The sequence below is a fragment of the Thunnus maccoyii genome, chromosome 21, assembly GCF_910596095.1.
Source record: "Thunnus maccoyii chromosome 21, fThuMac1.1, whole genome shotgun sequence".
Lineage (NCBI taxonomy): Eukaryota > Metazoa > Chordata > Actinopteri > Scombriformes > Scombridae > Thunnus > Thunnus maccoyii.
This window is the reverse complement of record NC_056553.1, coordinates 23,760,173-23,832,261: the sequence shown is the minus strand read 5'-3', so window position 1 is coordinate 23,832,261 and position 72,089 is coordinate 23,760,173. Positions and strand designations below refer to the sequence as shown.

The following is a 72,089-nucleotide window of genomic DNA, read 5'->3' as shown; positions in this document are numbered from 1 at the left end:
TATCATTTGTTACTGTATCGTATTTGGAAGTTCAGATGCATTACTGCTGTATTGCTAGAGTCTTCTGAATACACTCTAGCTTGAAATATTTGTACAGGTTATGCTCCTCCTCTGTATGTGTAACATTTTAGTGTAAAATCCAGGTGCTATGTGGGACACATCATTGCCCACCATAGCAGAGACCTGTTTTCAGTCCCAAAGGTTTTTGCTTCTAGCTCGTCACCCCATCAAATGCCACTGGCAGTGTTTGCAAGTGGGAAACAGGTGAGGGAATATGTCCTTGTCACTGCTCTAGGGACTCCTAATGGTTGGTCAGGCACCTTGCGCATGCATTATGACCACTTTGATGCCCCTTGCTGGTAGGTGAAATGAAGCAGCTGGTGATGAAGCCCAGCTGTCTACACTCTCTAAAACATTAGAGAGACTTAGCAGCAATAAGGAGTGCAGTACAGGAGAAGTGGTTATTCCAGAAAGGTAGTAAAAGGAAAAAATGCCACAAAAAAGCACACTTTTTTTTTCTTCAAATGTATCATGTTTTGTAATGTCTCTAAGGGCATCGGTATGCTTCAAACAATGTGATTGTCGGATGTGCCTTGCTTCCCTTACATCGTTCTGATGTCAGAATTGGTGGGTTGCATCAGACAATATAACTTTCCTAAATCAATAATCCAGCAATTGGGACTAACTTCATACAGGGATTGTCCAAATGTACAAAGGCATGAGTGTAGAGATCATGGAGGGAGGAGGCTATGATGGCAGGCTTGTTGCCTCATCATATAGTGCTGTCATTCAGAACAGGTGTAAACTACCTTGTACCTAAAATGGACTTGGTGAACAGAGCGCACAAACTAGTTTGTTTCAAGCATACTGGACCCTTACATGAACCATTAAAAGACTAAATTTGGACACTTGTGATACACAATAATACACGGTACAAATGGTAAGGGTATAAAGGAGGGGTATGGAAAACTACCAAACTATATCCGTGTATGGTCCTTCCCCAACCTTTTGTATTGAGAAAAGGGTAGAATTCTGCTTTGTTTTTGTGTCACACGGATTAATTCAAAATCATGTAATCCACATATTGCTTCCAAGAACTTGCATTTTTTTTGCCCCAACCCTTACAGTATTTTTGCAAAAACATTGTTAGATTAAACCATATTTCTTGTAAATATGTCATGGTAGATTGAACTGCAATAATGTGTAACAGTTCAAACATGAGCAAACTTCAACCATACAGGCATAGAGGAGACTGTGCTATTTTTGATAAAGATGCCTTAATTAGTTACATGGCTTGTTCATGACAATTAAAAAAAACAGACTACTTTCAACCTTGGCAGGTCTTCATCTGGGCTTGAAATAGGGGTGTGCCCCAACTGGGTAATTGGGATAAAAGGAGTGGGATAATGAGTGTGAAGATTACATCCAAGATTTCAAACTGACAAACAATGAATCATAAACTGAAAACAAAGGTTAACTTTCCATGTTTGTCTATGTGCAACTGATTTAAGTTTGCTCTTTCACACATAAAGATGTCAGCCTCTTTTCTTTGAGAACACCAGCATTTTTTCTTTTTTTTTTTTTTTTTGGAGTGGATCTCAAGATTAACCCATTGAATACACCACTATCTTTTCAGGAATGTGTTATTATTCCTAGGTTGTGTATGAACCTCATCAAGGTCCTCCAATCCAAATTCCAGCAAACAATTTCTAACGTTAAATCTACTTTGAAACATAACCTGCTGGGAGGTAAACACTACCTGACAATGTCAATCTTTGTCGAGTAGCATACTCGGCACACAAATATGATGTTTTAATTTGTGATTGAAGACACATGTGCTTGTGTCTGACCACATATACTGTACATTTCTGTTTTTGATTTTGTAAAACCCTGAGGAAGGATAATCAAAATATTGGCTCTATTAAATCATTTGCTCAGCTATATGTAGAATTCATGCAGTAGCAGCTGCAGTAACACTCAACTTGAAATGTTCATTATTAACACATGATGTGTCACCATATGTGCATTGTCAACAATCATAATTACATCACAACTGCATCAGGAAATGACATGAAACAATAGACAGCTTTACAGTATGAATCTAATGTTAATCAGCTGGTTTAGATGCTGTATGGCAGCGATGACGTGATATGTTTTTGAACACATCAGAGTATTCCACTGTTATTCCGAACACTCAGTTAGCTGAAGCTGTGTTACTCCTCAAAGCTATGTGCCTTGTGTTTTGGGGCGCTGCCCTGGGCGTTCCAGGGTCTCTGCTTTAGTTGCTGTGAACAATGTCAGTGTTGGAGAGAAACGCAGCAGTGCCTGGAGAGATGTACATATTTCCCACTGAGTGGTGTTAACTTTAACTACATCCCTGGTACAGAGGCATCCATTTTTGTCTTCTATCACATGATCTCCTTTTCTCAATGAGCAATGTGGGTTTAGTCAGGAAAAACTAGCTCATTAGTCTGACTCAGCAGTGCATTTACAAGTGAATCAATCAACATACTTGCACCCAACATGCACCCTTGTGTTTGTCATGATGCATCCATCCATCTGGATCAGAGACAAAGCGGCAACAGGACCAAAATAACTACCCCAAATGTCCACTCACCCACTCACAAGCTCCACCTGCTTAGATCTGCTTAGCTGTACAACAATGAGAATTATGTAACATTCCTGGTGACCTTTCAACTTATGTTCTCAAGTGAGGCATACAGATGCATTATGTGACAACTTGTTTTTAACACACCAGTATAAGAAGTATGTCATATAGGTGTTGCATCACCACTATCCTTTGTATCTTGTGTTCAAAATCTATAACTCACTCTTCCCTATATAATAGACACTTACTAGTTTATTTGGAATCAACATCATTTTGTGTCATCACTGACAGTAATTTTGACATTGCATTATGGAATTTTTGGTTAAAAGTAAGTAAACATCCTATGGTCCCATTAGATATTACCTGGTTGGTCTGAATGTGTTATGTATGTATCTACTGTGTGTGTGTGTGTGTGTGTGTGTGTGTGTGTGTGTGTGTGTGTGTGTGTGTGTGTGCATTTTTGTATCCTTATTGGGACCGTCTCTGGTATAAACACTGACCTAATTGGGACCAATAGTCCTCATGGGGACCAAAGCCTGGTAATGCAAAAAAGCGTCATTTCTGAGGTCCTGGTTAAGGTTAGGGATAAGGGTTAGGCATGAACTGGTTATGGTTAGGGTTCGGGTTGGGCTGTACAAAATGAATGGAGTCAATGCAATGTCCTAACAAGGATAGCTGCGCAAACTTGTTTCTGTCCACCTGGTGGGCAATTCCAGAGGAGAATATCTGGGTATTAAATTCCCCACTATGTTCACCAGCTAGTTGTCTTTGAGTTTGTCTGTCTACTGTTTGGTCTTGGGTAGGTAGTGTACAGTGACTGCTGCTGCTGCTGGAAACAAGGTTGATGTGAGCTGAGTTTGTGGACCAGAAAACCAAAACAACATGCTAAAAGAAGCTAAAATGCTCTGTGGAGCTGCAGAGTTGGGTGATAATTTATCTGTTGGTTTGTCACTTTGAGCAACACCTTTCATATTACACATAGTCATTAGATCCAATATGAATACAAAAAATGATTGCTGCAGCTTTAAGGTGTGTATATAAGGTATATAAGGTGTGATATACACATAAATATGATAAATTTAATGATTTATATGACCCAATTCTGCATCCCAAGATGTTTAGACCATGCTCCATGCCTGTCCATCTCACTTTCCTCCACTCCACTCTCCACCCTCTTTGCTTCCCAGTGCTGGAAGGATATTTGATAGCCCCTTGTAGTCAGAACAGAGGAGTGACATGCAATTTTTCATTGCACTTAAACCCCATTTTCAAAATCAGTGAGTGACTTCTCTTTTCTTTTTTGTTCAGTTTTTCTCCATATCTCTGACTGGCTTCCCTTCTTTAGCAGAAAATCATGTCCGGCAGTTCAACCCAGATCTTTTCACACTTTAATTTTGTTGGAATTTTTAGTAATACAGGAAGCGAAACTCATTGTCTCCATGCAGTCTTAGTCATTCAGTAACCATTAATGCTGCAATTAAGAATGGAAATCTGCAGCTGATGTTGACTGTTGTTACTGTGTCAGGAAACCTCCAGGCTTGTTGGCCTGCTGTAACCATCTCATAAAATGCAGATTGCCAGATTGACAATGACTGTCTTAGTGCTGAGATGAGATGACACGTTATATTAATGCTGTCCCCTATTTCGCGTAGGCTGGTGTGTCATGGAGGACTGACATGAGTAATGTAAACAATGTCGGCAGATGCTAGACGCTGGATGGCTGACAAGACGGAGTGACACATTCAAGATTTCATATTTACCACAAAGAAATGAGTTTCCCTCCCTTCCATTGCTGGACCTTGATGGTATTTTGTGTGGGTGTGTTTGTGTGTGGGTTTGGTGTGTGCCTGTAAGGTGATGGTCCTCATATCTTGAGGAATTGAGTTTCACTGATAGTAAAAGTAATGTCTCTACCAGTTGTTTTTTTTTCTAGATTTTTCAAAGCTGTGTCAAAATCAGAGTATTTTGCAAGCTAAACATGATTAGTTCAAGTTGGAGGCACAATTTCATACAAATGCAGTTTGAAGAGGTATATACACAATATTAAAACAAAAGAAGCAGATATGAACAACGTGAGCATCTGATTTTAAAGCTTGAAAAAAACATTAATTGTTGTATGTGACGGGATGTAAGCTTTGGTCCCTTATGACATCACAAAAGCTGGACACAGTATGTGCAAGTGTACCATCACAACCTCTACTAACATACTTTATGACATTGACACTGAATGTATTGTAGGCACTGGGTATAAATCATGGGCTGCATAATCATCCGATACAAAGATAATTCTGAGGATACTGGGCAGATGTGAACACACCTAGCAGCATTATGTATGTTGTCTCAGCTCATCACTTGTTGATAATCAAGTAAAGAAGGCTGTCATGTTGGCATGTTTAATATGGCAGCATTGTAAAAAGGCTGGACTATTGAGACAGATTTAACCACACAGGAAATAAATGAAGTGAAATTGATGACTGTTTCTTTGCTCAGCATACGATCTATGTAATCCACCTTGGATGCAACATCCTTTTCTACGGATATAGCAAACCCACATAGTCTGTCCTGAGGCACTGATGTACACTAAGCAAGGCAAGGCAAGTTTATTTGTATAGCACATTTCAACAACAAAGCAATTCAAAGTGAGCATAAAAGGCATCAGGACAGAATATAAAAGCAACACAAGTAAAAAGACATTTAAATACAATTTTAAAAAGAGTCAAATTTGGAAATAAAAAGAAGCTAAAAAAGAATAAGACAGATAAAACAGGAGAATAAAAGTTACACTGCAGTGTAAAATAGTAACCCTCAACTTTGGTTTAATAAAAGGCAGCGGCAAACAGAAAAGTCTTCAGCTGCGATTTAAAAGAACTGAGAGTTGCAGCAGATCTATAGTTTTCTGGGAGTTTGTTCCGGACATGCGGAGCATAAAAACTGAACACTGCTTTTCTATGTTTAGTTTTTCCTCTGGGGACAGAAAGCAGACCTGTCCTAGATGACCTGAGAGGTCTAGATGGTTCATAATGTAGCAGCAGATCAGAAATGTATTTTGGCCCTAAACCATTCAGTGCTTTATAAACCAACAGCAGTATTTTAAAATCATTTCTTTGACAGACAGGAAGCCCGTGTAAAGATCTGAGAACTGGAGTGATATAATTCACTTTCTTGGTCTTAGTGAGGACTCGAGCAGCAGAGTTCTGAATCAGCTGCAGCTGTCTGATCGATTTTTTTAGGGAGACCTGTGAGGACAGCGTTACAGTGGTCAAGTCTACTGAAGATAATTGCATGGACAAGTTTTTCCAAATCCTGCTGAGATAGCAGTCCTTTAATTCTTAATATATTCTTTAGGTGATGGTAAGCTGACTTTGTAATTGTCTTAATGTGGCTGTTGAAATTCAGGTCTGAGTCCATGACTACACCAAGATTTCTGGCTTGGTTTGTGGTTTTTAACATTACCGATTGAAGCTGAGTACTGACTTTTAAAGGTTCTTCCTTGGCTCCAAAAACAATTACTTCAGTTTTGTCTTTGTTTAATTGAAGAAAATTCTGGAACATCCAATCTTTGATTTGTTCAGTGCACTTACTCAGTGCTTGTATTGGACCATAGTCCCCTGGTGATATGGTTATGTAAATTTGTGTGTCATCTGCATAACTGTGGTAACATATTTTGTTGTTTGTTGTATTTTGTTGGTGGTGAGTGGGTAGTGTACAGTAGGTTTTTAGAGCTTTTCCTCTGAAAACAGCTGCCTGCTGCGGCCGTTGCTGTGAGAGTGATCATTTGATCAATTTCCTTATCTCAATTATGCCTATTAATATTCCAGGACATTGCATAAAATGCATGACCAGACCAGGGAAGACCCTGCCCAATGTGTGATTGACAGCATTGACATAAACACAGAAGCTGCCCAGTTCAGCCTGTCTGTATCACTGGGATGAGCAGCTTCACTGGAGCCATTATACAGTAGATGCAGAAGTATCTCTCTCAAGGGAAAATCATTGTGTTTTACATTATATGTATTTCAATCAGAGATGCTTCAGTCGAGGAACTGACCATTTAGAGCATGACAGATTACACAGTTAGATTTGGCGAAAAAGGCTCTGCTGTTTAAGGGTGCTTTCAAAGAATCTGAGCAGCAACGAGGATTCTGCTGAGAGAACTCATTGCCCAATAAAAATTCATGCACATGAGTCTTAGTTAAATCTACAAAATGAAATTCCACATAAGTAGGAGCTTGGGGTGGTGGAGTAAAAGGCATTGGTCTGTTCAGCCTGAACTAGCACTGCACTTTGTGTGTGTTTGAGTGCATCTGTGTGCACCTGTATCGATGCATACATAAATTCACACATGATTTTGTACATCATTTATTAGTTTAGTGTATTTAGTTTAGTTTATTAGTTTAACATGGGCCATGCACAACACAACCATTGAGCCAGAGTTAGCTATAGCCTATAGCTAATTTACATATGCGGTCCCTGGGCAGGAAGAATTAAAGACAATACAATACAATACAAACAATGCAATACAAACAATTAAAACAATACAATACAAAATTTACAAACAGGACATCACATATAAAACATCATACAAAATATACATTACATACTCTCCATGTTGGAAAACAGTTGGTTCCATACAATGGTTTAGATCAATGATCACATGATTGGTTTGTCAAAAGGCATGTTTTAGGTGTTGTTTTAAAAAATACTGAAGCTTGTACCTTCTCTGATATGGGTGGGAGCTGAGTTCCACTTATCTGCTGCTCTGACTGAAAATGCTGATCATCCTAAAACAGTTTTCCAAAATTTAGCAGAGCAGTCACCTCTTGCTGATGCCCTGGTCTCCCTGGCATTGTTCCTGCAGAATGACACACAAGTGTTGGTGGTGCAAGATCATGAATTAATTTATACATCAGGCACATATCTGCAAAGAAAAGAAAATTGTCAAAGATCAATAAATTATACTTTTGAATGATGGTACAATGATGGTAGCTTCTTGGTTTTTTATCAAGAATTTTCACAGATTGTTTGTGAAGAGTGTAAAATGGTTTTCCTGCCTGGGACCTGCTTGTAGCACAGTAAGGTAACTGAGAAAATCACTGAGTGCATAAAGAGCTTAGCATTTCTGGAGGTCTTTTTTTATGTGTTTCTTAAAATTATCGTTAGAATCAACGATTATGCCCAGATACTTGAAGTACTCAACAATATTTATTACCTCTTCTTTAACTAGGATGTAAGATTGATGTAAATACATTAGCAATATGCTTAAATGACTGTGACTTTATTTTCTACTTTAACCATTTCAAAGCACTACTAGTGGCCCCTAGAGGCTACATCTAACATACAGACAAATAAGCTATTTCTCAAAGTTGGTCCTAGGGATGGTGCTACAAGAAAGTTTCCAAGACTGCAGCTGAATATTGTCAGGGTAAATGTATTATTTTAAACTTGTCTGAGAACACTAACTAAACAGGAGCTTTTCCTGACAGAACTACTAAAGAATGCTTGTTGATTCCTCTTGAGTTCATGCAAATGTGTACTATAGTCCAAAGAAAGTTGAAAGAATTGATATCAAGAATGACAATGTGTAGGCTATCACTCCAATATTTCCCAGACAATTGCTTTTGTCACTATGACTCCATTTACAGCTAACTGTTGAAATGCAGCCATATCTGGACAGCTGATCTTGGATGTCAGTACAAAGTGCCAATGCACACAGGAACTCTGGCATAAGAGTAGATCTAGTCAGCCAGGTGGAAATTTGACTTATGACATTAACACATGTTTATGACAAGTACTCTATTAACTAAGCAACAATCTATGATACAGCTGACCATACAACATTTATTGTTACAGATTGAGACCTGTCAAGCTCAAGCTCAAGTTTAGGCCCCCACATGGGGATATCTGACACGTAAATAGGGTCACAGGGTATTTCTTACACTGTTGCTTTGTTGATTTTGTTATTATTTTGATTTAAAAAGGTTTGAAATGTATCTGCATTTAATATAATACATTACCTGCATGCTTTTGAGCACAGAAAAAGTTTGCCATACTCAAATCACAACTAGACTGAAATATTTGAGAACTCTGGTCTCAACATGATTTCTTTCTTTCTTGATGGTCAGCAGAGAATTATAAGGGGCCACAAAGACTATGCAGAAGTAATGTGCGGACACAACCATTCTATAAAGGTCTAAAGTCATGCTAGCAGCTCTGTGAGGCTGTACAGCAGTACCATGAGCTAAGTTCACAATGGCAATGCTAATGATAATGTAATTAAAAATAATAGGTATAATGTTTGCCATCTTCCATGTTTAGTACAGCTGAGGCTGATGGGAATATATTAGTACAGGTATATGTTAATAAGCCAAACGAATTAGATACATTTTGACCTGATGATGGTGCTAGATGAAAAGTTTTAATAATTCATCCTGAGGGACACATGAATGTGTGCACCAAATTTCAAGGTGATCCATCCAATTATTGTTGAGTCAACCACAAATGTTAACTTCATGGTGGCACCGGAGGTAAAGTCAAAGGTTCATGGAAGTAATTATGTTACCTGTACTAAATGTCATGGCAGTCCATCCAATAGTGGTTGAGATATTTCACTCTGGACCAAAGTGGTGGACTAGACAACAAACTGACATTACCATCCATGGACACAGCATGAGCATGACAAAAGTCACCAAAACAAGCTGCCATAGCAACTATCATACCACTCCAGTAGACCAGCAGTAATGTCATCATACAATTTGAGTGGTGTTTCTGGCCACCTGATGACTGATAAGTCAAATATTCACTCTCTTTCAGCTCTTCCACTCCAGCACTTTATGTCGGGTGCTGTGCAGGAGGAGTAAAATGGATTCACAGAGTATACAGAGGTTGAAAAAAGCAACTCAGGTAAAACCATAAACAACATTCGGGGGCTGTAAAAAGGAAACAGAAGCTTTGTAGAGCTGCAGAGTTTTGTGTTAATGCTGTGTAATTTTGGCACTTTGAGCAACCCTTTCACATTACAGTCATTTGATGCTAATATCAAAATGCTTTCTAATTTATATTTAAGCCAAAATTTGAATAACTTACATCATTCATGGAGTATTATTCTGTGGCACAAGAGATATCATCATTCCTGATAAAAAAAAAAAAAAAGACATCACAGAAGAAAACATCAACTTTGAGGGTAAAAATGTGACTTCTGCAAATGGAAACACCAACACAGTGGATAGAAATGTCAACAGCTACATGATAGAAAGATTATATGTTAAACCCTAACCACCACGCCAAATGCCAATGTAGAACATTTCACTTTGAGTGTAAAAATGCAATTGGTGAAGGAAGAAATGTCATTAGCGAAGGTGTAAACATTGTCTCCATGGGCAGAAATGTCACACTGACAGGTAGAAACATGTTGGCTGTGGCTAAAAATGTCATCTCTCCAGGAAGAAACATTCCCTCTGTGGGTTGAGGAGTCTTTTCCACAGGTAGGCACGTCATCACCACAGGAGAGAAAGCCACATGGTGGGAAGAAACTTCAACTGATTGGTTTAAAAATTGTCAGTGTGAGATGACACAGAATTTTTACAGACAGAAACTGAAGCACCCTATCCCTAATTAAATGTGTATTGAACATTTTTGTTTCACTCTGTGTCTATATGTGTGTATATGACAAACCTTTTTGTTTAGGAAGCCTTTTGTTTACATGCAAGCTTTGGGTTGTTAAAGACACATACTTACAGTTGTTAATACAATTTAGTTTATTTGTTTAAAAGATTTTAAAGATAAGACACTAGGAATTAGATGCCAGTGTTCTTTTTTTTCCTCCACATCATTCCCCATGCTACCTTTAGTAGCAATTTATAACAACACATCCTAGAGGAAAGCAAAAAACATTTTCACTGCACTGAAAGAAAAGGACATTGTTCAATGATGAAGACACATCAAACAATTTAGGACATGAAGAATCTTTGGTCCCTCAATGTCATAATGTATATTTTCTATTTAGGAATTTTTTTTATTTGCTTCATTGTCTCTGAGTAAAAAAGTCTCAATTAATTCTTTAAAGTTATTTTCATGTTTATTTAAAGAATTAATAGAGAGAATTAATAGAGACCCTCACAACCTCTCTGTTCCCCAAGCTGCTCAATTTTCTTCGGTCCATCTGTCCACCAGATGTCCTCAGAGTTTCCTGCCCTTGGCCAGTTGCCTGATCCTGCTCCTCCGTGCACACTGTCCCTAGTGTCCTTATTAAACCCCAGCTTATAAACCAGCCACCTTCTTTTTCCAAGACTTTAAATATTGCGTCGCTGACATTGTGTTCCAGCTGCTCCTGCCTCCCTGTTCTGTGTTCCTGCTACCCTGCCTGTAATCTACCCTTGTTTAGATCTGAGTTTTGTTTCTCAAGTGCCTGTCTGACTTTACCATTCACATATGTTCAAGACAGTCTAAGTGCAGGCCTCCTCTGTGGGGACGCTTCCAGTGGAGGCTCCGTTCTCAGGCCAGCTCCATTGTCAGGATGATACCTCCGCTGTCAGGAAAAAAGACCAAAGAACTATCAGCTGTCACGGTGAATACATGCCCTGTTTAATTTGATTTTGTCAGGGGTATATATTAAATAATCCTGTCAATGCAGTAACAGTAGTATCCTATGAATTCTTTAAATGCAGCGATATACATATGTTAACATACCATGTAAAGTGATTGACTCTGCCAATATAACAACTCATATTGATTCAATAACTGTAGGCTATCAACATAGCAGTATTATTTAAATACTGAATGTATTGATTTATTCTGTCAACACAGCACATGGTGATCAAAATAGCAATATTTATTGATTGATTTATAAACAAGTATAACCTATAACTCATTGATTCAACAAACACTGCTTATTGCATAAAGCCTCTCACTTCCCCTCTCATAGACACAAACACATGCACTGTCCTCCTTTTACTCACAATCCAATATGAAAATCTTACAATCGATAGCATATTTGATCACACATTTTGGTTGTATTTAGAACCTTTAAAGACTCAAGCCTATATATATATCTATTGATATATAAGAAATCTACCGAAAAGAGCTTTATATTAATATAGCATATATGGAAAAGTTTGCTTTGTGAAATTGACTTAATGAGCTAACCCTAGCCACTGTTGGTGTAATAGATACACAAACTGATAACGTCAGCTATTGTAACAGCACAACTAGTAGGGAACAAAACTTACTACTACTCGATGACTACTCAATGTTTTGGATAATGCACATTTGCCCATCACTGTTGTATAGAAGAAGCTTCAAATAATAACCAGAATGGCTGTTGCTCAAATTGAACATTTTACTTGCCAATATGCTGCAGTTGTACAGAAATTAAAGTAAACAACAGACTTTTCACCCAACATCTTGCACAAAAATATCATCACAGCTGCGACAAAGGACAGGGCAGGTTATTTCTTTGACACCTCAAAATAAAAGCACCTCTGTATTACCTCAAAACAATATATTTTCAGTATCTTGTCCATAGTAATATTAAATAAATACCATTACCAGGTTTCTCAGAAATTGTTGCATTTTCTGTAAATACTGTAACTGTAAATACTACGTGTAAGATAAGTGTGCGAAACAGCTCATATATAGCTCATATTTTATTACATCTTTTTTTTATTTTTTTTTATTTACTTACTGTGATCATTTTGATTTTTACAGTAAATAACAAAAAGTACCAACTTGTATTTGTATCATGACAGAATAAGACATGATCTGGACAAAATAATGACATTTCAATCAAAATGAAAAACAATTATTAACAGACACTAAAGTAGTCTAACTATTATATCAACCAAACTGTAGCAGACAGGATCTCCAAGTCCGCAAGCAGCGACGTATATTCGCAGGCTAACAAGCTAACAGGCTAACAAGACCCGATACATAACAAAACCACAAATGAACTGGCACTTTGGATTCATTTGTCCATTTTATGCTAGAACTAGTGCATGGACCAACAAATTATTTTGTCATTTAATGTGGAAGACTTGTTGGCATGGTGATATGAAGGTGGATGGGTCAACATAGCTACTAAGCTACAATAGCTGCCTCCATTTTTTCTCCACCTCTCCATTCTCCCAAAGGTCAGCACTGTCAAAATGGCTTGCTATTAATCCATGGTGTATATTCACACAAATTTAATTTGACCCCACGAGGGGATCCACTGATCACAGTGATTTCAATGGTCTGAACTGATTTCACTATGAAAATTTGACATTTTAAATGGTAGTGTGACTGGACCTTAATTTGACCTGCTCTTCAGTGACTGCATTGGATCCTCTTCCTTGTTGCCAAGTTGTTGAACTGTTACACTTCATGTCCATTTTGAAAACTTATCACCAATGGGAAATCAGTGTAACTAACTCAATTCAGGCTGCTGCTATTCCCCCATAAATGAGGAAACAACAAACAGCTACCTTTTAAAACCTTTATCACTTAGTGCAGACAAATCCTTCTTGCCATGCTGCTTCTCTACTAAATAAACAGCGTAATACCAGCAGCTTCTGAGAGCACTTCACTGTCAGTGAAGGTTCAACCAAGGAGGTCTGCCAACTGTGAATGAGTCAAGTCAGAAGAAGATGATAAACATCTGACTTGTGTTTCAAGCATCCCACTGTGGCATATACCCAAGTCCCCCAAACACAACATTAAGCAGTACACAGCTACGTCACTGCTTAACAACTGCTTCTTGATATCACACATCACATCTCCAGCATTTCCTCCAACCCACCGCACTGCAAGTCACACACGCTGTGGGAGACCTGGTTTGCCTTGATGTGGTTCCTTACTCGGTAGTGTTACACAAAAGTTTCAATGAGATGTTTGTCCTCATTACAGGGTACCTTCTCATTTACATGATCTCTGCAAAAATGTACCGCAGCTTTAAAAAAAGGTGACAACAAAGGTTATAGGAAAAATGGAAAAGCCCTGCTGTGCAGTACACATCAGACATTTGGATGAGGAGGTTTTACTTTACACTTGTATGTCTGTCTCTCGCTGGCAGACGGATAAAGTCTGACAGCAGTGTGCACCAATTGTAGCGAATCACAGGTGTTTAGAAGCTTTTCTCAGCATGAAGGTGATTAAAGGATGACTCCACCTGCATTCCTTTCCATGTTTTTCAAATGGAGATGCCCACTCAGCTGTTAGCAAAAAGCAGTGACATGGGTTAGAGCCAGAACGCTGATGCCCCCTGTGGTTACTGGCTAGTCAGGCTAGGGGGTTTATATCGGTTTATATGTAGCAAAGTCATCATGCAGAAACCTACGTCAGGTCATGTGGGGAAAAAAAAAAGTTTTTAGAAGGGCTTGGGAAAATGTATTACTCTTTTAATTTTAGAAAATTAAAAGAAAACACGGGGTCTCAAACTGGAATCTCCCAGATCATAGACGACTGAGCCAAAACTTTACTCATCGCCTCATTGCAGACAGACCTCCACCTATTTATACATCCATAACACAGAGACAGCACACTATGTAACAGGTAGGGAAGAACTTCAAAGGCAATTATTGCTTTACACTTTTCATTTATTGCCTCTTTTGTACAACCTAACTTTGTGGAAAGGATAAGGGGAACAACAGGTTATGGAGAGTCCCTTGGGAGCACTTTGCGTGTGTCAGTAGCTCAGCTAATTTGAGGTTTGGGAACACAAGACATCCATACAGCCTCTATTCTCCATTAAAGGATAGGTTCACAGTTTTTCAAGTCTGTCTTAAAACAACATTCAGGTGTCCATATGAACACTGAAAGAGGTTTTCCTTGCTGTAATCATTCCTCCTGTTCATACTAGCTGTAAAAGATCCCCTTCAAATGTGATTTCAATTAAGTAATTGGGGCCAACATCCACAGCTCTCGTTTTGAGCAAACATTTGCTTCAGATAAACTTTTAAATACATTTTTGCACAAAAGGAGGACTGTGGATTTTGGCCCCCTTCACTTACATTGTACGTGTATTATAGGCTTATCTTCTAATGGTCACTATGGGCAGGAGGAATGATTATGGTGTATTTCAATGTTAATTTGGACACTTGAGTGTTGTTTTAAGACAGATTTGAAAAACTGTGAATTTGTCACATACCCATGACTGCATGAGGCCCATTGTTTTTGGAGAGTGAAAAATTTCTGTCGAAGCTGTCATTTTTCAATGTTTTGGGCAGCATAAGCAAAATTCTGTTCTGTTCTCAATTGGAAGTAAAAAAAAATTCAAAGACAAATGTCACAGAAACTAGGCAAATAAAAGTGAATTATCAGCATGGCTTGGCATCACTACAGGGAAGTGAAACATATGTCTTTTTGTGCTTGAGGTGAGCTGACCCTTTAATGTGCAGGGAAGTGACTGATGTGATAACAAGATCAGTGGGTTGTTTTTTTTTTTTACATTGATCTTATGCATTTACTGTCCAACTTCACAAGACGCAGGAGGACTTTGACCTCAGAGCTGTCTCCAGAGGCTGACACCTAGCAGACGACTGACTGCTCTGGGCACAAAGACGGATCCAGGGGATCAGTCACATTCTCTGTTGCACGTGTGTAGAGGCTCATAAAGATATTGCAGCTGTTTGAGGAGGGGAAATGGACTATGTGTGAGGATTTAGCATCTCTATCCTCTTTGAATCCTTCTGCTAGTCTCTTGGGGATTCCACGAATAACCTATAGGAGGATGAGGCAGAAAGAGCTTCAGCACAGCCACTGAAACATGTAACATCATAGCAGTTGATGTTTAATAATGCCTCCAGACAGCTTTTACTGATCCCTCTGGACATCACTATGAGACCGCCCTGCAGCAGCAGAAGCTTGACTCTCAGCATCATCAGAGTTTGACAGGCTTAAGGCAGATTTGATGTCAGAGTTTAATCATGTCAGGGTGCATCAACATCTTCAGGTGATTAGCAAGCCTCCTGCAAATTAAGTGGCCACTTTTCATTTTAGCACATTAGAACATGCAGCAGTGTATCATCTCAGTTGTCAAGGTATTCAAACATGTTTTATTTCATCCGCAGCTGCAGAGCCAAATACACATAGACAAGCGTTGAGATGCAATAGTGAGCTAAATTCAAAATAACACTGATTCGCCCGAGGGGGGAACTGCAATTACAGGTCAGAGGGGGACTGCATCATTGGTGGAGCATGACATGTTTACTGCTGCTGTGTTTGAAGAAAGGCTTTAGGCATTTATTGGTTTTCTGAAGGGGCGTCATGTGGAGAAAAATTCAGGCCAGACACAATTAGATCAGAGAAATCTGTTTTGTTGAGAAAGTGGGAAAGGTGAAGCAGAAAGAGAGAAATTTACTGGATCATATACTCCATGTAATCTCATTTTTATGATAGTTGGTGATGCCAACGTAAACACTTGTGCGAGCAGGACTGAGTAGGTTTTCCTTAAAAGCAAGAAAAGCTCTGAGTATTAAACATTTTACAGCACTTTAATGATGAACTAAATCTTTTACTTTTTTTCACTTCTCTCCAACTTTCTTTGGACTGAAAGCAGTATGGAAAAATGTTCTTGTGTATTTTTATTTTGCCCTGTTATCTTGCATATGTATGTACACCCATAATCAGCACAGGGCTGAGTTTTGTGGCCACTCCACAGCAGGCAGTATGTTTCTGGGTGTGGTCAGCAGTGTTAGAAAACGTGGTTCCCCTTGGGTTGGGCTGGGTTTGAGGAAATGCTATAAAAGCTTTCCCTATCCATCTTAGTGAACCTTTTCAGGCTGTTGCCTGAGCACTGTTTTTATTTTATGACTCTGGACACACATCCTCCTTGTCCTGTGTTTTCTTACCACCAGTGTCAATACCCGTTTAACACTAATTAATGAATTAAACTTCATCAGATGAGCGGCTTTACATGCCTGCTTTAGAGTGATGATGATGAATTTGCAGTGAGTGCAAAATAATGTGATGTTTGGAGGCCAATTATTTACACAAGTGTAATGCATTCACTTGAGAAAAAAATTGCCCTGCTTTTCTGAATTAATGAGATAATTATCTCAGAATTCTGAGAAAAGTTTTCATGGAAAAAATAATTCTAAATTGACAAGATACCTCAAAATCCTGACTGCAGTAACGCCGCCATTTGAATTTCATTGCACCTAAAGTAGTGTAATTACGGTAAGGATGGCTTTTGAAAGAGGCGAAAGTCCTGAAAGAGACATACACACATTTTCTGTCATGTTCTTTCTGTGTTCTTTTATGAACATAATGCATTGTACTTTTTTCTCAGGTTTGACCTGTTGTAAGTTTTGTTTTGCCAATAGGTTATCAGATAAATCATAAAGATTGCTGCTCCAGATGCCCTCTCTTACAATATCTAAGTCGAGTCTTCCCACTGTGTCTGTTTGTGCAAATTGCAAACTAAAATAATCTCTCAGCTCTGTAGGCAGCTGGTGTTTGTTTTATCTATTTTTGGTCTTTGATGAAACATTATGCCTGTCCTGAGGTGCCTGCACAAAGTTGACAAACTAATAACAATACCATCTATATTACATAAAGACATCTCCCAATGTCTCATACCAAAACCAAAATAAAACTGGATTAAAATAAACAGGCGGGACATGTTTATTTCCATGAAATTGAGGTCTCAAGTTGGAATGGGAGCTCTTATCAGGATCTTGAGGTATCTCGTTAATCTAATCATTTTCTCAAGTGAATGCATTACGCTTCCGTACTTCTGCTATTATTTTTGTTAGACTGACATTTTAAATTGTAAAGAGCTGTTTCCTTGACATTCTTACAAATAATTCTTATATTTATTATTATTATTTTTTAAGGAATGCAGGTAATTGGAGATCATGTAAGGATGACAATACAATTTCAGTGTCTTCAACAATTGTGACAGTGCCACAAGATTTAGTTTTGATCCAATGCTAATACCAGAATCACCAATACTTAATAGCAATACTTTTATTATAAAAAGCAGCTTATGTGCAATCATGTAGGGGAGAAAGTGTGTCCTGATCTGAGATAATCACCATCAGATGATTTCCCAAACATTAAACATTCCTTAATATTATTCTGTTACTGACTTTATTAAATGATAAAACACGAGTCAGTTTGTAATGGTAAATAATGAATGTTTACAGCATGAATTCTCAGAACTGTTTGCTGCATGCATACTACATCAGCAGAGAGTGCATGCATGAAGACAAGTGTCCATGCCAGCACTAGTTGCAGACACTCAAATGATAAAATGTGATACTAGCTTGGTGCACTCACACACTGGCTGTGTTACATCTGTGTGTACAATCTGTCTCAAAAGTCATAGTAAATTTGACTTTGAGTGAAAATTCTCAAGGGTCCTATTAAAGGACCAGTGTGTATGCTTTTTGGGGATCTATTGGCAGTATGTTTTAATTAGTGTATGATCACCTGACAATAAGAATTGTGTTTTCATTACCTTAGAGTGAGCCCTTTATATCTACATAGGGAGCAGGAACTGCCATGTTGCACCGCCATGTTTCTGTAGTAGCCCAGAACGGAAAACCAAAAAGTGGCTTTAGAGAGGGCCTTTTGCATTTTTCGCAAGTTTCATGGCCACCATCTCCTACATGCTTGGAAGGGGAGGGGGATTCAGTTGGTTTCAATCTGCAACCTCAACACTAGATGCCACTAAATCCTACACACTGATCCTTTAAGTAGAACAAATGTGGTCAGAAAGGACAGATATGACCTGAACAGTGACCATCATGATGTTGTGCTGAGAGGGTTTCGATATTAAACAATCATGCAGAAAAGAGGGGGAGGTGGAGGTTTTGTAGAACAATTTTACTATGTGAAGGATGATCTGTTGCTGTTACATTAGACAAACAAAGGCATGTTGTACCTACTACAAGTGTACAAGCATTTCTATCTTCAAATAGTCACACTTCTGAGACTCACTTATGACAAAATGGAAAAAAATATTAATGCAGATTGAGCAACAAAATCTCATAATGTCCTTTTGAAAGGCTCTGACTGAACAAGGGCATTTAAGAAAGAAAGAAATACAACCACTACAATTTTTCTATGTGGAAAATTCATTCCCTCTTTTTCTTTACAAAACCACACTTTTATTTCAAGTTTTCAGTGGTGGTCTGTACAGTCATGCAGCAAACACCTTTGATGTAAATAGCTGTGCTCTCCCTCCATCAAAACCCATGCAAGGAGAAGTGTAGCTTAATTAACTACAACTAAAAATAGGAAGATGGGGAAAAAAGACACTTGTTCTTCAGCTGTGTGTTGAATGAGAAGCATAAACAACATGAAATATGTAGGTCAAACTTGGTGAAGGGTAAAGTACGCCAAAGGACACTCTGAAGTCGGCGCAGGGAATAAAATCAGACCCTCTTGTGCTCTGTCAGAAACATTGGCCCCCTTGTGTCATTTCTCAAAAGAAAAAAAAAGTAAAAGAAGAGGTTCACTTTTAGCAAAGGATGACTGCAATGAATCAAACTTTGGCCACACAATGACAGTCATGCAGCAGCTGACCTGTAGACTACTGTCTTTAAAGAACATTTTCAGACAAGAAGATAAAACCATGGGAAGGTAGGAAAGTGAAAGGGGACGAGAAGAAAGAAGCCTAATGGAGGGATACACAGAGATAGACCAAGTGTAACAAAAGGTGGTAGAGAGTGGAGAGGGCAAGATGGGCAGAGGGATAGGATTGTGTTTGAAGGTGGGCTGGTAACTGTGGTTTGGGCTGGAGCCAGCTGGGAAAAGTCTCCATTCATGGAGGTGCAGGCAGAGGAGTCCATAGACTGAACCATAACAGATAGAACTTGAGACACCTGGTCTTGCCTTTGCAGTGTGGGCTCTGGGAGAAATGTGTTCTTCAACCAGCATTACGCACTTAAAATAGCTTCTTAGTTGTATATTTTGTAATCAAATGTGTTCAAAATTAGAGTTTCATTTCACACAAACCTTAGAAATGATTAACAATTACAATATGTTGACTTACAGCTACTTGATGTGTTACATTTAGCTACCAGTACATTTTAGATTTAGGCCAGCCCCAGTGTGTACCTGTCATGTATCCATAGTGCTGCTGTGATGGGCAAACCAGCGGCCACACAGCTGATTCAAATGTTAGCAAGCCTCCTGCACTCACACACCTTAGTTTTTCCTACAATTTAGACTTCATAAGTTATTTTCTCTTCATTTAGTTTACTTTGATCTTTTGACCCTATGCTTGTCCCATTCATATTGCACATACATAAAGAAACAGATACATGACACAACATGTTTTGTAACACTCACATTTAGTTAACTTTTGTACAAATTACATACTTAAGTTAAGCTAAGTGATTAAGTCTTTTAAAGGTAAACTTCAGCAATTTTACACATCAGCGTGTGTTTCCAGGTGTTGGGGATTACTATGTGAAAAAAGTTGTATAAAGCCTTTTGTGGCTCCAGATCCCTCCACATGCAATCTGATAAATTGCCTCATGTGATGTCACTTAAGTTGGTATGGTGTATGTTCACACATTCACTAAGCATCTAAAATGACAATGCTTGGTTGTTACATGGGAAAGACACACTACTGTATATGGAACATTATCTGCACTTGGAAATCACAGTGCAGAAGAGTGAAGTTTGCATCTCTATGTGGAACTAACAGCCAAACAGCCTCTCAACTCGGTTACGAGAGGCAGAAATAGAGGGCAGGAAATGCCAAAAATAAGCTGCCTGAATCAAAGACTATAATAGATGAGACCAGTGGGCAAAGCAGAGAAATTTAGAAGAAAAAAAGGAAAGAGAAACATCTCAATCCCGCGCTCAAGTACTAGTCCTTGAAAGAAGTGGTTTAAAAGGTATTAATGTGTTTCTTTTCTAATATTCTTTTTTTTTTCTTATATCCTGCCTTACAAACATATTCCCTCCTCTACAAAGAGAATGAGGATTTCAGATCTCCAATCTTGCACGCAAACAAAGATGGCAAACTCAAAATAGAATGCTTGCCTCACCATCTAGTTACCATCTCTCTTTGATTTCAGGAATGAAGATACTGCCACTAAGGATTTAGAATTCTTTACAGATTTGGCGCCATTGCTTTATAAATATCATCATTTGTGTTAAATGATTATCTCTTTGTATCTTCTTCTTTCGGCTGCTCCCTTTAAGGGTCGCCACAGTGGGTCATCTGTTTCCATCTCTTCCTGTCCTCTGCACTGTCGTCTGTCACGCCAACCACCCACCACTACCTGCATGTCCTCCCTCACCATATCCATAAGCCTCCTCTTTGGCTTTCCTCTTTTTCTCTTGCCTGGCAGCTCCATCTTCAGCATCCTTCTACCAATATAAACAGCATTTCTCCTCCACACATGTCCAAACCATCTCAATCTCAACTCTCTTACTTTGTCTCCAAACCGTCCAACCCTAGCTGTCCCTCTAATATACTCATTCCTAAGCCTGTCCATCCTCGTCACTACCAATGAAAATCTTAGCATCTTCAACTCTGCCACTTCCGGCTCTACCTTCTGTCTTTTCATCAGTGCCACCGCCTCCAAATCATACAACATAGCTGGTCTCACTACCCTCTTGTAAACCTTCCCTTTCACTCTTGCTGGTACCCTTCTGTCGCAGATCGCATGACACTCTTCTCCATCCACTCCACCCTGCCTGCACTCTATTCTTCACCTCTCTTCTGCACTCTCTGTTACTTTGAATAGCTGACCCCAAGTATTTAAGCTCATCCACTGTCCCCACCTTTACTCCTCGCATCCTTGCCATCTGTCCTCCCTCCTATTCATGCACATGTATTCCATCTTGCTCCTACTGACTTTCATTCCTCTTCTCTCCAGTGCATACCTCCACCCCTCCAGTCTCTCCTCAACCTGCCTTCCACTCTTATTACAGCTGTGTTAGTTACTGCTTGCCTTCAACTCAAGCGACAGAATAGTCCAAGGTTGAACTCCTCCTATTCATGTAACCATCATTTTTCATATTGGGAAATTCTATATTCATACAAAGAGATACACAAGGCTGAAGCCAATGCAGACATACCTTAACCCTTTGAACTCTGCAATAGAAACGGTTTGCCAGTGCCTACATTGGTATTTTTTGCTTATTGTGATGTCATTTTTTGGAGTATCTTCAAATGCGTCATATCCCTAGAATCTGTACAACCTAAGCTAAAAGGTTATGTAAGTCAATAAACCATAATAATTGATAAAGGTATTGAAATTGTGTCATATATTTAAAAAATACAAAAATCGGACATGTTTTTTCATCAAATTTTACTGAATAAACACACAAAATACATTGATCCAAAACATTTCTGAATGGAGAAACATGAACATAATATTTAGTTTTTGAGATATGCTCATTTTTATGGGCAGAGTGCAAAGGCGTTTTGTTAGTTTCATCTGCAATAGACATATTTCCCCAGTGCCTACATTGGTATTTTTGCTTATTGTGATGTCATTTCCCAGAATATCTTCAAATGCTTCATATCCCTAAAATCTGTACAAACTAAGCTAAAAGGTTATGCAAGCCAATAAACCATAATGATTGATATAGGCCTAAGTATTGAAATTGTGTCATAAATTACAAAATACAAAATGTGTGTTGGGATGCTTTGCCTCTTGGTGGTCCTCTGTTGCTCCTTCACCTCCAGTAGGGAGGAAAAAACATATCATTAAAAATAATGATGAAATTGAAAATATAATCCTTTGACAAGCAGACGTTCTGCTTTGTGCAGAAAGTCTGAAACTTCCCACACCCGCGAAAATCACACACACCCGCCATACACACACAGCACAAAAAACAACTCTCTAAAATGTAAAAAACAAACAAACAAATAAATAATAATCCCTAAAAATATACTTACATATCCTGATATGGATCGATGCCTTCAGCAAAATGGTCTTCATCCTCACTGAAGGAGTCCGGATCAGAAGAAAGTGCCTCTTCTGTTTGGTCACCACCCACGAACAAAACCCCCAAAGCCTTCTTTTCTTCGTCATCACGACAAAAAAAGACACGTATATGCTCCAAAAATACACTCTCTCAATATCTGAATCTGAATCTCTCAACTTTCTCTCAATCTCTCTGCCTTCGACCTGCTTCTCCGCTCTGCTCCACTCCGCCCCACTGTGCCACCCCGCGTCGTCATTACATTTTACCTGGTTTTATTACCCGCACGTAACGTGATATAATGGCGTCGTCATCTTCGTGAACGTGATTGTGTAAAAGATGAGAGCCTTAGCTTTCAGCTGAAAAAAGAATGAACACTCTAGCTGTTATGGTTTTTATTTTAGATCTATTTGAATTGGACCATGTAAACAGCGACCCCCCGCGGCCAGTCTAGGGCCGCCCGCGGGATGTCCGTTTTCAAAGGGTTAAAGTGCCACCGATGGCCACTAGATACTCCAACTGACCCCCATTCAAAAATTGTCAACTTCTAGAAATATTAATTTAATAATTTTTTCAATGAGTAATTTTTGGTCTCAATTGCTTAATTTCAGTCCTCTATTAAGTATGCTGGTGGTCATTCTGGAAATTATTGCTCCGTTAATATGATTTGAAGACTTTAATATCTGCCGTGTGGGCATTGATTGACAGCTGTGATTGACAGTTCACTCAACTGCTGCTCTCCCGAGTCGGACTATTGTCATGATATTTCTCTAAGTTAAATGTTACTTGATTACGATACCTGCTGTAGCTAACATTAGCACAAGTGTGCTGCGCTAGGTTTTCCCGGTAAGTTACACTGGGATGCCACTGGGTGTGTCTGCGTCGCTTTTTGGCTCTGACCCGGTTTTGTTCCGTCCTCCACACGGCATCCCACCCCACCGGGAGCGTTTCAGAAGCGGAGCGTTTTGACTGTGGTCAAGCCAGCCACTTCTTAAATTCAGTTGCACTGCTACTACAGTCATAACGGCAGCCTAGTCAAAGCCGAACGAGCGCTTTTAGGCTACCATAATTACTACAGTAGTAGCGCAACTTTACTGCCTCGTTTTTTTGACGTGCTCATATTTTGTTGATTTGGTCATCTTGATATACGATCAGGAGTCTGCACACGATGTTATTTTGAAAATTGACCAGATGCTCAATGCTGTTTCTGTGTCTGACTTCCTGCCCAGCTCAATCTGCTCTGTGCAGCTTGATGTGGCTTCCGTCAGACTAGGCGTGTATGTTTAGTGCTGCAGCGCATCCAGTCGGATCACAAGCATTGACTAGAGTGGCCACAATCAGCTCCAGTGCCCACGTCGCAGCCGCATGCAATGGATTAAGCGTGAAGGGCAACACCTCGCACTCCTTATTTGGAAGGTCCTGGCTCCAAATGGAAAAGATGGCACCAGCCATAAGCAGCAACTCTTGGCTTCAAACCAGCTCCAATGTAAATCAACGGGTGACATCACACCTCGCTATGTCCATCTGTACATACAAGATATGGTTGAGGTCTCCAGTAGCTTTGTCATGGGGACCAAGTCATTAGACTTGTCAAGTTTGCTATTATCCTGACAACTTAAGTTATTGTATGCTTTGGGTTCAATTTTTGGGGGCTGCTTTCACCTTGTGGAGCACTTGTCAGGAGGGTTTAGTTGCTGCAGAAAAGGAACATAAATGTCTATGAAAGCATATAGTATTGACACTGCAGTTAAATATCTGGCTTTCAGGATTAGTTAGTTAAAGTTAGTCACATTTCCATTGCTGTAGTTTTATAGCTGCATTTTCATGGGAGTTTTTGTCAAAAAAGGAATATATTTATTAATGTATAGCCCATATAATATATAAAATATGAAATCTGCTATTATTTGTTACAAGTTTGATGTAGGCATACTTTTAGATTCATTATAATTTATGCTATTGCCTATTTATATACATTTCATTTCATTTTATAAAAATATTTAAATAAAAATATAATCCTAAAATTGTAGCTTAATGCTATAAATATTTGTTAGGTGTACAGTATACTCAGTAGGAACACCTGAAATTGCCATCTTGAGTTTGTAGTGAACACTTACAAGTGTATTGTACAAATGATATCACTACACAAAGTGAACCATGAATCCAGAGAAGAATGATGCAAACTGACATCAGATACTGATTCAGTCATGCCACTACCTTCTAATAAAGCCAAGCCCTTGAATGTTATAGTTTCAGTGCACTGTAAAAGCTCTGACCAGATTTAGCAGCAAGTCAAGGCAATCGTTGAGTACCAATATATACAGTATATACCAGTACATACATGCTGCCACTATGACATATCATACATAAAAACAAAATCTAGTACCATTGTTATGCAGATGACACACAAATGTATGTCCCATTAAAAACCAGTGTAGAAGGCAATATTCATCATCTTGTATCTTGTCTGGCAGAAATAAAGTGCCAGATGTCCCAAAACCTTCTCCAGAAAACAAATCGGAAATAATTATCTTTGGTCCCCCAAGGTCCATCCCTAACCTACAGAAACATCTTGGATCCCTGTCTACAAATATCAAACCTGTATCCAGAAACCTGGGTGTAATATTTCGCTGTGACCTTTCATTTGAAAAACAAATTACAAACGTTGTTCAATCATGTTTCCATCAGTTAAGAGCATCTCAAACACCAGGTAGTCTCTCTCTTTGCCTGACCTCGAGAAGGTCATCGACGCTTTTATTTCATCTTGGTTAAATTACTGTAATTCGTTGTATTCAGGGTTAACCCAAAATCGATCTCACGCCTTCAGCTGATACAAAATGCAGCTGCTCAGCTTTTAACAAATACTAGAAGACACGATCACATCAGCCCTGTTTTAGCTTATCTGGTGGCTGGGCCCTGCCCGAGCAAGACTAAAGGTGACCAAACTTTTGGAGTCAGGGCCCCTCAGCTCTGGAACTCCTTGCTCAAGAATCTGAGGCTTGCAGGATTGGTGACATCTTTTAAATCACTTCTCAAAACATATCTTTTTAGAACAGCCTTTTTATTCATTCTAGCACATTTTTTAATTGCCAACATGTCTTACCTGTTTTATTATTAGTTGTTTTATTTATTAATTTATATATATATATTGTTAGGGATTTTATTCCATTTTATTTATGTATTACTTTAATTGCCTAATTTAACTTGCCTCCAATCCTGGTAATGAATGTAAAGCACTGTGTAACTTTGCTTTGAGAAGTGCTATAAAAATAAAGTTTATTATTATGATTATTATTATTATTATTTCTCTTCAATTTCGTGGACTGAAAGGCATCTTATCCTCCCTACCTTTCCTTATTGTAAAAGTGGTGTGTTTATATTTAGCAAAACACAACACAGAAAAGCACTTGGCTGAAATAAAAAGAATGAGCAGCTGAGCTGGACAAGTGAGTGGCCAATAATGTGTTAGTTTTAGCCTATTTAGGCAGAAGACCCCCAGCTGAAGACAATCTTCATTTTGCCTCCTGTTTCTCTCTCTGTCCAATCGCTGTGTCTGTTATCAAAGCAATGATCTGTTTAGATTTCTGAAATGGCACAGCCTTGTTAATTTTCCTGCTTTCTCAGCATGTTTTTCCGTATTGACGAGATGAGCGGGGCAGGCTGATGACAACAGAAAATGAGACACAGGGAAACTCCGTCTGGCTCTAGTAATGAGCTATTGGAGCCCTGCAGAGTTCAATCAATTGTGTGTGTACAGTGTTGGATTATCACTTAAATTAAAGTTTTAAATCACTTGTCAGGGGCACCACTCCTCACTTTGAGGAGAATAAATAAATAAACACATTAATTAGTCATAATCTGAAATTTGAGCTCTCCAAACAGTGACTACATCTTATGCTTCTCAAAGGACACAAACAGACAACTCCTTAATAATACAAGGTATATTTATCAACCAAATGACGTAAGCATACATGATAAAGGAAATAACACAACAAATGAATAACAAGATCTAAATGGTAATAAAATCCTAAATCAGTGGCCGTTCATTTAATATTGCACCAAATATTTAATATTGATACCAAAGATAGATCATTCTTAAGGGAAACTTACACTGAGCAACATTATCTGGTATACATAATGATTAGACACTTAATTCACATTAAATTCAAATTTGGGTAAAATAGGAGCTTTACCAGTGAGAAACCATCAAGGAATGCACTTCAGATTTGCGACAGTCTCTGGAGATAAACAAGGCCCAAAAGGGGAGTCTCTGTCCATGTTTAATGTAGAGTTGTCTTTTCTCTGGTCTATATGACCTAAAGGCCATTTAAATGCTTTTAGTCCAGTTGTTCATTTTTATTTTGTCAGCCATGGTCTCTTAGGAAGGTTAGGGAGGGTTTTTGAAAGCACCAGGGTTGGTCTGGCAAGTGTCAATGGTCAACCCTATTGGAGGAGTTGGAAAGGTCAGTTCATCCCTTGGGTGAGACACTCACCTCCTTGGTGTCTGCACTCACCTCTTTCTTGGAAATTCAAGAAAGGTTTTGATCCAGTTGAATTTGAAAACAAACAGGCTAACCTACAACAGCAATCTGTTCACAGTGTTTGTGCCCAAATACGCTGTTCTCACAGCACAAACTGCCTTGTATTGTAATGTAAGGGGATCAAATATCAAGCTTGCCTCCTTTTGAAGAGTTTTTATGAACAAAAATTTTTATGTGTGACAAGAATGCTTGTGTCTGTGCACACACTGGTGTTGCCGAATAGGGAAATATTTGAACTTATTTCAGTATTTATGTATATATATCTATGTATTAATTCACTAAAAATATTTCTTTTTGGCATGTAAAAAATCTATTTGCTATCTACAAGAATCAAAGTTTCAAGAACAGCCCTTAGAAAATGGTTAACATTACATGTTCTTACATTTTTCTATCGAAATACTTTGTTAATCTCATTCTTTCGGTCGCTACCCAAAATTTATGACCATAAGCAAACGTTGGATAGTAGATCCTTTGGTAATTGAGAGGTTCACCTACAAGCTTGACTGCCTCTTCACCACAGCATTCCAGTATAATCCTGATGCTGCACTGATCTGCCTGATGTTAACAAGACTGAGATACTTTACTTTCTTCACTTTAGCAGTGACTAATTCCCAATCCAGATTGAGCAATACACCAAATAAAATAAGGAGTGGATAGTGTAACAAAATGATGGTTTAAGGTGATCTGTTAATATGTCCCACTGTCAGTCATTAAACTGGACTAAGAGTTTACATGCTAGCAGCTCTGTGGGGTTGTACTTCAGTTGTGCTACTTAGGGTTGGCTTTGAGTTAAATGCTATCAGTGACACTGCTAACACTGTTTAACAGGCATGCTTGCCATGTTCAACATCATTGTTTAGCATGTTAGCATGCTATAATTTCCTTATTGCACTCAACACAAAGTACAGCTGAGGCTGATGGAAATTCCATTAGTTTTGGAGGTCTTTAGTCATAAACACCCCCAAATTTGACCTGAAGATGGAGCTAGATGGAAAGTTAAGGGATCACCAGGTTAGTACAATTCATCCTGAAGGTGACACGAATGTCTGTACCTGCACAATCAAAGTCAGTTCTCCTCCACGAGCAGATATATGACAAAGATGAAGCTGCAATGAGCATGTGGTTTATTGCTTTACTGATATACTGTATACTGAAGAACCTGTTGTTTTCCTCCTGCTGTTATTAAATGGGAGAGAGCAAACCACCCACAGTGTGTGCCATGATTTGGAATTTCCCAACACTAATAAAAGTCATGTGGGTAGAAGGAAGGGTTGAGCCGAATATTCAGATGAAATGTGTAGGCCTGTCCAGTACAGATAATGTACTTTTTACGAGAATGAGTATCATCCGAGTAAAATGCGTCAATATCCATACTTGTGATGAAGGAAAATGGCCATGATTGCAGTGTGAAAGCAACCTCCAGGAAATCTATTAGGGTGTCTCAGAGCCACCACTGTTTTTGGTCAGAGGAGGAGAGACACACCAGCTTTACCCTTGGAATCAGATCACATTGTAAAGTCTGTCATTTTAACCAACTTGTGGTAAAACATAAGCCTTGTCTCTGGAGTCTGTGTCAGGAGGAGGAATAATCTGGTGAATGTGTGTATTTTCCTGATGGAGTTTATCAGACATGACTCCAACTGGCATCTCTCTTCATTTAAATATTTCAAACCCGATACACTTTTTAATACTACATGTGATGTGTTCATTGATTCATTCAAGTTTATAAAAAACTTGCTCTATAGTTCTCCTACTCTTGAGATCAAAAACTGATCTGAAGCTCAATTCTCAGGCTATTCTGTAAATAGTTTTCTAATAAACAATAAATATAGCAACTTCTGATCAACCCATATGCATTTCAGGCTTAAAATATCAACTTCTAGTAAGACCCTGCCCACTTCCAGTTTAATCCCCACTCATTCCAAATATGGATACGGATACACATAATTTAGTTGGTTGAACAGATACAAATAGAGATAATGGTGTACTTGCTCATCCCTAGTAGAAGGAGTGTATGAAATAAAAAGTAATCAAAGTGGAACTGTTTGCATGACTAATTTCCATCTGTTGAGAGGATTATGATAGTTTTAACCCCATTAAATGATTTTTGCTTTCAAATGATCCAGTTTACTTTAATGAAGGTGTTTTCACGATTAAGTTCTTTGGCTCCATATAAATGCAGCTTGTCTGAGAGCTTACACAGTTAGTAGACTCATCGGGGTCACCTCACATCTGTGTCACTTTGGAACAGTCCAAAAGCAGTTTGCAGATTGTACTTGTTAATAACTGAAAAGTTGTATTATGCAGCAACAAACTGCAATAAATCCCTGTGATGTCTCCAGATGAACTGGGACATCCTGAATGGCTGTGATCCAGTAAGAGCTGGAGCAATGTGGCACAATGTTTCTCAGTAAAGACTGTTTTGGTAGACATAAGGACAGTCAAATGTGTCTGGCTATTGACCAGAGACATTTACAGACATTTGGACTATCAGTAGTTCAATTTAAAAAGAGCTCATAATGAAAGAATGTACCACTGTTGTCACAAAAGAGTCCAACTTGCAAATTGTCAAATATTAAGCGAGTGTCAAACATTAAGTGAGTGGAGAAAAAAGCAGTTCTCATACAGTTACATAGCCCTCTGCAGCCATGCAGGTCCATCCATTAGTGGAGAAAGCAGCTGCCACTAGAACTGCAGTGTTTCTGCCTTCTCACACAACAAAAGCTGATTGGTCATCTTTAAGTTACTGATATTTTAGCATTTAGTTACTTTCAAATGTTGAAAGATAAACCTACCAAGATTCAAAAGGCATTCAAAAGGATTCAGATTTGACAAAATACTATTGAACCCCATCCATAGCCATTGAAAATGGTTTAGCATGTTTGACTGTTTGTATTTCCAAAGACATGCCCACAGTTTTTGCCTATTCCACCACTTTTTGCCCAGTGTCACGTACCAGGAAACACTTCTATTAGTTAGATCTAATTGATATTGGAGTCTCTTCAAGTACTAATTTCTTTCTGTTTAGCTAACAGACAACAATGGTCACATTGCCAAAGCTGTCCAGGTGGATTTCTAACACAAGAAATTAAGTAAAATCCGCTCGTGCTAATATGTAGATCTAATTAGACTGTATTTAGCTAATTTGACAGTAATTACTTGATTCATAGGTCATAACAAACCAAACAATGTCATGTACCAAACTGAATGATGGGTATCTGCTGAGGATGAACACATGCCATTATGTGCTGGTAGGCAGGCAGAGGTAGGTTGATGGATAGATGGATATACACAGATAAAGTGCAGAGTTTTCCTGATTTCAATCTTTTTTCTTTTTTTTAATTTTTCAATGACAAGACTCCTGTCAATCTGTAGTTTTCCTCGGTTACAACCTTGACAGAGAGAGAAGGGATATCCAGTGACTAGTTGATCAAGTTTCTTGCAGCGTACACACATGAAAAGTCTTGCAAATTGTAATGCAGTATCTGTGAATTATGAATATTGGAATACCCGGGTTCCAGTTTGGGCTCGGTTAAGCATGACTGCTAAAATTCCAAATCCATGTCATTACAAAGCCTGCATGAAATTATTCCTCAAGAAGCAGTGAAGAGCACGGTGTAAATAGAAGAGAGAGGGTTAAGGAGAGAGAGAGGGAGGGAGAGAGAGAGAGAGCGAAAGACTGACACAGTTTTCAAGGACATTCCTGAACAATTAACTTGCGGTTTTAGCTATCTACCCCATTAGTCTTGGGGGTTTGGAAACAGCCATTGATTTTGGATGTCAGCCACTCTCATTTTATGGAAATTGCACTAAATGGCAGGGAAACAAAAACAAATTGAATTTTCTGTGCTGTTACTTGTAATGTGAAATTAGATATGTGGCCATGTGTAACTGAACAAGCCAGCCACAGAGACAGACAGAGCAATGATGCAGTATGGGTAGGCTACATGCCATATACATTTTGTTAAGTGCAATCGCAAAAGGGAAAATGTATGTGTCAGGTATAATAACTAAGGGCAGGTACATGACAATTTAATTTCTTTCTTGGTATTTGACCAGTATGAATGTGTCATATCACTACCAAATCTTGAGAAAGGGCTCACATATTGTATGTTGTGCTGATATTGTATATCTTTAGGATCTTGTGTAGGATTTTGACCAAATTCAAGCATCCAGCTATACAGTGTCTTTGCCAAGAAAAAGACACTGAAACGTCCAATAAGTCGTTCAAATGAAGAAATATGTTGTTTGTCAAAGCCCTCCATAACGACACACGTAAGAGTTTTCTGATCTGACATCACTATTGACAGATCAGTCAGTGCCTTTCAAAACCGTTACGAATCACAGTTTCAAAAATATTACCCTTTTCTGATCTCACATTGCCATGTAGTGTTGTAGTACTTGAGATGGGTCTCGAGACCACGTTTTAACAGTCTCTGCCTTGTCTCAGAATCGACCGCATTTTTACTCAGTCTTATCTCGGTCTCAGACAAAGAGGAGTTGGGATTACATATTTCAAGACTGACCAGGACCACAACTGCGGGGATATCCCTAAAATGCCTATGCATTGTCTAATTTATTTGTTAACATCATTACTGTGATTGGATATGAAACTTCCTGCTGCAAATGTAACCAATAACCTGACTCAGTTCTAATTTGAAATTTTTGTTACTGTTAACAGCTGTCACCTCTCTCCACCCCCCTTCACACACATCAAGAAAGTGAATGCGGGAGACAGGAGAAGAAGCTGTGGCTTTTTGGGAGGAGATGTTGGCCAAATCTTCTGTAATAAGATTTGGCTACCTAAACCACAGAAAGTTAATTTGCAAAACAGCATCCAAATGAAAACACAGGCAGTATGTAAATTCTGCAATGCAACGCTTTGCAAACTTTTATCAGCAGTTAGAAAGGAAGCATAAAGAAAGATAAGGTTAGCAGCCACTAGCAGCTCGTCCTTGCCATCCGCGTCTTATAAGTTTTGTTTTGTTGTTTTGTAAATATTGTTTATTTGTAGTAGGAAGTGCAAAGCAGTAGTATCAAGCCAAAGTGTAGTCATTATGGAGCGGCTCTATATTTTAATTCTCTGGCCTCTGCTCTCTACTACCTGTGGTCTACTCCTGCAAACCAAGCAGCACAGCAGGATTCAATACAACCATGATTTCATCCTCCTGTGAAAAACAAACCTGCTAGCTCCTTCCCAAAGGCTGATATCTACACATCAGACAGTTAGAGCAGTGAATGGCTAAAAAACCCTCACCAGCATCTTCATAATGCTAAAGTTAGGAAGAGGGGGGAAAAGAGGGGGCATCTGACAAAGGCTGAGAAAACAGAGACTAACCCACATCCCACTCCTCAGCATTGTTAATGGCTACATTCAGTTTTGTGAGGAGACCTATGTCCCTAGGACCCCTGCAAAAAATATACCTCAACAACAAACTCTGGGTATCCAAGTCCCGTAAATGGTAAATGGACTGTACTTGTATAGTGCCTTTCTAGTCTTCCGACCACTCAAAGCACTTTTACACTATGAGCCACATTCACCCATTTCATACACACATTCATACACTGAATGGGCACAGGGTCACCATGCAAGGTCCCAACCTGTCATCAGAGGGAACTAGTCATTCACAAATATTAACACACAAATGGCACTGCCATCAGGAGCAATTTGGGGTTCCTTATCTTGCCCAAGGACACTTTAGCTTCCAGCTTAAATAAGAAGAAGCTAGCTTACCAGGCGGAAGGTGCTTTAGAGAGTGCAGGTCAATAGGGAGGTCAAATGGGAAATCAAAATGGCAAAAATCAACTATAAAAAGAAATTAGAGGAGAACTTTGCCTCTGACAGCGTTAGATCAGCTTGGAATGGGATTAAGACTATGGCGGGGTTGCAAGTCTAGTGGGGGTACTGTTCCCTATGACCACCTTTGACAATAATGCTGACCTTGCAAATGGACTTAATGTCTATTATCTGACATTTGATGAACAAGATTTAAAAGAAGAACGTATTTGTATCAGTGCACTTGTGTCCCCTGGAGAACCAATTGTTATAGAGCAGTCTATGGTTTTAAAATCACTCAAATCTACCCATATCAGAAAAAGCCGTGGCTCTGATTGTGTTAGTTTTAGAATTCTAAAGTCCTGCACCAGCCAACTTTGCATCACACACCACATATTTCAGACTTCTCTGAATTTACAGAGAGTACCCATGCCCTGGGACAAAGGTACTGTCAATAATCCCATTGCAAAAAAAAAAAAAAAAAAAAGTTTGCCAAAGAGCTGAATGACTTAAGACCAGTTGCTCTCACGGCCCAGATAATGACATGTTTTGAGAGAATCAACAAATCTATTGTCATTAACAAAACAGAAGCCACATTGGACCCCATCAGTTCACCTATAACTTATAGCAATAGGGGGAATGATGCTACACTTACCTTACTTAACCTCCTTTACAGCCATCTCCAACAAGGGAAAGCTCATGCTCACCTCCTATTCGTCAACTTCTCCTCCACTTTTAATACCATATAACCCCATATCATGGCAATGAAGCGCATATCCCATTTCACCTCAGACCTCTCCTTGGTGGGATGGATATTGGACTTCTTGACAAACAGACCCCAGAGAGTGAGAGTTAAGAGTCCTGTCTGATGAGTGGCTGCCCTCCACTTGTTTTCCTCAGGGCTGTATTTTATCCCTCTTACTGTACATACTGTATACTGAGAGCTGCAGGAGCATGTATGAGATTAGGCATATTATAAAATATGCTGAAAATTCTGTTGTTGTCAGTCTGCTTCACAACATTGAGTCTGCACATGGGAAGGTTTTAGATGATTTTATTGACTGGTGTAAAGCTTCTCACATAAAGATCAACACAAGCAAAATGAAGGACATGCCGATTGATTTTAGAAAAAAACCACCCACTCCATCTCAGACTGTCATAGCAGACAAACTGCAATAGGAGGATAAAACAAATGCCATCCACTCCAGAGCACAACAAAGACTGTTTTTACTGGGGAAGCCAAACTATTTAATGTGGACAAAATGGTTACGCCTCTGTTTTATAGATCTTTTATTGAATCAATTTTAACTTTTGTCTTGATCTGCTGGTTTGGGAATCTTAAGGTGAGAAGTAAAACAAAGCTAGAAGGAGTGGTGAACACCTGCTTGCCCACCTCCATCCCGGCTGCCCCAACCCACCCCTTGCACCAGAAGTTCCACTTTCTGTCTTCTGGATGGAGGTATAGGGTCCTTAGACTCAGGAGCTCCAGAGCTTGAAGCTCTTGCATTCCTAAAAATCCTAAAATTGCTGCCATTAACCATGAACCATACTGTATGTTTCATTGCACTAGTTCCAGTTGCTTGCCAGCTATTTGCCACTAGTTAAGTGCGCAAGCTACCTAATTTAGTTGACATAATGAGGGATGTAGCTAATGGACTGTTAACTTTGTGAGAGATTGAGGGTACAGAGCATATGGTGACAAATTGTTGTTCCTAAGTTACGTTTTGTGATAAACAATGACAAGATAGGCCACGTAGCTAATGTATATAAAGTTACAATACATCAACGTTAGCTATAATGTCAGCTGCATATCGCTCCCGACATAAATGTTAAATGTTATGTCAGGAGTGTTTATGTCTATAGATGTGACAGCAGAGAGTGGAGACCGAGTAATGCGCCTCCACTTCTATGAAAAATTTACATATTAAATAGGCTGCTTTGCCTGTCAATAAGGACACAGCATTTTACTTTAAGTGTGCTAATTTTGAGTTTAAATGCACAGTTGCAGATCAAATAACTTTTTACCTGGTCAAACCCTAGTGCTTGTGTGTTTAAGTGTCATGAGCTCCTCTCTCTCTGGCTCGCTCAATCACTCAATATTTCCCACACTGGGTGTTAGATACTTAAAAAATACACATCTACCCCCTTTCCGTGGAAGTTTAATCACCTTAAAGATGACTGTTATTTCAGTGTTATGGTAAGAAAATTAACTGGTTTGGAAGACAAGAGTCACCAAGACAACCTGATGCTTGCACAAAAAATTGTTCTGTGTTAGATGGATGGTTAAACATGGAAAAGGAGTGTTTAATAAAGATGGTTCATTTGTTTTCAGCTCCTTACTGTTTGTTTGTATTTGTTTGCTCATAGAAAACAAAGGAAAATTACCACACATAAAATTCACCTCTGCAATGCCTTTTGATTATTTAATCAAGACATTTCTCATGGTACACCTATACATACAGATATATATGGCAATAAAAGAGGTGAATGAAGAGGAATCTTCATTTGTTTTCTGTGGGTGTTTTTAATGGGAATTTGAATCTTTCAGATCAATTTGATGAGTGCCTATGGTTTGCACGTTCCACATTTTATCATAAGTGTGTCATGCAGTGTGGGACTCGCATTGGTCTGGTTGTGGTCTTGACTCGGTCTCACCCTGCCTTGGTCTTGGTCTTGAATTAGTCTCAACCCCTCAAAGTCTTGGTCTTGTCTCGGTCTCCATACACTCTGGTCTTGGTCATGACTTGGTCTCGGTTTAGGTGGTCTTGACTACAACACTGCTGCCATGGCTAAGGTTTGGTTATGTTTAGGAACAAAAAACGATTTGGTTAGGCTTAGGGAAAGATTGTGGTTTGGGTTAAAATTACTCTTCTTCATGGTCAATACTTGGTTTAAAAAAACAATGTTGACTGTCAGGAGGAAACAGGAAATGAACAGTAATCTCACTGTAGGGTTTAAATTGACTGATTCTGTATTTTTTCTTGGAAGGACATTCTCAAACATCATGTAGTCCATTATGGGACAACCATACTGAAATCCCGTACACCTAATCAGAGTAGGACACTCTGGAATGTTTGGGCCTTTAGAGAGTAACCGCACCCAGGCAAATAATTCTGCTTTCGCTGCCAACTATTTACTAGTGATTACATGCTCTGTCCACACCATGTGCTACAGTGCTATTAAGGGCCCTTTGAGGCAAATTTCTGACAGTAAATACAGCAGTTGAGGAGGAAGTCAGAAACATGGAAGAGGGGAAAGACACCTACAGTCATATTACAATAGTTGACTATATATATATATATATATATATATATATATATATATATATATATATATATATATATATATATCCACACTGCCCAACACTGTTTCAGGCTATGATTTTTGAACATCTACTGATCATATTTCCATCCATCCAGACCAAAAACAGCCCTGTGTTTAAGAAAAAACACACACACACACACACACACACAAGGAGCTGCATCAGTGTGGGTATGTTGTTTCAGTTACTAATGAGATGATAAAATACAATCCAGAATGTCCAGTCTTGAAGACTTAGTAAATGGAAAAATACTACTGAGAGTTGTCACAATTACAATGTATGTATCCTTTGTTACAACAATTTCCATGTAAACAGTAGTAATGCCCCATTCAAATTACAGAGGGATATACCAAGAATGTACACATGCACACATTAGATTTGCCAGTGCAGTGTTTTGCTGGATGACATTGTGTTGTGGCAAAAGTTGAAAATTTTTTGTTGTGTCAAGAGGCAGTGTATTTCACACAGTACAGTTGTCTGTAATAAAATTTGGTGTAGGCACTCATTGTGACCTTCTGCATTTTTCTGAAAATTGGGGCACTATGTATAAAAAAAAAAGGGTACTCTTCCCACACTGTTCAACTAACCCTAAAAAGGCCTTACAGGGAAATTCTGTTTTTTGTTTGTTTTGTTTTCATTTAAAGCTTAGGTCTTTGTGTTTTGACCGTCATTTCTGTCAGTTGAGATAAGATTGTACTCGCCAGATTAAGAGCGGAAATCTGGAAATGCTGTGATATCACTACAAAGAAGGTCGTCAATATACACAAGTAGTCAGATGATCAGACATTCAAATGGTAACAGTGGATTATCTAAACCACTACAGTAAGTATAGTAGGTAAAAGTTGAAGCAGAAAGTCGGTCTGTAAACTGTGATGTTTTCAATGGACAGTCAAGTCAAGTCAAGTCCAGTCAATTTCATTTATATAGTGCCAAATCACAACAGAAGTTATCTCAGGGCACTTTTCAGGTAGAGTAGGTCTAGACTGTACTGTTTATTTTACAGAGACCCAAACTTCCCTCGGGAGCAAGCATTTGGTGACAGCGGCAAAGAAAAACTCCCCTTTAACAGGAAGAAACCTCAAGCAGAACTAGGCTCTGGTTGGGCGGCCATCTGCCTTGACCAGTTGGGTTGAGAGAGAAGAAAGGAGTTGGAAAGGGGAGAGAGAGACACAGAGAAGCACAACAATAACAATAATAACAGTATAATAGTAATGCATACAGATGGAGAGGGGGAGGAGGAGAAAGGAGCTCAGTGCATCATGGGAAATCCCCCGGCAGTCTAGGCCTATAGCAGCATAACTAGGGGCTGTTTCAAATTAAGCCTGGCTGGCCCTAACTATAAGCTTTATCAAAAAAGAAAGTTTTAAGCCTAATCTTAAAACTATAATGTGTAACTCCTCTGCATTAAAATGTCTAGAAATGACTAGACCTGTTTTATATTTTGTTCAGTTGTGTACTTACATTACCACAAATGTTTCCAATATTCACACCCAGAGAAATCTGTAATTTTAATCACCATCATGTGCGAGGGGAGGAGAAGGGTTTTAAATTCTATTCTGGATTTTACAGGAAACCAGTGCAGAGAAGCTAAAATGAGAGTACACATGCAACTGCATTCTGGACGAGCTGGAGAGTTTTTAGAGACTTGTTGGGGCAGCCTGATAATAAGGAATTGCTATAATCCAGCCTAGAAGTAACAAATGTGTGGACTAATTTTTCTGCATCTTTCTGAGACAAGATGTGCCTGATTTTTGCAATGTGATGTAGGTGAAAAAAAGGCAGTCTTTGAAATTAATTTTATGTGGGCGTTGAAGGACATATCCTGATCAAAGATAACTCCCAGATTCCTTACGGTGATGCTGGAGGCCAGGGTAATGCCATCTCTAGTCGCTATATCATTAGATAATGTCTTTCTAAGGTGTTTAGGGCCAAGCTTGATAAACTTCAGTTTTGTCTGAGTTTAGTAGCAGAAAACTGCAGGTCATCCAGGTTTTTACATTCTTAACGCATTCTTGGAGTTTAGTTAACTGATTGGTTTCATAAGGATTCATTGATAAATATAATTGGGTATCATCTGCATAAGAATGAAAATGTATGGAGTGTTTCTGAATAGTATAACCTAAAAGAAGCATATATAAGGTGAATAGTATTGGTCTACGCACAGAACCTTGTGGAACTCTGTGTCTAACTTTTGCAAGCACAGTCTGATAAATAGGACTTAAACTAGCTTCATACAGTTACATACATACACTTTAATGCCAATTAAATGTTCCAGTCTCTGTAATAGGATGTGATGGTCAATGGTGTCAAATGCAGCACTAACAAGACAAGTATAGAGAGAAGTTCTTTGTCCAATGCAAGTGTTGTCTATGTGCTATGATGCACTGACTGAAAATCCTCACACAAACTATTGTTATGTAGAAAGTCACAACTGATTGGTGATAGCTTTCTCAGGGATCTTGGGATCCCAATAAAGCCAATAGAATCCCTGTACAAACAAACAATAAAAACTCTAGACATGAACCATTGCAATATTCTGAAAAAGCACAATTTATTAAGCTGGGAAGACATGGTTAAATACAGTAGACTGTGTCCTATTTTCAAAGTATTACACAATATGGCTCCTCCACCACTTTGTACTTAAATCACATTAAAAACAAGCCAAACTACTAGAGCAACAACTAGAGGAGATTGTCTTATTCCAAGAAGACATAGTAGTTTTGGCCAATCTGCTTTTTCTGTCAGAGCCACACAGGATTGGAACAATTTACCGCAACACACAAGAAATTGTGCCAACTACCATTCATTTCCCATAACATTAAGAGCCTCGTTCATTAGAAATCAAACTTGTGAACACTAGAACAGTGAGGTGTTTTTTGTGTTGTTAATTGTCTTGTCATTATTATGCTTAGTGTAAGTGCTGCTCTTGTCTATCATAGGCTTTGTACGTAACATCCACACTTCACCAGTCTTGACATTGTGTTGTCGTGCTATTTGTTGAATTTGCTGTCATCCTATTTGTTGATTGTTGTCATGTTATTGTTAATTTTGTGTGTCTCAAGAGCTGTCTTTCTTATCGCCATGCAGTGCAGGCTTGTTTGTATTGGCATATTTTCACAGCTTTTATTGTTGATTGTATTTCAGTGCCTTTTTCGTAACACTTGTGCTTCCAACTTTTGCCTGCCCAGGGACTACAGATGAAAATTAGCCTTTCTGGCTAACTCTGGCATATTTTCAGAAATGTTATTAATATGCACTGTGTTGTGGATTTTCGGAGCTGATGCACTGGCAGTTGTCAGTTTGAAGAAGAGAAGACCAAACCAAACTTCGTATGATGATTCTGGGAAAACTTTAATGAAGAACCTTGCAAGGGAGAGCGACTCAAGGGACACCTCCTGTTCGTACGGTGTCCCCAAACTCGTCTGACCCACACAGTCCAAAACCAGCCTTTAAGCCAATCATAGAAACTAGTTCGTCAGTTCCGAATCATAAACCTATGACCTAAATCTGTATCTTTGGTTTGTCTTGTTGCGTCTGATGATGACCTGCATTCTGGCCTTGGTTCGCCTGTGAGGCTCCTGGTTTATTAAACAACATGTGTTATCTTCTGTTTGAGAGAACAGAGGAGTACAGCTTGACATTCTGTTGTCCTGGTCAGTTATGGAATATCCATAACAATCCCCTCTTATTGATCAAAAGATCAATACAAATTACCAATTTATGACTGGACTGGTGGACTGTAAGGGCACAAACAGAGTAGAAACAACATCCGCACAACAGATAACAATTCTCACACAAAAGTAATACAAGAATCAACAATTGCATTGAACAAAATCAAAAGTAAAATCATCAAAACACATAATCATTTAAACACATAATGCAATAACAATAAAAGCAAACAATCAGTAAATTAGATAAAAAAAACCCCTCTTATGTACCCCTTTAAAACAACTGTCATGTGACCCATGAGTTCTGTCTTCCAACCACCAGGGGCAGTAGTGAGGCAAATCCTCAAAGAAGATCTCCTAGAACACCAAAGCGTTAAAGGAGGTCATTGACAGAGGTCACCAGTCACATGCGCAAACAACCTAAGACAAGACACTTCCTGCCTCTTACTAGATGAAATCCTAGCAACTTAAAGGGGAGTCATACAAACATTTGATTACATCATAACAATAAAACAAATCAATCACAAAGTGAAGTCTTCAACCCATGCACTTTGCGTACAGTAGAGGGCCATCACCATGGAGAGGTTACTAGCACATACGATGCATGGTGATGTGGAATCCATCCTCCTGGAGTGATCCTCTTCATTTTCATCAATTTTCAAACACACATTTCAAAAATAATTAAACATTCAATCACATTAATGAAAAACATATAAGATGACTAGATATTTAGGAGATTAATCATTAACACTACTCTATTTCTACAACTTTTCTCAAACTAAAAATGCATAAGATTAATAATCACATCATTAAAGAATCAAAAAATTATTCTAAGATGTCACCTGTAAATAGAAAATGATATGTTTCTTCAACTTTATGAAGTACAAACAAACATAACTCTATTCAATTTAGCACGGTGTGAGTGATTTATACCAAGAAAGCTTTTAGAAACATTAAACCTACAGATTTTGAGTTTCCTCCTCCTCATCTGAAATGATACCTGGGTGAAAACGCCTCATCCAGTCCTGGAAAGTTTCAAAATCATAATACCTCAAACCTGTGTGATTATGATCTGCAGTGTTTCCAGTGACATGCACCTGGGCTGCTTGGAGTACAGACCCTGTGGTCTTTTTCACTACCAGCTTGATTATCAAACCTACACATGAGCAGAGGAGGATGAAAAGGAAGACAGCAACAGCAAGAGTGGTCAGGAACCTGACCAATCCGGACCCCCATGACCCAAAGACACCTGAAAAATCACCAAGGTTAAAACCATGACTATCATGCAATTCTTTGATACCCAGTGCTGTGTCATGTGCCATGTCCATGACGTCAGCAGTTGCATCAGAGATGTAGGAACAACATTCAGAGCCTATGAGCTTACAAGTTCCTCCTTGAGCCGCTAACAGGAGATCAAGAGCCATGCGATTCTGTAGAGCTACTGTTTTGACTTCCTGCAACTCTTTGTGTTCGGCTAACATAGCTCTGCTTGAGGCATTAAGATGATTTTCCAGGACTTTGGAGAGAGATGAGAGCTCTTGCTGGGACACATACACACCATACCAAGGGAGAAGGAAGCTGGCTACTTTCTGAGTTGATGAGATTTCTCTCTTGTATATGTGTAACGGTGGATACAGTGAAGCTATCTCAGTAGATTCTACTTCTCTGATTAGGGGAATTAAGTACGCCAAATAACAGACACCGCGTGAGTCTTCATACGGCACGCACCGATAGGCCCTGTCACCACAAACTAGATACACTCTCTCAGGCAGTGGGGACTGTTTAAGAGTGACATCTACCACAGTGTTACAGCTACTTTGTCCTAAGTCTTCATGTCCCTTCCCTATCCCTCTGAAACATAAAGAAACATTTTGTAGCTCATGAGTGAAGACAGGGGGAAGATAAGTTGAGCAGTCACGCTGAGGTCTTTGCTCGTTTTGTTGTGGCGCCGAACAGTTGCGTAACTGAATCTTGACTGGCCCTATGGATAAGGTGCCAGCCCATGGTTGCACATAAACTAGAGCTTCAGCCATAGCAGTGGTTGTATATGGTTGGGGAACACACACTTGATTTTCAGAAGGTTTTGAACAGTTAGTTTGAGCTAGAGCAACCTGAACTCTGTACTCAAAGCCTAGTTTCACATATCTTTGTATGTGAATGATGCGGAGAAGAGTGGTGAAATTAAATCCGCTTGGCAGATATTTGTCATTTACCGTTCTTGCAACGTATAGAGCAATATCTGTATTTTGTGATGACTTAACATCCACAGGATATGTTGGAGTATAGCAATCGTCTGTTTCTTCTCTAAATCTTGAAGCAAGATCATTCCAATTGAACGTCTCATAATCAGCTTTGGTGAATGGAATTGGATTAGACATTGGAGAATGTATTGAAGCTGGCATATTTTGACATAGCCAACACTTACTGAGATTACGATCACGCGCATAATCAAGCATAAGACTAAGGGCTGAATTTTCTTTTCGCACTACTGGTTGCTGAGCGCTACGCAGTAATTTGTTTTGCACCCTTGGTTCAGATTTAGTTGGAGCAATTGTGTTAGTGGATGCAAAGTAACCACTCCAGGGGTAATCATCATTCTCCATGAACTTACAGCTTACCAGTTCTCCCCCCTTCTCCTGGAAATTTGCACTCCAAGATCTACAATCAGGAGAACCTCTCAGTTGCTGTCTGGTGAAACACCACAATTCCAGAGGTCTGCTTAGTGGTCTAACAAGTGAAAACGTTACCTTCGTCGACGTGGATGAACTCTGCTTCGTCTCAAACAGTGTTTTATCATATGTAGACCACCGCCATAGTGTTGTAGAGTCCCAATGGGCTCATTGATTTGTCCGTATGTCCAAGATCTGGCTCTTGGTCTGCATTTTCTGGATCATTCTGCAAAGGGCGCCCCTGTCCATGGGGCACTGGGTTCATGGCACCGACTGTGTCATGAGAAGGAAAGCCTTTCCGCTCTCCTTCGCCTGGAATCAGAGAGACTCCTGTCTCTCTCTCATTTGGACCGACTTGACCTGTCCCCTGCCCGGACCTACTAAACAGGAGAGAAAAAAGGAGTAACCATCCGGTTACCTGCCAGGGCTCTGCTCTCCTCCGCCAGTGGTTGGGGGGGCCAGTCTGCACCTTGTGGCGTGGATCCATTCTGCTCTGCCTTCGACCTTCAGGGCCGTCCTAGTAGTCAGCAGCACCTGGTATGGACCTTTCCACCTAGGAGACAAAGACACTTTTTCCAGAGATTTGATTAATACCAGGTCACCTTCTCGAAAGGAATGAATTGGTTCTTCCGATGGTTTGGGGAGTCTGTCAGCCACCTGTAAATGATACTTTCTCAAAATCTCTGTTAGTCTTTTCACATACTCAGTCATGAACTCATCCGTCCAAAGCAGAGTAGCTTTGTGTGGTGTCAGTGGGGGACTTGTCCCTGTGGACATTGGTCTTCCCATCAGCACCTCGTGAGGACTCAGTCCTGTAGTTGCACTTGGTGCACTCCGAATGGAGTACAGCACAATCGGCAGTGCATCAGGCCATTTCAGGCCTGTGGCTAGGACTGTTTTGGTCAATCTGTCTTTGATAGTTGCATTCATTCTCTCAACTTGACCTGAACTCTGTGGATGATAAGGAACATGTAACTGCCACTTAAATCCTAAGATTTCTGACAGTCCCTGAGTGATTTTTGACACAAAAGCTGGACCTCTGTCGCTATCTATTCCCTGCGGCACTCCGTACCTAGGGATTACCTCTTTTAGCAGACACTTTACAACTGTTCTTGCATCTTCTTTTTTCGTTGCAAAAGCTTCTACCCACTTCGAGAACCTGTCGGTTATGACTAGCAAGTATTTGAAGCCTTGTGAGCTTGGCATATGTACAAAATCTATTTGCATATTTACAAAAGGACCTGATGGGGGTTCTAAGTGGTCATGTTTCACTGTGCTATTCTTTTTTCTGGTCTGTTGACATATCATACAACTATCCACAAGTGTTTGTGAAACTTGAGTAATGCCTGGAGCAAACCACTGTGAGCGAATAACATCATTCATCACCCCTCTTCCAACATGCGCTGGACCATGCGTCACACGTGCCAGTACATGAAGGAGAGCTCGAGGGCAAACCGGTCGACCATCAGGGTGGAGCCACAAGCCAGACTCCGCGTCAACTTTACAACCTTTACGCAAAAGAAATTCACCTTTGCACAAATCCCACTCCGTTCTGTATGAGCCAGCAAGTAATTGTTCAACATCAGGTATCAGACAGTTATACACAGAGCATACATATCTTAACCATCCCCAGTATTCATCTGGGTTTGTGGTCGGATTGGGGGCATTTTGTGTCATTCCAACTATCTCAGCAGGAGTCCATGGTTTGCAGACAGCTGTGTTGCCAACCATGATTTTTGGAGCATTTATTGAGGTGGATGTAATGTTTAGAGGGGGCTCTAAAATGTTAGTTTTCGATCTTGTATGTCTTTCCAGATGTGAATGTGTCATTCTAGTTGTACCTCGTCTCTGAGTTTTGCTACTTGCAGTGTGGGGTCGTCTCTGTGTCATCTTTGGCCTGACTGCAGGTTCTGTGTCGTCACTATGATCTGTGTCAGACTCCTCCCCCTTACCTCTGGCTCCTTGTAACTCAAGTTCTACCTCACTTTCTCCTGAGCTGTCCTGAGTGTCTATCTCTGTTTCTTCAGCAACGGCAGCTAAATGTCTTTTCTTTTCCTTTCTTTTCTGGCTTTTTACCTGTTTGAATGACAAATTAGCTTTCTTTTCTTTTTCTGCAGCTTTCCTAGCTTTTTCTTCGTCGGCTCTATCTTTCTTTTCCTGTTTAACTCTTTCCCTTTCTCTAGCAGCCTGACTGTCTCTTTCCCTTTCTCTAGCTGCTATCTGCTCTTCTCTATTTTCTACTTCAGTCTGTAGTCTTTGTCCCTCAAATTCATCGTCAGTCTTTGCTTGTTGTGAAATGGTTTGATCAGTCATGTTAGCAGCTGAAAAGGGGTTTGAAGGTGAAAGTTGTGGAAAAATTGAAATCATTGTTTTGTTTGTGTGTGACTCTTGCAAAGGCACTCCAGCTTTGGATACAATGGTCAACAAAGTTTGTGGAGAGGGAGCATCAGTTTGCCGTTTTGCCCAACCGTATATGATAGCTTTGGAAATGGCCTTCACATTCTCACCATGCCTCTGTTTAATTTTCATCATTTCTGTAGCTCTGGTTTGCAACTCTGCTTCCAACATAGGCAAGTGACATGCTGTCACACATTTAACACAGTTCTCCACTGCTGCTCTGAACTCATCAGAAAAACGATCAACTCTTTTTTCATCCAGACTCACTCCACACCTCTGACGAGCAACAGTTAACCACACATTTACACAATCTTTCATATACGCACTATCCCAAGATGGATTTCCAAAATCTGGGTTAACATTGTACTCAGCAATCTGAAGCTTATCTCTATCAAACGCTCCTTCGTATGGCCATTCGCCATCTGTCCACTGATTCATAAGGGAAGAAAATGGAAACACAAAAGTCCATCCTTTCAATCTACCAACAACTCCCGCCGGAGATTGTGGAGAAAACATCGCTCTATATTGTGTATCTGTGAGTGTGTGGGGGTTTGCTTCGGGAAGCTTATCAATGGCAGATTGACCTTTTACTTCTGAATTGGTGCGTTTGTTTCCTACTGAAACAGATTTGTTCTTTCTCTTGTGTTTTGGTGAATGAATTAATTTTGTAGTAGATTGTGTTCTACTCACTGCTTTAGACGTGTTGTTGCCCATTTTAACACATTTACATTAAAAACATCACACAAACAAACACATCAAACACAAAACAGACACATCAAAACTTTCCCAGCATCACCGAAGTTCTTTTTTTTACACCTCTCTTCCTGGTGCAATAGCAGTGATCTGAAGCCAAACCGACGAAGCAACTCTTCGTCTTGTGTACACTGTTTATTGTTTGAAAAAATTTTTACCGGCGCCCGACTCTAGGACTTAGAATCCCAAGTCTGAAAACATTTCTCACAGGACACAGAGTGGATGATCCCCGATCTTGGCTTAAACGAAATAGGCCAAATCCTACCCCGAAAACGTCTTTTCTATAGTTTAAACCTCAGGTGGGTCCCCCTGTGCCGGACGTAGCCCGAAGCTAGCCCAGAAATCCCAGCCACTTTTGTGGCACTGCAGGAGTTAAGACTCACTCAACTCTGCCTTTTTTTACCTCTTCACAACCACATGCTTTGCACCTGCTTATCACTGCACAGTTTCAACACATTTTCATGTGTTTAGATTCTTTAACCATCAGCTTTTTGCTTTTTTTTTTTTTTTTTTTGTTCACTTTGTGACCACCTTTAAAGTGAAAGTGATGCACAGTTTCTTTGTGATTTCGTCAAACGCAGACATGGTAAGGCACAATAATAAAATAAAATTATGCACTTACCACGTCTTTGTTGTGTTGAAATCCTGTTCGTGACGCCAAATTGTTGTGGATTTTCGGAGCTGATGCACTGGCAGTTGTCAGTTTGAAGAAGAGAAGACCAAACCAAACTTCGTATGATGATTCTGGGAAAACTTTAATGAAGAACCTTGCAAGGGAGAGCGACTCAAGGGACACCTCCTGTTCGTACGGTGTCCCCAAACTCGTCTGACCCACACAGTCCAAAACCAGCCTTTAAGCCAATCATAGAAACTAGTTTGTCAGTTCCGAATCATAAACCTATGACCTAAATCTGTATCTTTGGTTTGTCTTGTTGCGTCTGATGATGACCTGCATTCTGGCCTTGGTTCGCCTGTGAGGCTCCTGGTTTATTAAACAACATGTGTTATCTTCTGTTTGAGAGAACAGAGGAGTACAGCTTGACATTCTGTTGTCCTGGTCAGTTATGGAATATCCATAACACACTGTCCCTGACAAATAAGGTAATAAAATAAAAATAAATTAAAAAAAATACTAAAGACAGATTGATCATGTCTAGTAAAGAAGTGCTAACTATGGGTAGAACTTAAGCAGACTAGTTGGGATACAGTCTAAGAGACAGGTAGATGGTTTGCATGAAGAAATTGTTGAAGTTAGTTCATGAAGGTCGATTGGAGAAAAACAGTCTAGATATATGTCAGTTTTTACAGCTGTTTTCTAAGATTTCTGGGTTTGGGGATAAATCAGTGCCTGTTGGGGACAGGAGGTGATGAATTTAGTTAGAATTTTATCATTAAAGAAGTTCATGAAGTCGTTACTACTGAGAGCTATAGGAATACATGGATAAGAGTTATGACTCTTTGTCAGCCTGGCCAAAGTGCTGAAAAGGAACCTAGGGCTGTTTTTATTCTCCTTTAATGCTGAGTAATAGGCAGCTCTGGCATTACAGAGGGCCTTCCTATATGTTTTAAGACTATCTTGCCACACTAAGCGAGATTCTTCCAGTTTGGTAGAAAACCATATCCTTTCAAGTTTTCAGAGTTGAGCATCATTCGCAGTGAGCCTGTAGCACCATTCACAAGATGATCAATTTGGGAGGGACTAAAGTTAGCATAAGAATCCTCTGTTGTATTGAGACATGGTATTGAATTCAATGCTGATGGAACTGCTTCCTTAAATTTAGCTACAGCACTATCAGATAGGCATCTAGTGAAAACATTTTTGTCTAATGGTGTGTAGTCCAGTAATAGGAATTCAAAAGTTATTAAGTAATGATCTGATAAAATAGGATTTTGTGGAATAAAATACATTAAATGTTCAATGTCGATGCCATACGTCAGAACAAGGTCGAGGGTGTGATTAAGACAGTGAGTGGGTTTATTTACACTCTGAGAGAAGCCAATTGAGTCTAATAATGAGATAAACCTTGTGCTAAAACTATCATTATCAACGTCAACATGAATATTAAAGTCACCTACTATAATTACTTTATCTTTACTAAGGACTAAGTTTGATAAAAACTCAGATAAAAATTCAGAGTACGAGCCAGGAGCATGGTACACTATAACAAATAGAACTGGTTGCTAAGTTTTCCGGGTTGGGTGTTTTAAAAGATTCCCTCCAAATGTGATTTTAATATAAGTGGTGGGGGGCAAAATCCAAAGTGTGTCCACACACTTAATTTGTGCAAAATTGCATTTAAAAGTTGATGTGAAGCTTATATGAGGCTTCAGCAGTTTGAGTTAGTCATATCAAGTGGATATCTGCCACATTTACAGTCATTTTAACATCAAATTCCCTCTTTGTGTTTCCTCAGACAGTGTTTTCCTGTTGAGCTGGTGTGGAAGTATAGTAACAAAAAGAGGGACTTTGGCACTAAAAAGACTGTAACATTGAAAGATATCTACTTGATTTGACTCATTTGGATGCTGAAGCTTCCAATTAGCTTCAGATAAACTTAAGTACATTAAAGTAAAGTACATTTTTCATTCAAGGAATCTTATTATGGCCAAATAGAACAGGAAGAATGATTATGGAAAGAAAAACCTATTTCATAGTTCATTTGGGCTCCTGACTGTTGTTTTAAGACAGACTTTAAAATTTGTGAAACCGTTCTTTATGAGAAAATTCTGTTTTATTAAAGCTTGGGTCCTTTGGCCGTCATCTCTGTCCGTTGAGATAAGATTGAACTTGCCAGAATAATAGCTGATATCTGGAAATGTGGTACAAAGAAAGTCGTCAAGAAACATGAGTACTCAGATGATCAGATAGTGAAACACCAACAATTTATCCAGATTATCTAAACCACTACAGTAAGTAAAGTAGGTTGAAGCAGGAAGTCAGTCTGTCAGCTGTGATGAACGTTTACAACAGACAGTTAAGGGAATAATTTTACTGTTAGCTTTCATTCACTCCTCCTAAAACATGTCTTGTCCGGCCAAACTTTTTCGCTATGTCACCTCTTTCATAGACCTAAAATACAAAAATAGGATCCAGGTAGTATGAAACCAGAAATGTCCTTTTAAAGATAAATACCAGCACTTTCTGTTTAATCTCAAATGAAATGTGCTGAACTAGCCAAAACAATTAAGTACTAAATCTCTTGGAAAAACATGTTCCATATTAGTGCTAGTCTGCATTTAATGATGAGTAACTGAAGATGATAGTTCAGACTACCACAACATCAGAGAAGTTAAGAGCTTTCTTTAGACTCACAGTGTCTGAATGCAGGCATATTTGTGAGCACATGTGTGCGTGTGGGCATGGATGTAATATTTACATGGAGCTGTCTTGCTTGACGTGAGGAAGCCGAGCTGGTGATGTCAGTATTTGCCCAGGGGCCTCCAGTCCGACCTCAGACATTCAGCACTCTGACTGGGGCTGTGGGGAGCTCTGCCACTCACTGGCCCAATTCTGTCTCTCCATCTTCCTTTTCTCCTCTCGGCTGCCAGAATCTGCAATGCACGGATGAATATGCAATGCTCTAAACATAGTCACGCATATGCACGTGAAATGTACACACACACACTAACACATGAACACACACACACTCGGTCGTGTTTCCATCACTTCAGAAGATATTACATTGACTTACCTTCATTTACTGGAGACTTATCCTAACTCTAACCATAACCACTGCTTGCCTAAACCTAACCCTTACCCTTACCTTAATATAACCCAAAACTTACCTTAACTTTAAACCAAGTCTTCACCCTAAAATTGATGATTTACGTTAAGGGGACTTGCTTTTCATCCCCATAAGAGAGGCAAGTCCCCACAACAAGACTGTGTAAACAGATTTATATCCCCACAACATGAGGAATACCTGGTACACAGAGAGAGAGAGAGCTGCACACTAAGTTAAATTAAGTTAAAAAAAAAAAAGAGAAGTGAGTCACTAAGTATATGCTGATGGCAATTAAAATATGTCAGGTAAGAAATATAGTCCCTCTAAGGGATTTGCATTATTTCTGTGACTTTTGCTTTACAAATCTTCATTTAATATACCATTAATAAAGGTGTGAGAAATATGGGTGTGGAAATATATCAGGAATTACATTTGGTTTTGCATACTGGGGTTGTTAACTAAACATTTTCAGTCATTTATGAATTTTAATAGGGAATAATAATGCCATTTGTTATTTTGACAGAGAGAAAAAAAACAAAACTTGCTGGCACTACAGTGCATTTACTCACATAATATTACAAAGGCAAGTAAAGTGACAAACATTCCAAAGCAGAGGTTTAGGGTAAGCAGCTGCTGAGCTGAACTACCAAGCCACTGAATATACCCTAAGGCATTTATGTTGGCCAGCTTGATGGTGATTGGTGCATGAAACAGATATTTTCAGTGAGGTAATAGTGATAAGGTTATATGATAGCGATTAATAGTGATAGGTAGCAGATATATTCAGTGTTTCTTACCTAAACACATTGGGTGTCATCTAACTTGTACAAACAGATTCTGTTTGTAGGTGGCACATACAAGAGATTTAAGAGAACTTGTTGCATTCACCAATTTTATTTTATTTTTAGATTTACATCTTTCTCTTCTCTACAAGTCATGTACAGTCATTATGAGGCTTTAATCATAATGATTAACACATAAAGAAAACAATAAAAGTAAAACCAGTCCATATAAAGTAGAAATGATGCAACATAAAATGTTGTAGAAATGTAGATCTACAGATAGATGTAGTGATGTAAAGACGTAGAAACAGAACAGCAGTTGCACTAGGAAGTGAGGGCCAGGGGTTTGGAAAGGTCCACCCACTGTAGAGCACAGCCTGTCTTCAAAATTACCTGCAATGTGCACAAAACATTACAATTACCAACTAGGAACTACACCTGAATTAAAAGTGATGTAAACTCACGTATACATATCACAGAGCGAAGGCACAGATTCCCAGCAGCGGGAGGGTGAAAGCCGCAAAGCCGTAGCTCAATCACTATCACAGCAGATTAGAGACCAAAAAGCAAAAGTTACTTTTAGCTAGAGGCCAGATAAAAGCGGCCAAAGTTAGCTAAATAAAATTAAGCCAGCCTACATTGACACACAACTACAGTACACTACAATCAACACTGTGTTTAACAAGGCCTCGAAGCACAGCAATTTTACGCCAATAACACACGCTATGAACGTGCAGTACAGGGAAACATTAGAAATACACACTTACAATTACAATTACAATTGCTGGGAGGCCAGATCACGAAGAAAGGTGGCAGATACGCCAGTACACCAAACTGTGCACATGCCAGCCGCACAGAAATCAGGCTCCAGAAATGTCCATCCGAGGAATAGTCACCTGCCTAGATATAGCACTGAATGGCGCTGCCCAGTAATCAGCACACAGCTGATTCATTGAATCCAGCCTGGTGACAACCCAGTGGGCCGGAAGAAAGGAGAAAAACCCAATCTGCCACACATGATCACAATGGAGTCTCTGTAGTAGACAATCTCATTTGGCATTGTTTAAAAAAAAAAGACATTTGGTTTTTCAGAGATGTACACATGAGATTTCACTGTCAATGAATTGGTATTTTCAATCTTTCCTGTGACTGCACATTTCTGTTGTTAATGACGACCCTGCCCTGTTGGAATTTCTGCAACCATGTGTCACAGTGATGGATTACATTAACAGCTAAAGTTCAGTGTTTTCCTATGTGTGGCCATCAGATGGAGTTATAAATAAATAAATAAATAAATAAATAAATAAATCACACCAGCTGCTCTTTGTCTGACTGTATTTGAGTTGTGCATGCATGTGATGGTAAAGCTCAAACATGCATAGACACCAAACAGCATTGTATATAACAAGCTGTGTTGTCAGTAAAACAAACCAGAGAGAGAACTATAAGTAAAGATTGCTGATTGAGGCTCGGAAGCTGAATATTTCATCAGGTACACAAATGTACCACATACTACAACGAATGTCAGAGAAGCCTGCAGACAACATTTTAGCTAAACATATAAATAAAGCATGCAAAAACATCAGTGTAATGCTTGCATATCATTGTAAAAAATGAATGAGTGAAGAGGAGTAAATTCACTCCTCTGTAGTCAAGAGGTCAACTCTCACTGCAGGAGAGAGTTCTGAAGCAGATGGACATTCTGCTATATACTGTATGCACATAAGTAACAAGTAAGTACTATATTCATGCCCTGAGGACCCCACAGCTACTGTACCATTACTGAAGTAGCAACACTGGAGTCATGTCCTCTGCATTTGTGGCGACTGGAAATTGGGTGTGGAAATAGTGTCATAATACTCTGATATTCATCACTGATTATCAACTTTTATTTGAAATTTAGGCCATGATGTGACTAACTTTTTTACTTGTTGGGTAGTGGAGCTGATGAAAGAAAAGGGTCAAATATTTGATGTATAATAGTTCATCATTATCAATGTTTTCAGGAGCCTGCTGTCTTTGCTTCCAAAATTAAAAAAATTTCGGTTGATGTATTCCCATAAATATGGCCATTGTTGCTCTATGTGTCATGCTAACTTTGCCCTCTCCAGCTCCATTATAAAGATTCAGGGACGCACAGAAAAAGATGTAATTTGTTCATTATAGTGAGGAACACATCCTGAAAGCTTTATTTGTCTCTCTCAGATACTGTCCCCCTGTGTTCAAAAAGAAAGGAAGTTCACACCTATTTGACGTTGATACTACTGATTTGTCTCTCCACAGCTGGTACGTTCTCTGAGTTTCAGCCTTCTATCACTACCTTTGTCCATCATAGCAGGTGCAATGCCTCCTGACAGCTTATTTGTCACTGTCAGACACTGTTCCCCCTGTGTTCAATAAGAAAGGAAGTTTCCCTTAACAGGTAGGTTCTCTGAGTCTTAGTCTTCTATCACCAAATCGGGGCAAGCATCTGAGACTCCTACATCTTTCTAAATAAACAGGATTTTTACATGAATCATTACAAAAAAAAATTTTTCAGGTCAAATTGGCCCTTTATTATTAATAGATGGTGATGGTTAATCTACCAATTTGCTTATAATATTTCATAGAAATCTGGTCAGTAGTTGTCAAAATGTTACTCTGTACCAGAATATTGGTCGGACAGATAGACCAACATTAGTGAGTCAAAAACTAAGGTGTTTCAGGATAAATTCACAGTCTGAATTGCAAATCTATGCAGATACACACACAGACAGACACACACATGTGAAGATGCCTGCAATCAATATTGCCCTTTATGGTGGAAAAAGCTTTGAGGAGAGTGTGTCAGCGTCAGTAACAGGGGTAGTGGGGTGTCCATACATCAGAGGCAGCTGTCAGGCTGCGCCAGTCAGTTGCAGTGTTAAGAATGATCCATCCATATGCAACCTTTCTTTGCCAGTGGTTGACATGTCAGTGAGCTTGGTGAGGCTTTGTCAATGCTGCTATTATAATGGATGCCTGAAATACCCCTTACCAAACATAATTGACAGATTATGAATATAGTGGGAGAAAGAAATGAATGTGGAGGAAAATTAGCATCAGGTGATTGACAAGAAGATGAGAAATTCAATGAATGACTTCCAGTTGTCTTTTAGACTGTGCGATGTTTTTTTTGTTTGTTTGTTTGTATGTTTTTTTTGTTGTTGTTGTTTTGACTAAGCATTTATATGACTCCTGTTCTGCTGCGCTGTGTGACTTATTGTACAGAAAAAAAAAGTCTTCCTGGGCTCAAGACCATCACATGATGCACATCTGCCTCACTGCCAGGCTTTTAATCAGACCTAAGAGCCATAATCACACCACACAGCCTTGTTGTTTTAGAATTGATTTTTAAATCTTAATGATTACTTTTAAGGCCTTTCATGGCCTTTGTCTCTACTGTATTTCTGACTCCTCAATACCATATGATCCTGGACATAATTTGAGATCATTGCCCAGAGAATCAGGGGTTTTGCTGCCATGTGTGATGTTCTTATTGTATTATTGTAGAATTATTATTATTATTATTATTATTATTATTATTGTACTGTAGATCCAGTGCTGTTCCTTGAAGCAGTTATGTGCATCTTTTAACTGCAGTGAACTCATTGTTTTAGTATTTACACAGCTCTCACAGTTATTTCCCATCTGACAGAATAGGTTATATTTTATTTCTCATTTTGTTTGCAATATACGTTATATTTTTAACTCTTGTTCACTCAGTGAGGTCACTCCTGTTGTGACATATTGTGCGCACATTTAAGTGTCTACCTCCTGCTCTTCCATTGGTCAGAAGCACTCTATCCAAGCTCTCCACTGGTTAGAATAATGAACCCCAAGCTCTGTTTTGTGCAGTGCAGCCAATGACTGAGCTTTGATAGAGTAGTTTTCCCAAAGTTGTGAAGTGGGAAGAGTTACTTCAGGCATCCAGGGTTTCATAGATTAGGCTTTATAGAACTCTGTTAATATTTTTGGCAGTTTAAGTCAGTTCACTATTCATATTCTGGATCATCTTGGATGATTTCAAAAAGCTATGGTACAGTGTATTGTTCTTGATAACAGCAACAGCAAAGCATTCTGGATTTGCTGATTCATACTGCTGGTTAGCCTCTTCTCTAAAGTAGCAGCCATTGCAACTCATTGGAACTGTAGTATTTAGAGTACTTTCATTTCTTCTCAGAAACAAAGATGATGTCATAATATACCCCTGATATTGTGTACCCCTGATAACTGTGTAGCAGAACCCCACATTGCTATGCTGAGGTTATCATTGAAAGAAAACATTAAATACAGTTGGGGGGAAACACAGAACGCTTTAACACTGGTACCAAACTTCCTCCTCTCCCTTCACCCCACCCCAGGTCCATTTTCTCACCAGAAACTCTCCCTTGGCATCCACCTTCAGCAATGCCTGTGAGCTCCTGGCCAGATATGACACATGCCTTTACTGCAGGGATGTATTGTCCACCCCCCATAACCAACCTTAAACTCTTTGCTCTTGCCAGCATCACATTGTCCTTCACCTCCCCACCATGTGACAAGCACAGCAAGTCCAGTTACCACAACTGATTACAGCAGACGTATACAAATATATAGCAATCCCTCTGAAGTGTGTGTTGGTCATTGCTGCAATGACAATGGATGCTTGACTGTTCCCAGAGCAAGCTGGGCCTCAGTGTGCCTGTAGATTTGTCTGTTCCTGCTCTTATGGGTAATTGTAATGAGAAAGGTACACTCAATTCAAGCTCCAAATCTGACTAACCTGTTATCTGACCATGTCAATGTCAGACTGCTCAGGGACTTCCATTAATACAACAAAGCTCTGCTCCATATCAGATCCCCTTCCAACAAGTCAGTTTAGTTAATGATCATATTACTATGTATTCTGGATTTTATGCTTTTAAGTGAAACATGGTTAGCGGAGCAACAGTTCTCTTTGAGTCAGCCTCACAATTTCAGTTTCATTAATTTTTCGCAGCCTGGCAGGAAAGGTGGTCATGGGGCTGCTTAATTTTTTATAGTCATTCCAATGAAAGCACATATCACTTTACCTTTGAATACCTTTATACTTTTCTGAAAGGCAAAGTTAGCAGCTGACAGACATACAATTACTTTTCAAACTTTGCTGAACATTTGCTTGTTAACCCTGATGACTTTTTATGATGTATGTGATGTAATACAAAGTAATATGTGTTCCTGTTCGTGACCTCAAACAGCAGTACATAAGGATTGAAATAGAATCTGTGTATAAATATAAATGTTTGGAACATACAATGGACCCATCATGCAATCCCTCCTAATAATACACTTACCTTAGTAATACTTAGCATTATCTATCAATAATCTATTTCTAATTTAAGATATATCTATTATGGATGTGCAGAGGGCCCAGTATTTGTATCTGTATTTGTTGAGGCAGCAAAATTATTTGTAAAAATTATTATTTGTATTTGTATTTGTATTCGAATAACAGTGGAAAGAGGCTTAAAAATCTTGTTTTTGTTTTCATTACACTTTTAATTTTAGAAAATTAAAGTGTCACAATAAGTGTTCATGAATATTGTATATCTTATGAAGGAGGTCCCCACAACCGGTCTTGAACTGGACTCTCCCAGATTGTAGATGATTGTGCTGACTACTGAGCTAAAACTTTACTCATTGCCTGATTGCAGACAGACCTCTACTTATTTACACACCCATAACACAGAGACAGCACACCGTGTAATGTGTAGGGAAGAACTTCAAAGGTGATTCTTGCTTTGCACTTTTCATTTATTGCCTTTTTTTACAACCTAAATTTGTGGAAAGGAGAAGGGGAACAACAGGTTATGGAGAGACCCTTGAGACACTTCGTGTGTATCAGTAGCTCAGCTTTATCTCTGGGGAACACCCCTAACTCCGGCACTGATGTCCATATTAGGAAATGTGCATCATGTAGCAGGTGGATGTGACTCCCTTCACTGAGAGCTGCTGATAGATGTAACAGTAATGTAACCTACTTGTGCGCTGGTATTTGACATGGATTGTTTTTTCTTCCCGAAAACAAATAATTTCTGTAATATTTGCATTAAACAAATATTCATTAAAAAAAAAAAAAAAAAAAGCACTATTTGTGCTTTGCTGAATAACATATTTGTATTTGGGCACACCCCTAATATCTACATTACAGGAATAGTGATTACATTTAACCATGACCATCCTAAACACAAAGTTAGCAGAATCGATATTCTTTTAGAACAGTAAGAACCTCAACAAGCAAAGTTGCAGAGGAGGCCGCCAGCAGACACGGCAACAGGTGAGGTCATCCAATCTACCCTTCTCACAAGTAGAGCAGGTTGATTTTGCCACAATGCGATGAGAGCTGCACGTTCAGGCAGGTGGTGGATGCACTGCACAGCTGCCTCCGCTGGATAGACTCCCGCGCACATCCACCAAACATCTCAATTAGCATGAGAGACTGGCCACTGCAGTGGAGCAGCAGTCCACTTCAGCACCTCCCTGAGGACCAACCTGTGACTGCATCCATAAGTGCTCCCCCCATTTGCCATTTACCACTTGCCACCTAGTCTATGAAAGAGAAACAATAACAAAATAACAAATAGACTTGTCTTAATTTATTATAATTTCTTGTTTGGTATTTTTTGTTCATAACAAATTTGCATGCCCATTGATTTTGGGTCACTTTATTTTTGTCTTTAATCCATTTCTATTAACTGAAGAAAATGACAAAATAGTCTTTGCTGTTTCTCATTTCTTTAATCCAATGAATAATAGTGAAATTAAGTGAAGAACAAGTCCTCTGATAGTTGATCCCTCCTCTTCTGTGCGCTATGCTCAACAACCTGTTTCTGCATCAGCACAGCCAGTTCAGGCTCTGGTTGCCTCACTCCTTCTGATGTTTTCACAAAGAACGCATTGACACTGAGGGCTGTATTGTAATGTGCCACCTGACTTGTCCAAGCATCTGAAACACATTTTGAGCATGCCAAATGTTCTCTCCCTGGTGTAGGAACATCACCTTTGTTAATACAAAATCCTCGTTTGAAAAGAGGCACCACTTCCTATTAGTCTAATTTAACTGTGCCGGGAAGAAACACAGAAACAACTTTATCAGTTTCACGTCTGATGTAGTGTGTTACGATGCAGTGATCTAATTCTCTGCTTAAATTGAAGCCACAGACGACGACATGCTAATAAAGATATATTTATTGAGCTAAATGATTAACAATGAATAAATGAAATGTCAATGCAAACAGATGAATAATCAACCAGCATAAATGTTCAAAATGGCGTGTTAGGAGTTATGAATGAGTGATGGTGAAATGTTTATGATGCCGTAATTAATGGAGTATTAACTAAGGTTGATGTAATTTAACTAACCAACTTCTCTAAAGAATTAACTACAGAGTTCAATTTAAACGACACCAACTCTTAATCATGAAGTAGATGGAGAACAGGAGTAACGTTGTTCAGGCTTCTTTGCGTAGCGTTGTCCTCAAATGGCTCAGCATGAGATCAGCTGTTTTCCGGAGCGTCAGATCGGAAGATCAGCTGTTCTACAGCGGGGTTTCCCAGCGGAGTGAGCATGAGCTTTGGTATTACAGTTTCCTCAGGCGTTTCTCTGAATCACCACAGGGTTCACTGTTGCAAGAAGGATGAAGGCTGATTTTGTGGTTATTTCTGATACACAACCTTGAAGAGGTCTTGATCTGTGGAGAGCAGGCCGAACGAAAACTATACTTCAAGAAAAAAAATCGTGAAAGAATTTCAACATGAAATTTGTTTTTACTGAAGTAACAATACTGCACGCAACTTAAAGAAAAAGAGAAAATTAACTTAGGAGATCACATGATACGAAAGAAAAAGTACGACGAAAATTAAACTGGCGGAAGTCTGCAGGACCTAACTTGCGTCTCCTTACAGATGAGAAAGAAAAAGCACCAGAGCATAGCAAGTACTTTGCTTTTATCAGAGCTCGCGCTAAGATGGGCGTGTGTGGGTGGAGATAGATGTTCTCCCGCGCAAAATGTAGAATCCTTTGTCTACAGGAAAACGTGCAATCTTCTCTGAGTTGATTAAATTTCAACTAAACATTCTACCATGTTCATCCACAGGTAAACATGAATTGCATATGTACGATATGTTCAGAGACACCTTTATGATGTAATCACCATCACAACACCTGGGTTAGATCCTTTGATTAGGTTAAAATAAAATGTAATCTTCTTTGGCTATACATCCATCAACACATACATTTAACAATCATCACTGCAGTTTACTTAAAACATACTATAGTTATTTAACAAACTTTCTCTTCCTACTTGCTAACATACATTATAACTACTAGTGTTTATTATTTGCTTATCAAAGTAATCCCTCATACGTATCACATTCCTACTAACTTATATAGAGTATAATGACAATTTAATAGATCACAATAAGATATATCTGGCAAAGGTCTTATTTCAACATTCAACGTTACTGAAGTTGTCCATTGGATGGCACTGTGGTTCCATTACTATGTAATAATTAAACCTAGGTATTCCTATCTCGGCTATACTTTATCGTAGAGAGATCAGAGTTGGACCGGTTTGACAGGCATTACTTTATGAACAACAATATATAGATTACAAGATTGTTATATACTTAGGAAAAATTGAATCAAACTTCTGACTTTAAAGATCACAGAAATTCAACTAGGCTTAACTGAACTTACGACAGGTCTGGCCTATCTTTATCTGGAGTCACACCAGGGTGAAAGCAACAGGGGAGGATGTGCTTTGGAATGTGGGTGTGTGTGTATGTATGAGACTGGAAGGTGAAAAGAGAACATAAAATGTAGATAGAGTTGTCCAAACTCATCTACCAAATTGATGAGGTTTCACTGTGATTAACAGTTTCTTTGCATTTGTCCAAGGAAAGGGTCCTTGAATCCGGTATCCTCTGAAACTTGGGTTGATAAAGTATGTAGCAACTTTAGTGTCATAAATTCCACTTGAGATTGTCCCACACAGTTTATAGAGAGTTTGGGGTGAGGAGATGGTTCTGTGAGGAGTCAAAACTGACGCTTTAATGTGAAGAAAGGGTCCTCAGTTTAACTGAGGGCACTTCCAGATGAAGTTGAATATACATCCATGCCTTTGAGCTTAGGGGTTATTGTTGATTGAGCCCAGACCTGGGCTCTTTGGAGACTGCAGGAGAAACAAAGATCAACTGGTTCTCCTACACTGGATAATGCCTTATTTTATCTATGTTGCTGCTCGGTTGTTGGCATAATGTATAGAGTGATAAGCTACGTGTGTAATGGATAACCATGTCTCCAAACAGCCACCCATCCAGAGCTTCAGCACTCTGGAAAGCTGTAGTAATGTCAGAATTTGCCAAAATGAAAGAGTCGTGTAGAACTTGGACAATCGGCAAACACATGGGTTACTTTGCATTGTCATCACAGACAACTTGGACATTGATGGAATGAAACCCTTTATGGTTCACAGAGATGTATGATGCGAGGGGGAGCACAACTCTGTCACTTTGTTACCTGCTGAGTGATGGAAAGTGGATAAATTGAGGTGCTTTTTGAACAAGGCAAGAGGTAATCGAATTTATGGCTGAACTGACAGCAGGCTGAGATATGCTGGTAATAGAGCTCAGGGGATGCTGAAATGACCCAGTGGTGAAGATGGCCAGGGAAGCTGTTATTTTGACAGCAACAGGGAAAGGACATCAACCTGCATGATCCTTTTCCAGATCCAGACCCAAAAATCCTGCATAAGTTTACAAAAGCATTCCAAGGAAGATACAGTGACCTGTGACATTCTTCCTCCATTGTGTGATGTTGTGCACCAGGGCTGCATTCTTCTCACAACAATGTATTCCATGGCTCTGTTAAACCACATAAATTTAGGATAATACAAAATGTACATAGAAATTAGTGTGTTGTTGTGCAATATTATTACTTGGCAGTTCTTTTATATTTCTCATACTTGTGTTATGCTTTTTATATCTTAAGATTGTTTTAACCATTATTAAGATGTTTTTATTACTAGCATTATACTATTTTTCATATCTTTAGTATATCATTATTATTGTTAATAATAAAGTCCTACACAAATACAAAGTCAGCAGTTACCGCAGCTCACCCTTAAGCTTGTATACATCATGTAAGGTTAATAAAGACTGATTACATGCCAACTCTAAATATGGTGAGCTACAGACGGTCATACTTTTCATACATAGATTTGTATTACATATTATTTATTTCATAATATGTGAACTTACTCTGGGCCTATTTTTTGCTGCACACATTTTCATGTGTGCTAAAGCCTAATAATAACAACTTCTTATATTTTCATATATAAAACATCATCCTGCAATAAGGATGCCGATCACCTGCCCCCACCTGAAAATAGCAAAAACAGTAATACATCCTGCATCCACAATATTTGAGTAGGGTCTCATGACATTGCAGTCCCCTTGCAGCCTTCTGGTCCTAACCTTGTGGTTAAACTCTAAGAGGTTGCTTACTTTGCAGTAATAGCACCATGGGAAAATAGCAGATGAGGCGTATGAAAGATATACTGAGTAGCCATGGTAGAACAGGAAAGCTGGAAGGCCACAGTCACCCCAGGGAAGTTTGGTGCTGTAGTTGTAGCCATTAGTTCGTTCAGGAAGAAAAGGGATTGGTAAGGGTTTACATGTAGTCACAAATGCAGTTTCCAGGGAGCCTGAAAATAATACCCAGGAGACACCAGAATGGGGCGTAGAAGTGTAAAAATTTCAACTCATGAATAAAATACAAGTTAATGTACAGTACAGTATCACACTAGCTATGGTGACAGAAGTGGAAAGTACTCTACGATGTGCATATGGTCCTACTTTTAGGTGCAGGAGTAAATGCATTTCAATCAGGGATGACAAACTAAGTAATTCAACATACAGATGTTTGTTTTAATATTTCAGAGATCTCTGGTGTTGATCCTACGCTACAAATCAATATATAGAGCATAAGACCTCTATAAAGTGCAGACCTTCCAGAGATCCTCCCTTGGGGAGCAGAGACCAACAACACTGGTTTAAAGAAGTATAGCCTCAAATTCTGCTAGGACTCTCCATTGCAGGACATTTTTAAAAATGCAGCAGTGGAGTCGGGCTGGGTGGGTGCAGATACTGACTGATTGTAACCACGTATTGTAACTAGCATGGGTCAGCGATGTGCATCCCTGGGGTGCTGGTAGTCAGCTAACCAGCCACAAACAGCCATGTGTCTCTCCAATGGATAGGCACATTTTGTTCAGAGGTAGATAAGCCGTGATCATGGCGAACAGAAGGTTTGCAGTGGATATGACTTTACTGGATGTGTACTGAGAAAGGAGATGATAACTGAGCCTTTCTTCAATTTTCTTGATGCATGTTGTCATGAATCTAGAAACTAGGAGAAAACACTAATAGCCCAGGCTGATCTTACACTTCTTGCAGTCCCCATGTGGTATCTTTGTAGCCCCCATAGACTGATCACCACATCAGTTATTGCTTAGGCTCTGTAGATACAGTATAACCCCTTAAAACTGAACTATAAATAATCCAGACCTGTCCCAATCATGGTTCAAAGTTGAATGGGAAGGTAACAGTAACCATAACAGTAACAAAAGCCACTCAAAACTGATAAATAATAAATAGGAAACTATCACTACAAGCTTTCACCTGCTTTTATACCAAGTATATTACTTTTTAATCACCAATAATAAACTTTTAATCTAAAGATATATTTTTATTCTATCAGTGATATGTAGTAAATAGTTTACTACACAAAAAAAGCTTTAGAGTGTAACTCTTTCAACTCAAAATGTATCCCAGAGTGATGTGTCATGGCCCAATAGGACTTCAGTAAGTTTAAGGCCATCTGAAAGATGTTCTCTCTCCAAATCTTCACAACAGATTTCTTCTTTACAAGACCATTTGAGAAGAATATTAAACTAAAAGGTGAACTCTTGACACCAATAATTACTTCATACTGTATTTGAGATAAGTTGGTAAATATGTCATTTTCATTTGAATGCTGCCTTTGTTCATCAAGCAATCACTTATGTACCGTGTCTATTGAGAATTGTTTCTAGAAATGTTAAAGCAAGTTCATGGAAATTCATATAATAACTGTGTTACTGAATAGAAGCTATCAACGCTGCCACATGTTTACTGTGCACACCTATTTTTGCTTTCTGCTGTGAAGGTCTTTTTTTCAAGTCCTCCTCTTTGACGAAAACAGACAAGGTTAAAATTGTGTGAAAATGCTACACAAGGCTGTCTCATTGATTTTATTTTGCTTTCATTTTCTTTATTGCTATCAGTTAATTACCAACTATTTTGATAATCAATGAATTGTCATTATTTAAAAAAAAATCCAAATTCTCTGGTTCTAGCTTCTCAAATGTGAATATTTTTCTAGTTTCTTTAGTCTTATATGACAGTAAACTGATAGTCCTTGACTTGTGGACTGTTGGTTGGGATGAAAGAAGACATTTTAGGTTCTTCAGCTTTGGGAAACTGATTTTTCACCATTTTCTTACATTTTATAGTCTAAATTACTAATCGACTAATCAAGGAAATAATTGACAAATTAATTGATAATGAAAATAATCGTTAGCTGCAGGCCTAAAAGAGACAAATGACTGCATGTTGTAGATATGATGGGCAGCTGATATGGAGGAAAGGCTGATTAAATTGTTGTTTGAAGTGGCTGAACTGTCTTCCAGCGCAGACTGAGCACAGAACTTAATGCTGTCATTCATCTCTCCTGTTAGCTCCTGTTAGTACCCTATTTTACATGTCATACTGGGCTCTAGTCCACTTTGAATAATGTGAATTTTCTCGTTAAGTACTGACAATTAAAATACCTGAGTAAGATACCACATGGCAAGGGCGTAGATATGGTTTGAATTTTGGTAGGGGCATTTTTTTTTTTACTGGACAGCATTTGCCCTCTATCTTTCTTTTCGGTTTCATATGCACTAGAGGTGGGCCTGAACCCAAATATCTTATTCGGCAAAGCACAGATAGTGGGTTTTTTACAAACATTTATTTTCTTACAAATATTTTAAATATTTAAAAATTTCTTTTCACGAAGAAAGAAAAAGCCGAGTCACATCCACCTGCTACATGATGCACATTTCATAATTTGGTAATTTATTCATAAACAATTTAGCACTTTAATATCTTAAAATTAAAAGCGTAATGAAAACAAAAACTGGATTTTTACACGTATTTCCACTTTTATTCGAATACAAATACAAATATAAATAATTTTGCTGTGTCAACAAATATAAATACAATACAAATACTGAGCTGGGCTCGCACATACACACATGAGGAGCCTGACTCTGCAAAAAGTTTACTTCATTGAATATGCATGTGCTTATATAACAGGCAAGAAGGCTCTCTGATTTTAGAGATATTTTAGATTTTATTTTATTGATGTAAATCTCAGACTAAAATTTATTTTTAAAATTGACACATGATAGATATTCACAATAACTACAATAAGAAAATAAATGAAACCTGTAGGTGATGTGCTGCTCTGTTTGAACCAACTCTCTGCGGTAGGTTGTTAGACTTCACCTGAGGTTCTGTAGCTGTGTGCTTCTTTCAGTTTCAAAAAATTCTACTTGTATTATTTTTCATTCATCTTCTGAACTTATGGCTACATATTTCACTATGACATCAGAGCTCACCTGAGAGGTTGCAGCTCACCTGTCTGTGTGTCTCTGTGCTGCTTAGGCTGCTGCTGACAGGATTTTCATAATAAAATGATGCCACACATTCATAAACAAATCAGTTGGACAAGCTGCAGCTAATGTACCTTATAAATAATCCATTTTATTATGACCCATATACAATAATTACTCATCCACTCTTTGAAAAGTGGAGGAATCGGGGTTATATAAATATGTATCCTAATAATGTCAAAGGAGATAAATGTTTGGATTGATTACAGGACATTCCTATGAGATAGGATCAGCTCTTATTTACTCTTCAGTTCTTCTTTTAAAAGGACCTGATGTCTTAATTCACTTTGTGAGGAATTTTCACCAACAGTAATAAAGTTCTTTAATTAAATGACAAGTCAGAGCTAACAAGCACCTAAAGCCTGAAATTTCAATATAATGATAGTTTTGTCCAGTGAAGACATTTTAAATTCTTTTATGTCTATACCATTTTAACTAGAAATACTAATTACTTCAATTTAACCACCGTTCAGTCATCACTCACTCTGCTACTACTGCTGCTGGGCTGCAGCTTGTTCCCCATATCTCACTCTTTCACTCTTTATCATAATAACCCACTTCTTGCTAAAAACACACCTGGCAACCCTGCAGAGCTCTTATCAGTAACATTATCAGTAGTTAAAACAAGATTGTTTTAAATGGCTAAAAATGTTGGGAGGGACAATCAGCAACAACTTGACACTGGTAGGAACATGTCCCCACCATACTTACCCAAATCTACACCCATGCCACATGGCCAATACGGTTCAACCACAATTCTACTAAACCACACCATTTTATACATTGAACTAATTGGTCTATTTTGCACTCTCTGAAAAAAATGCAGTACCTAAGACCCTACTGTAAAAACGTGTTTGAATAAGATGATGCAGAGAGTTATGACATTCCTGGCCCTTTGGCTTTTGTTGCATGAGTCAAAGCAGAAATTCCTGAGAGGCTTTGATGATGTAGAGTCAAGAAAGAAATTCAATGCTCTGAAAACCTATAGGCAGCTGTTTCCTCAGGATATGTTCTGAGGATACACAGATGGATTTAATCAACTGAAAGGAAAGACTTTAATGCCCCTTTCCCAACACCCCCGAATGGCAGCACTGGTGGATGACATTATTGATTAGGATCAACCATTAATCTCAGCAAGCACAGTCCACAATATGTGGTGCATTTAGACTTGTATTAGTTGAACAATATATATAGTCAAAGTAAAATAAGAAGTCAGCATTCAAAAAAAGGATCCATGTGAACCCCTCGGAGAAGCTCAGTGCACATGTGATGGGCTAAGATTTAGTCATAACAAACAGGTGCATAGTTTCATCACAAAGTGCACCAACAGACCTTTACTAATCAACTCTAGGAGCCTGTTGCACCCTCTTAAATTTCAAACTTACCTAACTTAGCCTAGTTATAATGCAAATCTTTGCTAAGTGGAGACTTATATATGGCTAAATTAAAATGGATTGCACCACACAAACTGGTTCTTTCATAAGGATTAGTTGTTACTAAATATTCATACCCAGTAACTTCCAGGTGTAACTGTGGCATGGCTAACTGAACCAAATGACAAAACTAATGTTGGCTTGCTAATATGACCCTTTTAGAGTGAAGAGTAAAAGAAATTTGGAATATGGTCAACCCATCTGACTCAACAATTGATAAAATGTTGATTAATGATGATGGAAACTGGGAAGATTTTAAGTACATTTCACATAAATAACACAAAACAGTATACTAATAATGTCAGCTAGGCATAATCACATAGTCTAAACTGCATGAATAATAACAACATTTACCAGGGGTCTAGTTTAAAACTGTTATTTTTGGAAGTTATACTACTGTTACTGATGCTAGAGTGACTTCCTGTTTACCTAGTTGATTGCCTTTGACTGGGCAGAGCAGCGTATGTCTTCACTGGCTAAGACGTTTCTTAAGTTTCAATGGTGCAACCTGATTTAGAAAGTCACTAGTTAGAAACTAGCTAGTATTTACTAAAAACTTGGGAAGGACTTAACACACAACCTTAGTGATGGATTTACGATTAGTTGGTGAAACCCTTTCCAGATGTACTGCTTCCTTGATGACATCAAGATTTCTCAGCTTTGGCTTCGGGAGACTACAAATCTACAGTTTGGATTGAATCACAAACTGCAGGTATGGATTTTGAAAGATGTGGAAGAGTCTAACAGAAATATACTATACTATTGGTTGTATTATGGGAAATGTAGGATCCAGTGTTCTGGGAGCTGAACCGCTTTAAGAGTCAGGGGTTTGATTTTGACCCTTCTTGTTTCTAAAGCTGCCTCTTGTGAGTCCTGAAAACTTTACAGAGGTGCAGTACTAAATCACTGGAATACCCTTTCAACTAATATAAGCTTTTTATAACATGCAGGTCATCATGAAGTACTGAGCCATATAACATAAGGTGTTCTAATGATATGGTCAGCCTAGAAATTGAGATTTAATGAGAAATATGTCATCAGCATAATCAGTAAAATCACCACAATTCCAAGTTAAAAGCAAATGATAATGTATGAATAATGTATGTCAGTGGTATAATGAAACAATACTATTCCAAGAATTGATGCCTATAGTACAGTACTGCTCAAAAGTTTGGGCAAACCTTCCAATTCACTTTAATGAGAAAGTATGTCCAAATTTTTGACTGGTACTGCACATCTCTAGTGTTAGTCAAAGCAGACAAACAATATAGGTCCGTCTCTGTGCTGTCCATAAATCCAAGATTGGAATATTTAAAAGTAAATTGGAAATTACACCATTTCTTCTACATTTTTTTTCCAGGAAATGTGGTTGAAATGGGCCTTGAATTAGTGAGACTAAAGAAGCCTATTGCTCTTTTTTTTAGAGGACAAACAATTGTTAAGTTATAGCCAAATAGTTATAGATTGTGCTGATGGGGTTGTAGGTTGACCTGGTGATGAACGACTTTGACAATCACATCGCTGTCAATGATAGGGAAAATATCTAGAGTGCTCTTAGGAGATTTCCATCCCTGGTGGAAACAAACAGCCTTTCACATCTAGGTGCAGTGCATTCAGAGTCAGTGATAGGAGATAGATTAATCTTTTGTGGTAAAATGTGAATGCTTGTTGGAAATGAAATCAGAAAAGTTATTTTCACTTGCATGTCGCATACTAGCTTTGATTAGATCAACATGAATTTTCATCTTTTTTTGTCCATTTGTTAAAGGTTAAGCGTAGGCTGAAAGAGGCTGTCCTCCTCTAATCAAAGAGGGGAGTCATTTTATGTAATTTTATGTCCTACACCACATAGTTTTGAGAGATCTAAAAATTCAAATACAACCTCAAATCATGTTTTAGATAAAACATAATTTAAGTAAATCAATGGTGAAACAAAAGAAAACAAAATGTAAAATAGACTTATAAAGACCTAAGAATACTTAAGTGTACATATTTTAAAAAATAACTGTATCATTACAAATTCTTAAAAAAAATCTCTAACCCTCAGCTAGGTGCAACTTTCACTTACTGTTGTCTTTGCTCTTCTCGCCACAGTGCTGCTATGTCTCAGCTGTCTATACTCCTAATGGTTGCTCCGCTGGCTGGCACTGACTTCTTGTTTCTGCAACTTTACATCCTTTCACCCTTATCCTCCATGAGAATGTGCTGAGCAGATGCTCAATTGAAGAGCCTACCAGCCCAGCCAGCTCTGGCAACACCTCCAACCTTGCACAAATTTGTCAGCCGTGGCAACAAACACACTGGGAGCTTTCCTTTAGGAATTTATTCTTGACTCTGAGAGGTTGCCATATCAGAAAGAGAAAACACAAGAAACAACCTAAAAATCAGACTTTTGGACTTACAACAGATTTATTTTAGAGCTGAAAACTAATTGATTTTTTGGTTTTACAGTTGACTTTTAAGGTGACTTAGTATTGCACTGCCATAAAGTTTTGAGATATAAATTTTTTTTAATGGTCAAAATGGAAGACGCCCAGGCTGAGATATCCTGACCTTTAATCCCTAGTACGAGTCACACCCTTAAAACCCTGAATCCTACACTTCCTATAAGGCAACTTCCCAGTGTCTTTAATTATACCTTCCCTGTCTAATAAATGCCTACATTGTTCAAACTCCAGACCCCTAATTTACTTTCCATGGTAAATATAAATTCTCAAAACTGAGAAAACCCTGCAGTGGCAATAGCTTTAACTGAATAATATGAGGCTGCTGTGTTTGGTGGTGTGATATTTATGTTGATTTGGCTTAACATATACCATAAACTCCATATCTTGTAGAGGAGTGTGTATGAATACAGACAAAGAAATTATTATAAAAATTGTGTAATGAAGACAAAATGCACTGCAATTGCACTTTTACCAGCTATTTGGCTACCAGATGACTACCCAATGGTGTTTGCATCTCCCTCCACCACCTCAGCCTCCCTCTTAAACTTCTGGTACCTTTGACGTAACTACATCTAATATTCATGTGTGTGTTGTCTTAAAGAAGGGAGATTAGTTCTCCCAGTAGAATCCTTGTTACTGCTCAGATTCTCTGAGAGCTGCCTCAAAGAGTTGAACCTTTCCTGATAAATCTAGCTGTATAACCATAAAATGTCAATTTCTTGACGTAAGTTTCTCTGCCTGAACAGCATGTGTGATGAGAGCAGGCATTAATCAGACATTCATTCAGAAATAGCAGCTGTGACAGCAAGGAGGCATTATTTATCACAAAATCATGAATTTTATTAGAAACAGGTATTTTCCAGTCTGGAAACAAAAGATTACATTCTTGCCAGACAGCCTTGGGTGTTATGTTATACGAAGGGTCTACTGGTTCAGCACTGTTTTTACAGACACTGAAGTCCCTAATTGCCTCATGTAATGATTGATTTGATTCACATTTGAATAAGACATTTAATAAAATGGTTACCACAAACATGATAATTAAATATGTCGATTTACAATTTTAATGTGTTCTTAAGCCACAAATGAGTTAGTGGACTTTACATTTAATTTATCTATACACTGATTTATAGCCTCACCTAAGGCAAGGGGATGTTGGATATCTATTCATCTGCTGGTCTAACACTTTGAGCATTCATGATCCCCAGAGGATAAATCTTGTAATGATTTTAATGATCTGCTGATCTGCTGACTATCCATAATATCCACATGTTCTATACTGTACTGTCATGGTTATTTCACAGTCTGGCTCTGTGTCCCTCCACCAGTCATCCAGATGCCCTCAGACTATTCTCCCTGTTTGTTAAGACTGGACTGAGAGGGAGAAGGACGGATAAGAGAGGTTGAAAATTATATTTGAGGACCACTTGAGACACTGTTGCTTGCTTCATTGACTCTCACAGAAACTAAGTACATAAGTGAACTGAAACTCAGAGCAACAGTTTCTTTTAGTCCAATTCATGTTTTTACATGCAGATCTAGTAAAAAGTAGCAGTGCACACAGCTCCAAGTCTTGAACAGAGTATCAGGTGCATGGTTGTGGCAAGGATGAAACAAAACAAAACACCGGCACTTATGGATATACCTTTTTATTATTTATTGTGGACAGAAACGGACACATATCAGCCAGAAGCCATCGTCAGTGTAATAAAAAACAGAAGAAATGACAATATATATATATATATAAACAGGTGAGGTTCAAATAGAATCAGAGAAGAGAATACATATTTGTATAATAGGATCCATCTGTGAATGAACCGCCCCAATTCAGCCTCTTCAAATGAAGGAGGTGTGACCTCAGTAATCAGTGAAAACAATGACTGGTTTCATGAGCCGAAGGGCAACGGATATACAAAACTGAACACCCAAGACCAGAAATGCACAGCAAAAGACAATATATAGAGGGCAATACAATCCAGATCAATAAATAGAGACGCCCATAAATGCAAAAACAGTTGCCATGAAACATAATAAAGAGATAACCTTCATAATGTGTATACATTCATTATAACCTCTAGAAAAAAAAATGACTTAAAGTCTATTCCATGAGAGAGAGTGGCTGCACCAGAGATGAGCTCCTGAATACATCTCAAACTAAAACCTAAAAAGTGGGACATTATGCAAAATAACCTCCAAATAATCTTCAGAAAAGACTCTAAAGAAGAGGTAACAGCATTAATCAGCAATAACAGAAGAGGAACGAAGATCTTTGGATATATAAAAACAACTAGCTAGCTGTCAACTGCTAACTGCTACCTGCCACTATTACCAACCTTCCAAAGGAGAAACTGCACTGAGGAAGCTAATAGAAGAGTTCTTTTGTGAAGACAAGAAGAGAAATTAGGGGGCCCTTGTTGGTGGTATTCTCTGTCTCTCTCCATGAACTGGTGTGATGATAGCGCAACCGACGTTTGTGACGGCCTCTCCTAGTTCTGACTATGCAGTGTCTTTGTGCTTGTCTACGTCTGGAGTGCTAGGGAAATATGTCTATAATCATCAGTTTCTTTTGGACATTCGTAACAAAGACTTTTGCTATGTGAAATACAGGCTGGGAGCTAAATCAGCTGAACACGCTTGGTCTGCTATGACCAGTGGACCCAGAGGAGACCACAGACTTGTCTGGAGTTGCGCCGGAGAGGAAACATCAAAAGCAGTGCGACAGGATGCGGAAGCAGGGCAAGCACAAAGGAGTGCAAGGTAGGCTAACTGTTAACTCATGCATATTGGCAGTTCCAACAACCATGTTGCCTAATGTTCTCTTGACAGCAAAATGGATTATTTCACTCTCCCATCAGTGCTGGTCACTTGTTGACATGCAAGAGCTATCTGCATCAAACTGAGACATGTACTTTTCTCTCTAAATGCACTTTAATGCACTGTGCTGTTAACTGCTCATTCTTTTTTTGTTGTTTTTTTTTTCCTCTTGAGATTTATATGTTTTTATGGGTTTTTTTAATGGAATTTTTAGATATACAGTATATATTTATCCCTGCATTGTTACTCGTTACTGCTCTCAGCTGGGAGGAACAGAATTTCATTTTTTTGTGTATGCAAATACACAAGGAAATGACAAACTTAATCTTGAAAAATAAAATTAATCTATGCTAAAAACTGTCCAAAAATGCATTAATGACAAATCAGTGTGAATAGAGGACTTGAATTACTATGTAAATAGAGAAATCTCTGAAACAGGATATGTCTATAATGGGGACACATAGCATATAAAAAGAAGAAAGATTAAGAGCTATGTGACCTTGTAGGACCAAATAATTTGTATATTTCAAAAGAGCATAGAAAAAACTATAGGAATAAATACAACCACATAATACATGTAAAAAATGTAGAAAGGGCAAATATAATGTAAAGTTTAATTTGAATCAGAGCTATATGACTCTGTTAAGTAGTTTGAACCCTTTAAAGAGTATATAGAAAAATATAGATTGATGATGGCCTCTGGCTGAAACGCATTAATTTCTGTCCACAGTAAATAATAAGATAGATCCGTGAGTGCAGGTGTTTTGTTCATTTTACAGTTGATCGTTTCACCACTCACCTTGACAGATTTATTGGTTCATGTTTATGTCAACAGCAATGTATATTTCTAGTCTTTATGATAAAGGTTGGCAATGTAGTGCTGCAGTTTATTTGCTGTGTTTGCTCAGTGTGACTTGTGCACTTATTTAAGTTATATTTGCCAGGGGAGTAGAAGGAGATGGACCCAAATGCAGGACGCAGCAGCCAGAATGAACTGAAGAATGTCTCTTTAGGCTCGAGTGCAGGCAGAGCAAACTAACTAACAAAGCTGAACAGAGGATCCATAACTGAACTGAAAACCAGGACTTAAATACAAGCTGAACTAATGAAACATTGTAATAAATTGCTGTAAAAATACAGCCAAATTCTAACAGTAAGGTACTGTTCTTTCTAAGTACAGTAAAACATCATAAATTTTGATGCTTTTTGGGGCCAAAACCAAGAACACACATTAACAGTAGGTTACTGTAACATTTGACAGTAAAATACAGTATTTTCATTTTCACCACCGCAGTAATGAAGGGACAGAAGCCAAATGCTACCATCAACATCATATACTAATCATTCATCCTCCTTTGTGGAATCAAACCAAAAGGTCAGTAACATCTTACTCAGAAAATAGAATTACATTTGTGCAACTGGTTACCCAATTATTGACTATGTTTAAATTTTGCTAACCTTTAGCCTGACTGGTATAATCCTAGCAAGC

The 72,089-nt window shown here is 38.7% G+C and overlaps 1 protein-coding gene across 8 annotated transcripts; it reads right to left on the bottom strand.

Moving 5' to 3' along the window:
* Window positions 1-39,694: 39,694 nt before the first annotated feature.
* On the bottom strand, window positions 39,695-46,356 carry LOC121888380 (protein NYNRIN-like). 8 transcript variants are annotated; one of them, XM_042399844.1, is made up of 4 exons: window positions 46,223-46,356; window positions 42,529-43,003; window positions 40,782-42,439; window positions 39,695-40,421 (listed from the first exon to the last, which is right to left on the bottom strand). In XM_042399844.1, the coding sequence occupies exons 2-4, from the start codon at window positions 42,576-42,578 to the stop codon at window positions 40,303-40,305; spliced, it is 1,827 nt and encodes a 608-aa protein (XP_042255778.1). In that variant the 5' UTR covers window positions 42,579-43,003; window positions 46,223-46,356; the 3' UTR covers window positions 39,695-40,302. The 8 variants fall into 8 exon arrangements, with proteins under 8 accessions (XP_042255778.1, XP_042255781.1, XP_042255780.1 ...); XM_042399847.1 differs by lacking the exon at window positions 46,223-46,356 and having other exon boundaries at window positions 40,745-40,806; window positions 40,942-42,439; window positions 42,529-44,711; XM_042399846.1 differs by lacking the exon at window positions 46,223-46,356 and having other exon boundaries at window positions 40,782-40,806; window positions 40,942-42,439; window positions 42,529-44,711.
* Window positions 46,357-72,089: the final 25,733 nt, after the last annotated feature.

What these genes read in the sequence shown, in the direction of transcription:
- LOC121888380 (XM_042399844.1), bottom strand. Translation starts at nt 42,578, where the DNA reads ATGATAAAACACTGTTTGAGACGAAGCAGAGTTCATCCACGTCGACGA. An exon ending in GTTCATCCACGTCGACGAAG is followed by an intron (nt 42,440 to 42,528) that starts GTAACGTTTTCA and finishes TCCTGATTGTAG; the next exon opens with ATCTTGGAGTGCAAATTTCC. An exon ending in GATGAGGCGTTTTCACCCAG is followed by an intron (nt 40,422 to 40,781) that starts GTATCATTTCAG and finishes ATGAAAATGAAG; the next exon opens with AGGATCACTCCAGGAGGATG.